At 37.5% G+C, this 70949-nt stretch overlaps 5 protein-coding genes and 3 long non-coding RNA genes across 11 annotated transcripts; 5 read left to right on the forward strand and 3 right to left on the reverse strand.

Annotated features, from left to right (window-relative positions):
- Positions 1 to 19283: 19283 nt before the first annotated feature.
- LOC112198463 (lipoamide acyltransferase component of branched-chain alpha-keto acid dehydrogenase complex, mitochondrial) lies at positions 19284 to 23488 on the forward strand. 2 transcript variants are annotated; one of them, XM_024339592.2, is made up of 8 exons: positions 19284 to 19714; positions 19850 to 20014; positions 20141 to 20266; positions 20990 to 21363; positions 21523 to 21770; positions 21935 to 22023; positions 22500 to 22727; positions 23021 to 23488. In XM_024339592.2, exons 1-8 carry the CDS (start codon positions 19544 to 19546, stop codon positions 23132 to 23134), a joined length of 1515 nt encoding a protein of 504 aa, XP_024195360.1. In that variant the 5' UTR covers positions 19284 to 19543; the 3' UTR covers positions 23135 to 23488. The 2 variants fall into 2 exon arrangements, with proteins under 2 accessions (XP_024195360.1, XP_024195361.1); XM_024339593.2 differs by having other exon boundaries at positions 19859 to 20014.
- A 948-nt stretch (positions 23489 to 24436) lies between these two features.
- On the forward strand, positions 24437 to 24823 carry LOC112199462. The gene has a single exon (XM_024340479.1). The coding sequence runs from the start codon at positions 24437 to 24439 to the stop codon at positions 24821 to 24823; it is 387 nt and encodes a 128-aa protein (XP_024196247.1).
- Positions 24824 to 26277: 1454 nt separating this feature from the next.
- LOC121052534 lies at positions 26278 to 27010 on the reverse strand. Its single transcript, XR_005809392.1, has 2 exons — positions 26804 to 27010; positions 26278 to 26655 (listed from the first exon to the last, which is right to left on the reverse strand). It is a non-coding gene; the product is annotated as an uncharacterized LOC121052534 (long non-coding RNA).
- Positions 27011 to 27550: 540 nt separating this feature from the next.
- On the forward strand, positions 27551 to 33376 carry LOC112199985 (protein GAMETE EXPRESSED 2). Of its 2 annotated transcripts, XM_024340983.2 has the most exons (17): positions 27551 to 27675; positions 27759 to 28079; positions 28171 to 28506; positions 28724 to 29050; positions 29138 to 29344; positions 29430 to 29515; positions 29626 to 29767; positions 30185 to 30493; positions 30709 to 30833; positions 30995 to 31212; positions 31287 to 31514; positions 31629 to 31858; positions 31987 to 32225; positions 32328 to 32484; positions 32655 to 32821; positions 32924 to 33015; positions 33102 to 33376. In XM_024340983.2, the coding sequence occupies exons 1-17, from the start codon at positions 27600 to 27602 to the stop codon at positions 33217 to 33219; spliced, it is 3378 nt and encodes a 1125-aa protein (XP_024196751.1). In that variant the 5' UTR covers positions 27551 to 27599; the 3' UTR covers positions 33220 to 33376. The 2 variants fall into 2 exon arrangements, with proteins under 2 accessions (XP_024196751.1, XP_040374872.1); XM_040518938.1 differs by lacking the exons at positions 27551 to 27675; positions 27759 to 28079 and having other exon boundaries at positions 28365 to 28496.
- Positions 33377 to 34561: 1185 nt separating this feature from the next.
- On the forward strand, positions 34562 to 38848 carry LOC112198080 (probable acylpyruvase FAHD1, mitochondrial). Of its 2 annotated transcripts, none has more exons than XM_040517694.1 (7): positions 34562 to 34723; positions 34809 to 34974; positions 35101 to 35153; positions 35621 to 35683; positions 35909 to 35959; positions 38470 to 38593; positions 38687 to 38848. In XM_040517694.1, exons 1-7 carry the CDS (start codon positions 34628 to 34630, stop codon positions 38728 to 38730), a joined length of 597 nt encoding a protein of 198 aa, XP_040373628.1. In that variant the 5' UTR covers positions 34562 to 34627; the 3' UTR covers positions 38731 to 38848. The 2 variants fall into 2 exon arrangements, with proteins under 2 accessions (XP_040373628.1, XP_024194865.1); XM_024339097.2 differs by lacking the exons at positions 38470 to 38593; positions 38687 to 38848 and adding exons at positions 36050 to 36167; positions 36287 to 36650 and having other exon boundaries at positions 34563 to 34723.
- Positions 38849 to 39124: 276 nt separating this feature from the next.
- On the reverse strand, positions 39125 to 40240 carry LOC121052864 (protein NRT1/ PTR FAMILY 5.10-like). The gene has a single exon (XM_040518782.1). It carries the CDS (start codon positions 40238 to 40240, stop codon positions 39125 to 39127), a length of 1116 nt encoding a protein of 371 aa, XP_040374716.1.
- A 2216-nt stretch (positions 40241 to 42456) lies between these two features.
- On the reverse strand, positions 42457 to 48830 carry LOC121052504. Its single transcript, XR_005809266.1, has 4 exons — positions 48577 to 48830; positions 48413 to 48468; positions 48050 to 48169; positions 42457 to 42621 (listed from the first exon to the last, which is right to left on the reverse strand). It is a non-coding gene; the product is annotated as an uncharacterized LOC121052504 (long non-coding RNA).
- A 4765-nt stretch (positions 48831 to 53595) lies between these two features.
- LOC121052625 lies at positions 53596 to 54732 on the forward strand. Its single transcript, XR_005809645.1, has 2 exons — positions 53596 to 53679; positions 54445 to 54732. It is a non-coding gene; the product is annotated as an uncharacterized LOC121052625 (long non-coding RNA).
- Positions 54733 to 70949: the final 16217 nt, after the last annotated feature.

Raw genomic sequence — 70949 nt, forward strand, 5'->3', positions numbered from 1 at the left:
CTGTACTGAGGGATGTCTAATCCAACCGAATCATGAGATGTCTTGCTATGCCACTATCACTATAAGGTCCCGTTTATCTATAAAACAAACAGAGGTCACAGGGAAGACCAGGTGTGTCGGTCTTCGACTCTCTGATGCCTAAGTCAGTATCGTTATAAGATAAAGATAATGGAAAGCAATAGTAAATAGTTACCTATTTTGGGTGTTGGAGATGATCCTTATGTAATGGATTTGGGGGAGCATGATTACATTTCATTCGGTGTGGGACAACTTAGCTCCCGATACCGCCCTCGAGGGGTATCAGGATCCCTGCAACTGGGAGTTCCTTTGTTACCCTTTGATAGCTAGATGAGCCTTGTGCTTCCGGTACTTGTGTCTGGGAGGTATATATATATACCAACAATAAGAGTGTAAAAGAGTAAAGGTTTCACACATCTAACTCTTTATATTACTTTCTCTTTAACTTATATTCCTTGGACCTTGTTCAATCAAATATTAAATATAAGCAATGAACAATAAACTTGCTATTTTGATTAATAATAATTACAATAATAACTACTATCAAAATGGTACACCATCAAAGCCATCCAGGACCGAAACCCTGATCTTGATTGCGTCGTCTTCACCGACGACTAAGACTCTTCCCTGATTCATTGACCACTTGAGTCGTCGATTGCTTTGGAGTCCACTTACTTCACCCACAAAATGTACAGTGCTCTCTCTCGCACTCTATCATCATCCCTAATTCAATTTCTAATAATATGTAATCTAATTGGTTAGGTAGTCCATATGTACAAGAGGAAATTGATCAAGGAAACAACGTACCCTACACTATGCCAAAAAAGCTATTAGACGACACGCATCAGATGACAGAAGGTTGATTTTCTGTCGTCTGATTTTTTCAGAAGACAGATAAATTAAATGTGTTGTCTGAATACACAGAGAAACCATACTTGTTTCATTTTGAAGATATGGTCAAATTTAGACAACAGTTAAATGTCGTTTGAAAAGATTGAAATTTTCTATATTGAAGCCTAGCAGAAATTTGAAAATTTCCTCCAACAAGTTTTAGGCTTTTCCCTCTCAAATGTTCAAACCCTATACTGACTAGTCAGTGGGGGTGATATTCAAACAACACAGTTAAGAAATTGTGTTGTCAGAATAAGGTGAGTTAAATCTTTTTTTTTTTTTGGCGTAATTGCGAAAGACTTCACGTTTTTTCCACACTCACTCACTGTCTTTCTCTTTCTCTTTCCCATCTCTGCTCGTTTGCTCTCACATTCTCTTTCTCTCCTTTAGAGATAAAATTCCAGTCCCTTTCTCTTTTTCTCCATCTCTCCCATAATTTTCTTTCTCAAAACCCCGCAACCTCCCCAGATTCTCTCAGAATCCCTATCCTTCATCCAGAAATTCAGGGCCAAGACCATTATAGTAAAGTACCATGGCGATGCCATGAAAGTGAACATCGTCCAGGCCATGGACAGCCTCATCTCTACATCGCCCCTCCTCTTCCTCTTCCTACTTAACCCTTTATTCAATCCAGTCCCTGGAAGGCTTCTTTCTCAAAGACAATGTTTTTTTAATTTGGGCTTTTAGGGTTCTTCTGGTTTCATTTTGCTCATGATTTTTATTTTTGCAGAATTAGTTAAAGAGGTAGTGATGAATCTGTTCATCTTCGACCCGCTTTCAGAACGCGATAAGGCCTCATTCTTTAACAATGGCCTCCTAATTCTGGATGCCTTCGTGATTCCTAAGGTAATATGAAAGCAATTTGCAATAATAATTTGATTCTTTTCTCTCAATTTATAATTAGAAAATGGGATCTTCAATTTTTCTTTAGATTGGTACATGATAACAAAAGTTTGCTTTAAGTATGTTTTGGGTAAAACTAGAAATAAACATTGAAAATGATAAGCTTGGTGTGTGTTTATGCTATTGGATTCTGAGATAGTTATAGGTCTAGACATTTGTATAATAGAAGAATAGAAATGCCATTAGTTTGTTTGTTTGTTGGTTTTTCTTGTTGATTAAAGCAATTGCTACATTTGTTGATGTACCTAGCTATGATGACATTGATTGAAATAAATCATCATATTATGTATTGAGCATTAGAGAATTGCATGTTCAAACATCATGTAACATGTGCATACGCTTTTCAAAGTTTGTGGGCCTGTGAGCAATTGGGTTATTTGAATTTGAGTTGATATATGTGTTTTGTTGGTGGCAGGTTTATGGGAGTGGGGGCTTGGCTCCTTGGCATTATTTCATAGGTTGTATCGCCACAAGTTTTAAACTGATTAGTCTTTGAGGCATTTAACTTTGGTTAAAGTTTTTAAATGAATTATACCATGTAAGTTGGATTGTATAAATTTTTTTTTATTCCCAAAGTTTCAGTGCTGGATTCTATATCCTACATTTCCCTTAACTCTTTGTGTCTTTTGTACAGTCTACTCATAATGGTACTAACTCTAGTAGAACAGCTCTGGTAGCGATTATAGCAATTGATCGCCATTGGGACAAGGTGTATGTTAACAATATTGAATATTGTTTCAGTAATATCTGTAAGGGTTTTCATCCTGCTTGTTTACCCAATAAAGTTAACATGTTTTATCATGCCTGCACGGGATCATCCACTTGACCCAATAGGTGGCCTTGAGAGCTTATAGATTGTGTGTTCTCTTGAGCATTAGTAAGAGACTAAGAGCTGCATCTACTGCATTTGAGGCATGGGATAAGAATCTTTGTTTGTTTGTAATGGTTTATGCTTTGGTTGACATATAATGGATCGTAAATGGCTTGACATATTTGTGCAGGATGACTTTAGGATAAAGGAGATAGCTAAATTTAGCCCTCATTGCCAGGTTTGTCAAACTATCTTTAAACTTGTATGTTGCTCATTGCTTGGTCCAAACCAATGTTTTGTATTTGCCTTTTCATTGTTCTGTATATTTTCTTGAATGGTTCTTCCAACATGTTTCTGATAAGATGTGCATCTATTTAAGTTTTAAATGGCTCAAAGATAAGGTAGCATGGTATGTCTAAGAGAATTTTATCCATATTTTATTTTGAGTACTATCAATTCTTCAATACCTTCTAATGGATGAGTAGGTAGTAAGGCACGGTATTGATACATAAATGTGATGGCTGGACTACCTTACTAATGAAAGTTTTCCTTAGGTACCTTAATGGTAGACCAGCTCCATATCCATTATAGACTAGGCTTATCCAACCCATCACTACATGGAGATGGTCTACCAGTAGTCCCACTACATAGAATGTTTGAAATAAGGTATAGATACATTAATGTACTGCACATTTTTCCATGAAAATTACAAATGTGTCAAGTGTAATAGACTAATAGAAATGGTTATGGCATGTAGTTGAATAGTGACTTGTGCATACTATGAATGTTGTGGATTTCATGAAAATATTAAATACCTTTTATTTTGTAGAATGTAACACAAATTGTTTCCCTTATCTGATGCTTTCATTTTCTGTTTTTTGCTCGTAGGTTAACTGAAAGTGGCTTCCAGTTTATTGTTGCTCCTAGGTAAACAACACATATCTCCTCAACTACTTGCAGGCATGATGTTTCTTATTTTGTTCTAAATAAGTAGATATTATTTTTGACTACGGTTAATTAACCACAACTGATGGATACAAATGCACAACTTTAGTACATCTTCACTAGCTCGGAGGTAGAGAGTATAGACTCATCATATATATTAGAGAAAATTAGATATAAACCCAAAAATATAATCTTCTATTGAGAAAAACCATAGATATTTTTCTTTCAATTTACACCCATTCTACATAAGCAAACCTTCCATATAGAGTATATGTCTATAATTAATAGTTTTTCTCATTCTTTGATATACCTAATATGCCCTTCTGATTATGGAGAGTCAAAAAAAGTATCTTGCTTAATCTTATCATCCATTTGAATTTGAAATATTAAGCTAAAAAATCAATTCATTTGGACTTTAATTATCATAATCAATTACGTCCTTAATTTCTTCCTTACTTTATATTTTGATTACTGACTTCAGTATATATTTCTACATATGCTCATTACAATAGTAGTTCATTTCCAGCACAAATTTCAATTCTTGTTTTCCTTATATGTAGGTATTTTCTTTTCGAAAAGAATTTCAATTTTCTTTTCCTTGATGGGGTCAATTATTGTTTCAAAAGATGGAAAGAGATTTGGATTCAATCACTGGGAGAAAATGTTTTTTTTGCTTGCAAGAAAGGGCGAGGGGCAAGCAGGTACGATACTTCTCGCTTGTGTCTATGAAGAACAACTAAAGAAATGTTCTTAAAGAAAAGAAAAGGATTATATTCAAGATGGGGTCAAGAAATGGGAAAAAAAAAATTTGTTATTGTGTTTTCAGTCTTAGGCTCACATTCGGTGCCTCTCTATATTCTCGAAAGATTTCAATTGAGAGAAAAAAGCCGAGGTTGACTGTGCCTGTCCGGCTGCCTGTCGTCGTTGGCGTTGGCTTCTGGCCTCGCCGGCGTGCGTCGAGTGCGGCCGGACGGGAGTTTGGTGTTTCCGGTGATTGGAGAGGGGGCTTGAGAGACTCCCATTGTCCTAACTTTCAGTTACAGGTGGTTTCTGCACAGATCGGGGCTTGGCAGCTGACGGTGGTGGCCGGATTTGTGGCTGTGATGCGAATCCGATCCGGGTTCTGGATGTGTGATTGGATCCGTTCGGATCTTGTTGCAGATCCACTGGTGATTGGTTGCTGTGTGATTCCGAACCTTGTCCTAGGTGGCTCGACGGCGGCGTTGGCTAGGATTTTTCCTCGGGCGGGCGGCGGTGCGATTGGGGACGGCGACGGAGGGAGTGGTGTCGATCTCCTTTCTGGAAGGGTGCTCACGAGGTGTGGGATGTTGGTGGTGAGTGTGGTGGTGAGGAAGGATCTCTGCCAGTTCCTTGTCGGCGATGATGTCGGGGTCCGAGATAGGCAACGGAGTGGCGGGCATGGTGGTCTGATGGTGGTGGCCGGCCTCCCTGTGCAAGGGCTATCTTGGGCTGGGGTCAGGGCTTGGGCACTTCGGGCCTTGGTCTTGTGGGCCTGTTCTTGGCCTGGCTGTCCTTGGGCCTGGGGCTTCACCCTAGGTCCATTAGGTTTTATTTCATTTACTGTTGTTTTTTATTTATACTATTTAGTTTGTTTGCGCTATTTGCGAGCAATAAGTCCCTACAATTATTGTGTAGGGCTAGTCGGGCTTTGTGTCTGTGTGTGCACTCTAAGTGCCTTGTCTGCTCTAGGTAGGCGGCGAGTTCCTTGCTTCGTCAAATGGTCGCTACCGCCTAGTGGTAGGGTGAGACTAAGTGTCGCCGGGTCTCTCCGGCGGCAACATAGTAGGAAAGCTGTGCTAAAGCTGACAATTATGCTACGTTGTAATCGTGTTACATATCGAGTTATCTTTCCGTTATGTCACCGCTATGTCAAAGCAAATCGAGTAGCCAGTAGAGCACTCTTTGCTAGTTGGTGCTTCTTTGAATACATGTATTATGTAGAGATTCCTGATATCATTTCGGGACATACTCTAGATGCTTATTGTAATCAGGGGTTTAGGCTTAATGTCCCCCCCGTGTATTCGACAGTTTCATTAATTAAGGCGTGAGGGCAGCCGCACCAGCCCTTCATTCAAAAAAAATATTCTCGAAAGATTTCTAATTGTAAGGTATGTATCTTGTTCTTGGATTACTTTCTTCTTTTTTTTAGGTATATTGTCATATTAATCTCATGATAGCTTTTTACTCTCAACTATTACATTTCTAATTTACCTACTAAGTAATTAGATGAAAGTGAGGCTTGAATACCATAAACCTTCAAGCTAAAAAAAGAACGTATCTTCTACAATCATAGGTATAATATAGTAGAAAACCTAATAAAGAGGTATGATACAAAAAAAAAAAAATTGTAATATAGAGATGTCTGTGTCATACAAAAAAAACAAAAAAAAACCTCCTATATATTAGATATATACTTGAAATCAAATTAACTAGAAAAAGTGTTTTGATGATCAGATACCTAGCTTATTATATAGGTATACGCATATAGGTATAATATAGAGACTTTCAACCTAATAAACATGGTCAACTCGCAATGATAGAGTACCTAAGAAAGAGGTTGATGTTAAAAGTGATTCTAATAAATAGGTTGATATGAAAATTTCTAGAAATCAAGTTAGCTAAACATACCTGTCTAACTTTAGGTTGTAATTAAAAAAAAAAAATATATGATCTATTAGTTGGGTTAAAAACTTTAAACTTCTACCTTTAGGTTAGGTTGCAAGTAAAACAGAAAGTTACTTTTAAAATAGAAAGTTTAAATTATCAAAAAGTAAATATTACATTCACTTAAATCTATATAACTTTTGAATTCAGAAAATTATGCATGTAAAAAAAGATCCATAATTCTAGCAATTTATGATGAATTTAATGAAAATTGCGATAATAATGAGACCAATAAAAAAGATCTACAATTAAGGTATTAAAGATGACGTTAATTTTGCTAGTTGATTTATGTTTGTCAGATTTAAATTATGGCAATTTGTATAATTCTTTGAAAAATGAAATCTAATATTTTATCCTAGTTGGCAATAATTGGGTGTAGATTGAAAAGAAATAATAGGTGGGTTTTTTTCATTCAATATTCTAGAAATTGGGTGTATAATGAAATGCCCCTATATATTATTAATTCTGACCTTATTGCTAGAATCAAACTAAATATCAAAAAATGCTGAAATTACAATTACTTAATGTTTTTTTTTTTCATATATGCTTGTCAACCACCATGGTGATGATTTGAAAATGATAAGTACAAGCAGGAGACTCAAGGTTGGTATATGAACTGTCAACTACTTCCCAAGAAGCACTTCTCGTTATTTCTGCCAAATGCTACTATGAGTGTTTTTAGGCTTTAAAGAACTGAGACATGGAGTTACGAGGGCAACCCAAGTAAAAGCTTTTGCAATTTATCCAACTTCTTGTAGCTGCTTTAGGACATGCATCATCCATATCCCAGATTAGTAGAGTTTCTATAGGTAGTGGTTTTTTCCCTCATGAGCTTATTGAACTGATGCTTATTTGGTTTATATATGGAACAATTATGGATATATTTGTTGTCTACAATGACATATTGAATAATATGTGACATTTGTGCAGTTTCAAATTACTTTGTAATTGTCACACAATAGGAATACGTGTCATCTAAAATACCATGCAACAACTGAATCAAAGCCAAAATACGTTGTTGGAGCTATTTAAAAACAACAGAATTCAAGAAAAATCTATTGTTATTTTTCCACTCAAACAATAGAAAATTGTGATCTTACCATAAAAACAAAGACAGAATCTACTGTTATTATTTTCACTCAAACAACAAAAAATTGTAGTCTTACAATAAAGACAAAGACAGAGATGTATAAACTTTTGTTGACTCAAAACAAAAATGACCACATAAAATTGTATTCCCAATAACATACTATCAACAATGATAACTGTTGTCAATTTTAATTTAGTACTCGCAAGTGCACGAATTAAGTGTAGAATAAATGTGCAAGCACGAGGTCATCATTCCCTCAAGGATTGATTGAAACAATTTTGTTACGACAAATGTGCTATACTTAAGTGAAACAAACTGATTTTTATGGTGTGATAGAGTTTTAAACAGAAAATTAAAGAAAGAAAATCTAAAATTAAAGACAAGAATGAGCAATGAGATTCTTTAGAGTTTAAGAACAGATTATGAAGATGCTAAAGCATTGAATCCACCACCTAAATCTCCTATCCTATTCTCTAGTTGATAACAATTGAACACCTAGATTTCATGCTAAAGATTTCCATACATAAGCCTTATTGATCCCAGACATATGCCAAAGTTCTTCTAACCTATGAATTCCAACTTATTTATCTTGTATAGAACTCAAGTAGCCAAACTATAATTTACTCCACTTAATGATCAGGTTCAAGCAAACATGACTCCATTAAGCACAAAAGAACTAGGAAATCATGCAAACAAGAATATCGACTATGATCAAGCACTTGTATTCTTAATTCATAACTCTTTAATCACAGGATTGAATTATCCTTTGGCACCCTAGAGAACATCAACTCATTGATCAAGCATCATGTTCTCCAACCAAATAACTCATAAATAAAACCTAGGTCTTATTGATCCCGAGCAAAGATTTTGAATAAAAGTTCTATTGAAATGGTGATTAAGACTTTAACATGGAAATCCAGAAATTCAACAGCAACCAACTAAACAAGTAGAATAGTCATACTAAGGGCTTCATCACACCCCTAGCTTAGAAGTTTAGCAACCCATAACTATAAAAAAACATGACTAGAATCAAAGAAAACATGAAACAAACAATGGAAGAATTGAGGAACTCGGAACCAGCGTTGGTGAGAGCTTCTCTTCTCCTTTTTCTCTGCGGAATCTGCTACCTCTTGTTGTGTCTAAACGTGCTAGGTTTTCTGCCTTGTATGTTCCTTTCCAATTCCTACTTGACTTTGGCTTCTTAGGTCTTCTAGTCCAACTTGGAATAGCTTTCTTCTCTCCAAAGAAACGCAGGGTTATTAAAGTCAATACAAGCAATTACTCCAAATATGTCAAACACATTTAGCCTTGTTCCATTCAAGTGCTAAGAACAACGAACTTGGGCCTCACAAGTTCGATTCCCAAAAGATATGCGTAATCCGTCAGAATCTGCCGTCCCAAACTAGGTTCACTTAAATCATCATAACTTTCTCCACAAGAATGCGAATCAACTTCCGTAAAATTCCTCACAACGCTAACATCCGTATCTTTCCAATGGTATAAGACTTGCCTGCTAATTCCTTCCAAGAAGATACAGTTTAGTCCTCAAATTTGACGCACAGCAGAGATAATTCTGGACACTCAGGATAGCAAGCATCCTTTCAATCTTGCGTTTTAACTTTAAGCTCCAAATCTTTCTTTTCTCCAATTTAACCTACAAAACACAAACATAAAGTAAACGACTCAAAAATGATAAGAACTAAGCCTAGAATCCTACATTTAAGGGTATAAAAATGTATGAAATTATGAACCTATCAATAACCAAAAATCTATGGTTACATATATATTCAAATGACATATAATTGTATCTTAAATAAATGTAAAACAACAAATAACTGTCTTATGTTGGTAGTTTAACCGACAATTAACTATTATTAGAATACAAAACAAACAACAGAAAATTGTTATTGTAAGTCATTACAAACAATAGATAACTGTTGTCTGAATTCATCAAGCACATATCTTGATTTCATCAGACAACAGATGACTTGAAAACCTTCTGTCACATGAAAAATCAGACAATGGAGGAGATCTGTAATTTAATACCCCCCAAGAGACGACACCATACTAGACAACATAATTTTTTTTTTAATCAAACGATAGACATCTTCTGTCATCTGATAGCTTTTTTGGCATAGTGCTAGATTGATTATGATCGGGCAAAGCCTAGGCTCTATAATCATGGGAAGCAGTGACCAAGTTCACTCCATCTTACTATTTCAACACCAATAGTTTTGAATTGAATAATTGGGGGTAAAATTGACAATTTGATACTTGTTGTTGTTGGAATTGGGGGTTAGGTTTTTCTAGAATATGTAGTAGCTTTCAGTGTTTGTGATAGTATTTTTTGGTGTTGGTGGGACTAGCTTTTTGGTGTTGATGAGAGTAGATTTTTCCTTCTCATTAACAACTCCGTCTCCAAGTTCAAACCTTCTCAGAAAGGTCAGTTCTATTCTTCTGAGCCGTCCACCTCTTCTTCTGCATCTCTCCCCTTCCCTCCCTCGCAGACCTTGAGCTTGGTTTCGGCATTGGTTACTTCCTCGACGATCCTGCCTCCGGTGGAATTTGAGGCCAGTAAAGGAGATGGAGATGAGAATCTGGATGCCAAGGGCTTCGGAGATGAAGAGCTAGGAGACGATGACGAGCAGATGAGAAAGAAGAAGCACGAGGCCACGGAGGAGGCTGCCAGATTTGATTGTCGCAGAGGAGGCTACCGGTGATGAGCATGAGAGAGAGAGAGAGAGAGAGAGAGAGAGAGAGAGAGAGTATGTGTGTGTGTGTGTGATTGGTGATTTTTTACTCTGGAGGAATCTTCGTAAATATGTTGATTTTTGATATCCAAAATTTGAGATAATTTTTATTGTGGTGGCTTTTTGATGGAAAAAAAAAAAAAAAAGAGTTGGTGGCCTTTTGGATAATGTAAGACTAAAAAATGGCTCTACATATAACTGGCCCATTCCAAAATGGGGTGGTTATTAAGAATTTTTAACTAAGAAGAATTTAAAGAGAGAGAGAGAGAGAGAGAGAGAGAGAGAGAGAAATAACTAATAATTTGTCTTTAAGGGTGCATTTAGATGAGAAAACTATAAAATCTGTAGGAATTTTTAAATGATGGAATCTTTAACTCCATCAATCTAAAATTCCATTAATTGCAATTTGTAAAAGTAAATTGAATTGGAATTGGTCTACTCATTTCATTTTATAGCCCCTTTATATAGGGAGAGAATTACAACGAAAATATCAATTACAATGATAATATTAAATGCTGATTGATCCGTAATCGTGCTGATTGATGGTAATCGTTGATTCCTTGATTCCCTCTCCGTCAGTCGTTTTGATGAAGGTACATAATATGTTTTTCCTTTAACACTCCCCCTTGTGCCAAGTCAAAGACGAAATGGTGCATGAGTTATTACCTCACTAAAAACCTTGCCAAGTAACAATAAAAACCCTGTGGGACAAAAAATACACCTTGGTAGAAGGAAAAGTGCACAACTCACCTTTTACATTTGAGGATGACATGTGTGTGTTAGACTCCCCCTGAAGTCTACACCTCCCCCTGATCCTTACATTAATCAAGGGAGCTTGGAAAGTCTTCGCATTCCTATGCTTTTCACATGTTTCTCAAATATGGCCTTAGGCAATGATTTGGTGAACAAATCTGCCACATTCTCCTCAGACCTTACTTGATTCACTTGAATTTTGAGGAGGGCCTGTTGTTGTTGATTGTAGAAAAACTTTGGCGAAATGTGTTTTGTATTATCATCCTTGATATATCCTAGCTTCGTCTGTTTGATGCAAGTTGCATTTTCTTCATAAATACAAATAGGCTCTTCAGTGGTAGAACTCAAACCACTAGTCCCTCGAATATGTGTAATGATATCTCTTAACCATACACACTCATGAACCGCCTCATGTAGAGCAATGATCTTTGAGTGGTTTGAGGAGGTAGCCACAAGGGTTTGCTTAGTTGATCTCCGAGATATTGCCATGTTCCCAATGGTAAATACATAACTAGTTTCAGAACGACCTTTATGTGGGTCAGAGAGGTACTCAGCATCAGCAAAACCAACCAAAACGTCATTTGGTGCTTCAGTGTAGTGAGCGGCGTTTTCGCCATCAACATTTCCTTTAGGGATTGCAGTTCCATCTGTGGTCCCTCTTGTCTCTCTATATGGAAAGAACAGTCCCAAGTCAATGGTTCCTTTTAGGTGTCGAAAAATGTTCTTGATACCATTCCAGTGACGCTGCATTGGCGCTCAGCTAAATCTAGCTAACAAGTTCACTGAGAATGCAATGTATGGTCGAGTACATTGGGCTAAGTATAATAATACGTCTATTGCACTTAGATAGGGAATTTCAGCTCCCAACACCTCTTCGTCATCTTCCTTTGGACGAAATGGATCTTTCCTTGCATCTAAGCTTCGACCGATAATGGGAGTGCTAGCAGGATGCGCTTTGTCCATGTTAAATCGCCTGACTTTTGTACATACGCAGACTGGTGGATTAGTATTCCACAAACTCGGTGTTCTAGTTCAAGGCCTAGATAGAATCGAGTTTTCCCAAGATCCTTCATCTCAAATTAGGATTTCAAGTAGCTTGCGGTTTCTCTTATTTCATCAAGAGTACCCATTATGTTCATATCATTGACATATACAATTACAATTGCAAATCCGGAATTTGTTTTCTTTATGAATACGCAGGGGCATAATTCATCGTTCTTATATCCCTTCCTAATCAAGTAGTCACTTAGACGGGTATACCACATCCACCCGAATTGTTTTAATCCGTAAAGTGAGCATTTCAACCTAATTGCAAACGCACTCCGTGGTTTAGAGTCACTTGACTTGGGTAATGTAAGGCCATCAGGCACTTTCATATATATCTCTGAATCAAGATCCCCATAGAGATATGCAGTAACCACATCCATGAGCTACATTTCCAGTCCTTCGGAAACTACCAAGCTAACTAAGTAGCGGAACGTTATAACGTCAATTATGGGAGAGTATGTCTCCTCGTAGTCAATTCCAGGGCGTTGTGAGAAACCTTGCGCCACAAGGCGAGCCTTGTACCTTAGGACTTCATTATTCTCATTACGCTTTCTGACAAAAACTCATTTATGTCCTACAGGCTTTACACTTAGTGGGGTTAGCACTACCAGACTAAATACCTGTCTCTTTGCCAGAGAATCTAGTTCTACCTGGATTGCTTCTTTCCATTTAGACCAATCTGCTCTTTGTTGACATTCTGCAACAGAGTGTGGTTTGATATCATCGTGCTCTATGATTTCTTGAGCAACAGTGTATGAAAATACATCATCAATGTGTATGGAAGATCTTTCTATCAACTCATACGCACTCTTATAATTAATTGAGATTTCTTTGTTCTCTGGAATCATTTCAAACATCGGATCGTCCTCTAGTATTGATTCATGGACATAACTATAATCAGAGACAATATCATGAGAGGGATTCACATTGATGATTAATGGATCGGTTTGTGCCTTACTCGCCCTCTTCTTCCTTGGGTGAGTTTCAATCGAACCAAGTGGCCTCCCCCTCTTCCTTTGGGGAGCCACGGCCTCAACTACACCTCCACTAAGTGTGGTTGTAGTGCCTCTATCTGTGGCACCGTGCCCCTTGTTGGGGACTTCAAACCTTGCAGGCACATTTGCAGCTGGTATATGTGATCTCGTCACTTTTGCGATATCAGTAAACACATTAGGCATCGAATCTGCTACGTTATGAAGATCGATTATTTTTTTCACTTCACTTTCACTTTGTGAAGTGCGGGAATCAAAATGAGACAGAATGAGGACAAACCATGACAATTCCTGTCATTCCCTTGGAAAATCCTTTTTCCTATCTCCCCTTAATGACGGGAAGACTGTCTCATCAACGTGACAATCCGCAAATCTAGCGGTAAAGAGATCGCCTGTCAAGGGTTCCAAGTAGCGGATAATTGTTGGGAATTCGTATCCAACATATATACTTAATCGTCTATGAAGACTCATTTTGGTGCGCTGTGGGGGCGCAATAGGCACATATACTGCGCAACCAAATATGCGTAAGTGTGAAATGTCAAGCTCATATCCAGTTACTAACTGGTACGCAAAAAATAGTTGGCTAGCAGTGGGTCTGAAACGAATAAGTAAAGCTGCGTGCAATATTGCATAACCCCAGACAGATATAGGCAGGTTGGTGAGCATAACCAATGCCCTAGCCACCATCTGTAGCCTTTTGATGGTGGCTTCTACGAGACCATTTTGTGTATACACATGAGGTACAAGATGCTCTACATAAATCCCAATAAACATGCAATATTCATCAAATGCTTTTGATGTAAACTCTCCAATGTTATCAATCCTTATAGACTTGATAGGGTGATCAGGGTGGTAAGCCCTTAAATGTATAATCTGTGCTAGGAGTTTTGCAAATGCAGCATTTCTTGTGGACAATAAAGTGACATGTGACCAGTGTGTTGAGGCATCCACCAGAACCATAAAGTACTTGAATGGTCCACATTTTGGATGGATAGGTCCACATATATCTCCTTCTATCCTTTGTAAGAATGGAATGTTTTGTTTTGTATCTTTAGCATAGGAAGGTCTCGATCCTGTTTTTGCTAAAGAGCAGGCTTTGCAAAACGAGTGATGTGCCTTTGAAATAGTCAATGAGGCATAATGGGAGGGAGGTAGTGCTTCTGGTACTTCAGAAGGTAGTGGCTGCATTTGACCAGTACTAGGACCGACACCTTGCAGTGTGGCAGATTTTTCTCCTATTTTATTTTTCACTCGAAAGAAGGGATGTCCATAAGAGTTCTTTAAAATATGGATCATCATGCTTAGAAAGATCAATATTATTTAACTAAACATGCTCAAAAGTTATAATTATAAATAATTAATTATAACATTGTATGAAATTAAATAAATAAAAGAGAACATACTTGGTTTGGAGAAAATAAAACAATCCTAGCACACGCACGTGTTGATGCGTAGCGATGTTTTTGGGCTTGAGAAAACTGGGCCGCTTCCTCTCTGTTCAGTAGTGGGCCTTTTTTTTTCTTTTCTTTCTCCTTTTTCTTTGCCTGCTTTTTTTTTTCTTTTTTTTCTTTTCCTTTTTTTATTTTATTTTTTTTATTCTAGGCCACAAGGCCTGCTTCTTTGTTTTTTGTTTTTTTTGTTATTGTTGTTGGGTCGGGTCACACCCTTTTTTTCTTCCCTCTCTCTCTCTCTCTTTCTCTCTTCTTCTTCGCGTTTTCTTCTTCGCGATTTCTAGTTCTCTACTCTGTTCTTCTAAATAGCAGGTGGGCTGGAACGGAGGAGGCCGGAAGGAGGATCTGGCCGGTCTGGACAGTGAGATGAGACCGGTGAGGTGAGGCCCGTGGGTTTGGCCGGCGATAGTGTTGGTATGCAGGAGTAGTGCGCTGCAGGTGGAATCTGCGCATGCGGGTGAGCAAACGCGGGTTGCAAGGATGCTAGGGCTGCTGCAGTGCATTGAAGGCGTGCTGCTGGTAGCTGGAGGCCGTGCAAGGCTAGGCCCGTGTGTGCTGCGTTATAGGCGGGGAGGAAGCCGGTCTGGACTGGGGAGGGGAGGCGCAGACAGGGCTAAGCACTGTGGTGCTTGGCCTAGTGCTCGGCCGGAAAGGCAGAGGTGAGGTCGGTCTGGGCAGGGCCGACCTAGGGAGAATTTTTTTTTTATTGGTGGCGGCAGAAAAAGAAAAAAAATTCTCTAGGGTTTTGAGGGGGTTTTTTTTTTTCGCTAAAGTTTTCTTTTCTATTGGCTTATTTGCTCTGAACGTGCTGATAACGTGTAAAAGTAAATTGAATTGGAATTGGTCTACTCATTTCATTTTATAGCCCCTTTATATAGGGAGAGAATTACAGCTGAAATATCAATTACAATGATAATATTAAATGTTGATTGATCCGTAATCGTGCTGATTGATGGTAATCGCTGATTCTTTGATTCCCTCTCCGTCAGTCGCTTTGACGAAGGCATATAATATTTTTTTCCTTTTAACACAATTTCTATTGTTTGGTTGTATCTATTTAGGATTTGAAATGTGTAATAAATTAAGAAAGTTTAAAATAAATAAAAAATAAAATAGAAAAAAGCCTTGTTTTGGAAATAAAAATTGAATACTGCAAAGGAATTCGTAAAAGACACATATTTTGGTGGAAATTGAAGTGGGGAATTTAAATAATTAATTCCTTTTTCTTTTCTTTTTTCACATGGAAATTTAAAATTTTAATCTGATAATACCAAACAAGGGAATTGGCTTTTAGGAATTATAAAATCCTCATTTTCAATTAAATTCCATCATTTTTTCCCTCATCCAAACACACTAATTTTCTCCACTAGTAGCTAATATAATATATAATATTTATAATATAATTTAAACTATAAAATAGGTTACCATGGATCCTCTTATAGTTTTAGTTATATAATATTTAAGAGATTTATTGGAGATATTTTGATCAATGAGGGTCAATCTATTAATATAAATGAAGGTTACATTACAAAAAGGACTCACCCTACCAGGTTACTACAATATTGAGTCATGAAAGAGCACCCACTACCTAATGACGAAGTGATGTTAGCTCAGTGGTTAGAGCACCCACTACCTAATAAAGAAGTCATGGGTTCGAGTCACCATGGGAGTAGGAGTGAAATCCTTTGATCCTGTTTATTAAAAAGAAAAAAAAAAAGAGTCATGAAAGAAAATTCTAATGTAAAAACCCTAAAGCAATCTATTGGAGATGATTACTAAATATTTAATATATGTCAGCATGGTGAGGACATGAAGTAATCACTAGATATTTGTTATAGGGAAGTGAAATTCACACTTCCCATTTTACAATCTACAGTCCATGTTTCACTTTTCAGTACTTAATATCACATATTTTACAATCCACATAACAAAAAGACAAAATTCAAAATACTAAAAAAGAAATATGAAGCGTAGATTGTGACATGGGGAGTGTGAATTTCACTCTCCTTGTTATAATCATTATACCTACCTACATTAGATAGGTATATAAGCTGCTACCTAACAATTTAAATTAGCACCCTAAGCTAAAACCTTAATACTTACTTTAATTATTGGGGACTATTTTTATGCAACCGGCCTAAAAGTAGTAACTTTATAACCTAATTGATTAATTTGTTGTTGATAATTGAAAACTAGTATCATTTGCTTAGAATTTAGTGTGCTCTACTAAACATATTCTAATTAGCAAACATAAATAGCTTAAAATCATTAATTTAGGCGGCAATCGATAAGTTGTTTGGTTAAATCATTGACCTGAAGGCCAGAGAGTTTAAGAGAAAGTCGAGTTCTAGGTACCTCCTAGCAGGCCACATGGGACAGCTTTTCCATTGAACTTGCCAATTTTCTCACTGCAAACAAAGACTATTTATTACAGTGTATCACAAAATCTAAAATCAGAACTAAAACCCTTAAATGAAACCCTAAATAACTAACATGCTAAATAAAACCGCAATTATCCAATCGTCACTGAGTTATCAACTCACAACTCCAAAATCATAAAAGAGAAAGACAAAAAAAATCAAGAGCTGAAAAAAGAGAAGCGGCATACCTGGGTGTGTTGCTTGCTGATTGGTCAGGCATAGAAGAAGGAGGATGAGGAGATCTTCGACGGAAAGGAGAAGCTCGTCGGTCCCGGCTGTAAGGTCCAAAGCTAATCTCGTCGATCTCAACGGTAGGTTTCGGTTCGAGGTGTTGCGGAGCTTGGGTGAGAGAGCGAACTATGAAGTTTGGGGTTGCAGAGGGATAGATAGATTGAAAAGCGGGGAAAAAAAAAATTAGGGCTGCAGTTTTGTTAATGGAAAATTTGGCATAGAGATCGGTCATCGGGTTTGTTTTTCTTTATGGGCCCTACTATATTTTTATAAACAAACAACGATTTGTGGTTTCGAACATTTTATTATATACATCATTTTTTACTTACTTGCTGGCACCATTGTTTAATTGTTTTCACACCTAGCTGGGTAGAGTATTTTGATCCTAAAGGATGAAAGCTCACCCTTACAATAGTTTGTGGATGCAGGTACTGTGTACGAAGATAGGACATTTGGATGATGTTGGGTGGATTAGTTACTTTGTATTACAAAGTTTGTTTCGCATGACTAGTTTCCTTATTTTCCCTTTTCTCGTATAATTTATTTGACGAGTTTTGATTGGTTGAAAAATATCTCTTTTGTAAATTCATTGTACTTTTGACTTTAAACTAGACTGTTATTTGTTAATGGTTATTTTTCAAGTTTGAAAAATTTTCTACCCGACCTAGCGCTCTGCTAGGGTTTGTGGAGCGGCGCATCTTCCTGATCCGTCACGACCTATACCTACTCCTTCATGGAGAAAATTTTAGGCTTCGCCTCTTCTTGCTCGTTTTTGTTTTCGGAGGCGATTCATTTTTTGAGGGGAGTTTGGGCGCTGTTGCGCCGATGGGCCACCAAATGGTTGGGACGGCATCAGAGGAGGGCGGAAATTGTTGGGAGGAGTGGGATCCGGGTAGAGGCCACGGTGTTGAAGCGGTGGTCAATCAGTGGTTGCGAAGGGTGGATCTTCTCCGGTCGGACTACATGTCTCTGATACTGTCGTGTTCTGTCTATGGGTCTGCTCTTCGTGGAGTAGGCGACATCTTTTGGGCAGACGACACCTCTTCGTGTGGCGGTATGGCAGAGGCATGGTGCGACACCGGCCGCTGGGCTGATTGTCGGGATGTTTTGGGTGCTAGCAGACGACTTCGTGGGCCTTGGGCTCAAGTTGATTTCTTGGATTTTAGCCTGAGTTCGAGTGGGTGGACAATTGCTGGCCTGAGGTTCTGTTTCCATGGGTTTGTGGTTGTAGGCCTTCATTTGTCTGTTACCGGCGTCAGACGGATCCGAATCTGGGATCCGGGTGGGTCTTGCAAAGGGATCCGGATCTGGGATCCGGGAGAGAGTGGGACTTGGGCTGCGTTCCACTATTTTTGTTGGATTGTTGCTCATTTGCTAAAATGGTTTGGGGCTCCTCTGCGGTATTGGTATTGGATTCGGGACCCAAGTCTTTGGTATATGTTCGTGAAAGATCGTCTGCCATCATGGCCATGTTCTGACACCCTTGGCCGGCTTCGATCTTTAGGTGGGAGAGTGCCTTCATTCCGGTGGCAAGTTGATTTTTGTCAGGTTGTGCGTTGGAGTTCAATGGGTAGTCAAACCACTGACTACTCAATTCACTACACAGCTGCAATCCGTAGTGTAAAATCAGCGCTGCGTTTCGACGCTGTTGCTCTTGCATTTTTAATTCTTTGTATTTCAGATGCAATTTTTGCATCTTTTCCTTTCCTATCGTTTATTTTCTTTTTTATGCCTTTTGGCATGGTATCATTGTAATCTTTCAATTTCAATAGAGAGAGAGAGAGAGAGAGAGAGAGATAACTAATAATTTATCTTTAATTTTCACCACTAATATCTAATATAATAGATAATATTTAGAGTATAATTTAAATTACCACTTACCTGCCTCTTATAGTTTTAGTATATATAATATTTAGGAGATTTGCTGGAGTTTTTATTATCAATGATGGGTGTCAATCTATTAACCCTACATTACAAAATATCTCACCCGATTAACTGGGTTACGAGAATATTGAGCCACGAAAGAAAATCCTAAAGTAAAAATAAAAAATTTAAAAAAAAAAACTAAAGCAATCCAACATATGCAATCCTAAAGTGAAGCGTCAAATAATTACATCAAGATCCTTCCCCAATTTATTTACATTCTCAAGTAAACACCTTACACAGAAGGGGCCCCGGACTCAATAAAAAGATAAAAAATAAAAGTAAAACTTACAGGTCCAACCAACCAAGTAACTGAAGCGCAAGTATAATTAAAACAGAGACCCAAGTACAAAGCCTTGAGCCCAAAAACAGCAGCAAGGGGTCCAAACCCATCCAATCCCCAGCTGCAAGAGATTTGATGGAGATGATTCAGGCAAATCCGTTAGGAAATCTAGCTCAATATTCAACTAATATAGGCGAAAATGTGACGTAAGAGAATTCCAAAAAGCAAGGAAATGCTCAAACCGTTATCCATCTCCAGCTGAATCATCCTTTCAAAACAAAAAAAACTCAACTACCCAGTAACACAGATTTATTCGTTTCAGAGTTGTTGAACGGCAACCAAAACCAAAGATGATTGGTAGGAGGATCTGGAGCAAGCGGGCTTGGGTCACCGGCCACCGATGGCTCTGTTCGCGCACTGCTCCGGGCCTATCGCCGGCGACGGTGTGCTCAGATCACACCTCTCTATTTCGTGTATTCTCGTCTTCCACCTCATTTCGATGTGTTGATGGGATACCCAAAGTGAGCCTCTTTCAGCAGATTTTGGTCTGGGTTTTGATCGAATGATTAGTCCAAAGATCGAAAGTTGCCTGATTTTGTATAAATTTTGTAACTTTATCTGTGATCTTGATCGTTTTATGGTATTTGGTTGTGCGGTTGTTGCAGTCTAGCATTGCTCATCATGTGAAGAGGAGCTGGTGTTCGAGTCAGGCTCAGGCGTCCAGTGATGTAACTAGTGGTAGTGGTATAGTTGATGTGCCGTTGGCTCAAACCGGTGAAGGCATTGCTGAGTGTGAACTCCTCAAATGGTTTGTGAAAGAGGTCAGTGCTTGAGCTGCTTTTGCATATGCCTATCTTACCATACATGTCAAAATTAGTGTATATATTGCTGAGGCATCTATGGTTGTGTGAAGGAGGAGACTATATTGTTTTTTGTGATTTTGGCAGGGTGATCAAGTGGAAGCCTTTCAGCCAATTTGTGAGGTTCAAAGTGACAAAGCAACGATTGAGATAACAAGCCGTTATCAAGGAAGAGTTGCTCAGATTCACTACGTTCCTGGTGACATTGTGAAGGTGAGAACATGTAATGCGCCTTAGTTTTCTTTTTCCGCTATTGAGGGATTGTACATCAGACTTTTGTTTCTTCATGGCCATAGAGATATTAGTTTTAGGTATTGCCTCAAGATATTATTACTATCTGTTCTTTGAGAAACAGAAGGGATAGAAGACTGGTTGAGATGTGATATCTAGTGTTTATATACCATGCCAGTATGAATGTGCTAGTTGTGTCGAGTATAAGATAATTGTTTGTCCACAGTCTAACAGCTCAGGTTTTTGGAGTAAGGGGAGAACTAACAAAACTCACCAGAGCAAAAGATGCTGAATTTGAAAATTTGTAATTGCCAACAAGCTAATATAAGTTGCATTACAATCTTGAGTCTTTTGGTAATGAAGAGAGTGTACATATGCAGGAGAGGGTTAATGTATTGTTCGATCACACTAACATCTTTAATCATAGGATAAACTTATAAAACTAGACTTGCTTACGAGGAAGAGTCAGAGTTGTGGGTTACTGGGATGTCTGGCAGAGAGGTTGGCATAGGGCTAATAGCTTTGCTATTGGTTATGCACTTTCTGGGTTTTGCATATGCTGTAGATATGAACATGTAGTAGCAATTACTGTTTTGAAATTTTAAGGAGCGACAGCATGGCATTTTTTATTGGTGACTTAAATCATTTAGCTTTTATCCTAATTTGACATTATTATTTATGCTTTTGAGTTTAATGAATTCTTAGGTTGGAGAAATTCTTTTGAAAATGATGGTTGCGGAATCTGAGGTTCCAAAGCAGACTTGCAATAGTTTGGAGAATACAAAGTCACTAGATTCTGACCTGAACACACAGAACATAGGTGGAGTTCTATCCACACCTCCCGTTAGGAACCTTGCAAAGAAATATGGTATCGATATCAATGAAGTCCATGGAACTGGTGACGATGGGAGAGTACTGAAAGAAGATGTCCTTAAGTTTGCTTTGCAGAAGGGAATTATTGAAGATTCATCTGCCTCTTCGACTTCTAGTTCTGATGAATTTTCCGGATTAGAAGAGAGTTACTCGCATCAATCAGCTAAAGCTGGGTGGATATGTGAAGATAAGACAGTTACCTTGAGGTAGTATGCAAATATGTACTGGAATATCTCCTTTCATTAGTATGATCCATGGCTGGAACTTGCAAATTTTATTATTCGTGTACAGCTTCTGACTTTTAGTGATATTAATCAAAGGGAAGTGAAGTATGCATGCAGCTTACTTCTTTTCTGTTCTTTCAGGGGCTTCCAGCGCGCAATGGTCAAATCAATGACTATGGCTGCAAAAGTTCCACATTTTCATTTTGTTGAGGAGATAAATTGCAATGCACTTGGAAAGCTAAAAGAGTCTTTCCAAAGGAGCAACTCTGATTCAAGTGTTAAGCACACCTTCCTTCCATCATTGATAAAGACACTTTCAATGGCCATAAGCAAATATCCATTAGTGAACAGTTGTTTCACTGAGGAGTCACTTGAGGTCGTCCTAAAAGGTTTGTACATTTGTTTCTGCTTAATCCATTGCAATTATCTATTGAATGTTGGCCACATTTCTACTTGAACTTGATCATTTGGTTTGACAGAGAGAACATGCTAATACTATCTTCTTAGACTCGACTTTCTGGAGTTATATTTTAACTATTGAAAATTTGTATAGGTTCCCACAACATCGGAATCGCCATGGATACTCCATATGGTCTAGTTGTGCCAAACATAAAGAATGTTCAGTCTCTTTCCATATTGGAGGTCAGTTTTATATGACCCCTCATCCCTCACCCCTCTAACTGTTAATCCCACTCTATATCAGAAAATATATACCCTGCTTGGTTCAATTGTAAGAGATCCAGGATTTGAGAATATATTCATGGTTGTAGCTTGAATTCAGGACTTTTAGATGATTGACTCTAGCAAATGTACCTCTATATGCAAGGTTAATGGTCCTCTATGCTTTGTTAAATAGAATGATGACATATGCTTATTATTACAGGACGTCTAATTTTCAGTAGCTTAATGGTGAATGGACTTCATTAATTACATGTATGATGCACACAGATAACAAAGAAACTTTCACGGTTACTACAATTGGCATTGGAAAAGGGTTTAGTTAATGGTCCTCTATGCTTGGTTAAATAGAATGACATATGCTTATAATTAAAGGACGTCTAATTTTCAGTAGCTTAATGGTGAATGGACTTCATTAATTATATGTATGATGCACACAGATAACAAAGGAACTTTCACGGTTACTACAATTGGCATTGGAAAACAAGCTTAGGCCTGAAGATATATCTGGAGGAACAATTACTCTAAGTAATATTGGGGCTATTGGTGGGAAGTATGGTTCCCCTCTTCTCAACTTGCCAGAGGTTGCCATTATTGCAATTGGACGAATTCAGAAGGTTCCACAATATGCAGATGATGGAAGTGTATATCCTGCATCAGTTATGACGGTGAGCATTTAAGATTCTGTATCGATTGCTTTGGATTAATTGAAAACGTCTAAGCTTACAACACCTTCCAAACAAATTATCATGTTCTAAGCACTGCGTGCCAATGCCCTTACTCAATTTGCTGAAGAAGCAACAGAAGAAGGGCCAAGTCCCTCTCCATTACAAATCCCATATCCATATTGCCTATTAGACTTTTGAATGAATCATTCAGCAGAGTGAGTCAAATGTTTATCTGTAATGGTGGAACGTGAGGCTTTGGCCCGTCTAATGTTATGTTTGGTTGTTCTTGTCAGGTTAATATAGGCGCTGATCATAGAGTGCTGGACGGAGCAACTGTTGCCCGATTCTGTAAAGAGTGGAAACAATTAATAGAGAATCCAGAGCTGCTCATGTTGCACATGACATAGAGGACTGGTCATGTGCTTAAATCTAATCTTGTGTTTCTGAGCAGCTGGAGTTGGAAGGAGGATGCACCATTTGCAAAGTTTATTTTCTCAGGCTTTTTACGAAAGCAAGAGGAGGCCGCTCAAGAGAAGTTCTAGTGCTGTAGGTGCAAGTTTAGTAGGCCATCTTTCTCTGGTGCTTCGTCTAATGCAAATCCTCCCTTATTTCAAGCTTGGATACTAATAATGTCGGAAATAGCCGTATCATACCCACGTAAACTTTGTGATGATGCGCCAAAGAAAGCTATTTGTGACGAGGAGTTCGATCAACTGTTTATAAATACATTTTCTGGATAAGTAGATGTGCTCTTCGACTTAGTTTGCAGAAAACTATTACTCAAAAAAAAAAAAAAAAACAACCCTTAAGGTTAAATTTTCAAAATACCTAAAATTGCCCTTCTTTTATTAAATTTCAAAATCTGTAGCTTAATGTATAAAGGTTATAATAGTAACTTGATAGGTATGGAAAACAGAAAACGGGAAAGAAAAAAAAATCACATGGGAGCGGTTCTTTTCCAACTGCATTAGAACTGCAATTGCGGTTTGAAAAGAGTATAATATTTGAAAAAAAAAATTTCAGATTAATTTTACATAAATACTAGTCTTTCTCTACACATGTTCTGCATGTGCAAATTATTATTATTTTTTTTCAGAAAAAAATAAAAATAAATATCGGAGTTAGTTATTGTAGAGAAAACATAATAGGGAGAGAAAAATGACTGTGAAAATTTTATTTATTTATTTATTTTAATAAAAATGTATTTTTTAAATGTCTTAATTACCCTTCTAATTTAATTAATTCTCAAAGTTTATTAATTTTTTAGAGTTTTTTTGGTCAAAATTCTAGATTTTGGCTAACAAACTCTCTATATAAATATGAATGTTTCTGCATGGGTAATGCATGTGTGTGAGCTCTTACCCAATCATCAAAGGGAGCTTTTTTACATGTTATTATGGGCCTTATGGGTGGAATGAAATGCCACAGTCTGGAGGGGGTCTTCTTTCAGACCATTGAACACTGCAGCCTAGGCTTCGAAATTATTGAGTGATTATCAAGCAGTGCATCAGATTCATGTGAAAAGGAAGATGAGACAAAGGACCAATTAGTGGCAGCTTCCACCGAGTGAGAGACTCAAACAGAATACGGATGACGCGTACCATGGCTCAACTGGACAAGGGGGAATTGGTGCCGTTATCAAAGATGAGTTTGGTGTGTGTTTAGCTGCAATTGCACAGCCCTTTTCCCATGTTAGCTCGGCTTTCCAGATGGAGTTGGAGGCTATGAGAGCGGGTCTTCTACTACTTATTCACCAAGGCATGGATGGTGTGGACATTGAGACCGACTGTGCCGTGGTGGTTACAGCACTTAAAGGAAATATGGAAGATCTTTCAGAGGTAGGTTGTATTGTGGATGATTGCAAAGATTATATGAGTGCAATTCCCTCCTACAATTTACAATCTATTTACAGGGAAGCAAATGATGTAGCTCATAGATTGGCGCACCTTGCTAGTGTTAACTATTTAGATTATTACTGGCTAGATGAGGCTGCTGTGATTATCCAGGATGTACTCTATGAGGATTCTTGTACTAGTACTCGAGGTATAGGTATTACGTCCCCCTCGCTGTACAATCATCCTTTCTACTATTATTAATAATAACGGGCGTGGGGCTGAGCCTCTTAGTTAAGCTGGGTTCCAAACCCCTTTTCAAAAAAAAAAAATATAGATATAACAAAAAGAAAATGCAAATTAAGAGGCTAGTAGATGAAGCCAAGGTATTATTGAGTCGTTTTCAGTCTTGTAGTTGGGGTTATATCCTAGGGAGTGTAATAAAGCTACCAATTGTGTGGCAAAAGCCGCTCTTTTTTTACCATTTCCTACATATTGGTGGAGGATGACGCCGGAGTGGCTGAATCCAATCCTAGTTGCAGAGTTAAGTCATTGAGTCTTTAAATGGATAAGACAAAAAAAAAAAGTGTTTAAATGGAGTGTGGTACTCTTTCCTATGATTGTGATAGGTTTTAATGAGGTTACTATATAGGGTCCGGATCAAGGGACACTTCTTTTTACACAAATTTTGACACACCTTGTGATCCATTAGATTTTAAAATATTCAATGGTTCAAATTTATTGTTTGAATTATGTCAACATACAATAAGGTGATGTGGCAAATGACATGACATTACATATTTTTTAATCTAAAATTAAACATTTCTTCATTAAAAGAAAAAATTAAATTAAATTTGAAGAATCAAAATCAACAAAACGAAATAAAAGAAGAAGAAGAATAGCAGAAGATCACGCCATTGAAGGTCTTGACACACCTTCAAAATTGCCGATGTCATATTCTTTCCCCGATGCACCTTCAAAATTGCCAGCTTTCCATCACCAACCTTGAATGTCGCGCCGAAAAGAGGTTGAAGCCTTTGTTGAAGATGAATGCCTCGAATGATGTCGTAGAGGGTTGGTTGCTAGGTTAGTTAATTCAGGTATATGCTATAAACCATGATCCAAGATAATTGAATTATAGAAATTAATGCATGTATTTGAAATTGTATGTAGCAATTAGACTAACGAGATTGCTGCATGGTTTGGTGAATTTTTTGGGTTATGTTTTTTGAACATTGATCGAAATAGGAGAATAGTTTTTTATGAACATCATTTTATGATCCAGACCCTACATATTTTTTTTAACATAGAGTTGGAAGTTTTTTATGGTAGTGGCCACTTTTTCAGAAAAGTAGGTTTTTTTTTCACGTACTTATATGTTTCCCACTTTCACCATTATTTTTTTTTTGTTGTAATTTGACTATATTATCTCCATCTATTTTATTATTAACAGATTATTTTTTTAACATTTCAAGATAGGGTCTGGATCAAGGGACACTTTTTTTAACACAAATTTTGACACACCTTGTAAGCCATTAGATTTTAAAATGTTCAATGGTACAGATTTATTGTTTGAATGATGTCAACATACAACAAGGTGACGTGGCAAATGACATGAGATTACATATTTCTAATCTAAAATTAAACTTTTTTTCATTAAAAGCAAAAACAAAATTAAAATTTGAAGAATCAAAATCAACAAAAACTAAAAAGAAATAAAAGAGGAAGAAGAATAAGGAGTACTATTCTTATCAATACTGTACACGATCAAAAGAAGAAGAAAAAAATAGAAGATCATGTCATTGAATCTCTTGATGCTCTTTAAAATTACCCATGCCAGATCATATTCTTTCCACGATGCACCTTCAAAATTGCCCAACTTTCCATCACCATGAAGCTTGAGTGACAACTCTTTGCCATCATAACTTGGATTTTGATTTTTAGGTCAATATATACTTACTTTGAATTGGAAGGGCACAATAGAATACCTTGCTTGTTGATCTTTCCAACACGAACATAGACAAGTGGTATGCAGAAGCACATCGCTAGCTCCAATTCCAGCCGTCCCAAAATGATGTTCATAAAAAACTATTCTCCTATTTCGATCAATGTTCAAAAAACATAACCCAAAAAATTCACCAAACCATGCAGCAATCTCGTTAGTCTAATTGCTACATACAATTTCAAATACATGCATTAATTTCTATAATTCAATTATCTTGGATCATGGTTTATAGCATATACCTGAATTAACTAACCTAGCAACCAACCCTCTACGACATCATTCGAGGCATTCATCTTCAACAAAGGCTTCAACCTCTTTTCGGCGCGACATTCAAGGTTGGTGATGGAAAGCTGGCAATTTTGAAGGTGCATCGGGGAAAGAATATGACATCGGCAATTTTGAAGGTGTGTCAAGACCTTCAATGGCGTGATCTTCTGCTATTCTTCTTCGTCTTTTATTTCGTTTTGTTGATTTTGATTCTTCAAATTTAATTTAATTTTTTCTTTTAATGAAGAAATGTTTAATTTTAGATTAAAAAATATGTAATGTCATGTCATTTGCCACATCACCTTATTGTATGTTGACATAATTCAAACAATAAATTTGAACCATTGAATATTTTAAAATCTAATGGATCACAAGGTGTGTCAAAATTTGTGTAAAAAGAAGTGTCCCTTGATCCGGACCCTACTATATATATACTCCTTGATGTAGTACTCTATTATTGATGAATGAATTCACTTTCGATCAAAAAATAAATAAATTATGAGGCTAGTTCATAAAAATAGAAACGCTAATGCACGCTGATAGGGTCCGGTTGTTTTTTTTTTTTTTTGAATGGATTGAAGAAAACAGAAGAAAAGAAAGGAGGAGGGAAAAAAATGTTTATTGGTGGACTGACAGGTTTGGCACAGCACCATATAAAACCGTTTTCAACCGTCACTAACCGCTCTTCTTTATCAAATTTCCAGTTTCCTTCACAAAAAGGAAGGTTACTGTTCCTCTGCAGAGCCCAAGCCTCTCACTTTTTCTTCCATGGCATTCAAAATGAACTTGCTCATATTCATCTCACTCTTGGCTTTCTCAGTTGGCTCCAAGCTTTCATATTCAGGTAACTCGCATTCAAAAACTTCTCTTCGTTTCTTCAAATGATTCATCTTTGTCTTTAGCCTTCTGTGTTTGTCTTTGTTTCAGACAACGCAGCGGTGCCGGAGTTCACATTCAGTTGGCTGGACGATAAAGACACATATCAAGCCGGCGAAATCGCCACCATAAGCATCAGAGCACTAAACAACTTTGACAAGCTTGACAAGAATGCGTTCAAGCCCACTCTTACAGTAGATGGAAAGATTGGGAATAGCTCTGTAGTATCTGGGGTTCTTTCAGATTTTGAAGGAGACCCTACTAGTTGGAAGCTTTTCTTTACTACAATAACAGCCGGGTTGTTTAACGTGTTGATCAATGAGGACCACTACAAAGTGTTTGATTCATCTCTGCATTTCCAAGTTCATCCAGGTTTTGGTTTGTTTAATTTCATTAGCTCTTTTAGTCTTTTTGAGGTATGTGTTGAACTAACCCAATTGCTTTTTGCTGTTTTTGATTGAAGGGAAAATATACCCATCTGTCTGTGTTGCTTCGTGGATGGGTTTCGTCCACGAGTTTGAAGCTGGTGCTCAAGCTAGAGTACAGATACTTCCGAAGGATGCATTTGGGAATAAGATCAATGAAACCAGTGAAGATCCAAGGGTACATAATTTTACAGTGTCTGTATTTCATGCAAATGATTCCACAAGCATACCGAACATCACCCACTTTGGTTGGAACCAATTTGGTTATATCATCATGGAATTCATTGTGGTAAAAGCTGGAGACCTCTTGTTGCATGTGGAAGGTGGTAATCAGAGCTTAAATGGCTGTCCACTACCCTTTAAGGTGAACCCAGGTGGCGTACCATAGCAATATTTATAATTATAAGCTCATAATATTTGTCGAGGCAACTGCATAAATTAAGATGAGTTGGATAATCTCCAATTTAGGACTTAAACAGTTCTTTTTATGGTTTATAATGGCAATGAAGAAGCCATTCAATTATGTGATTATTTCACACAGATATGCTCTTTTTCCATAGTAGAGTTATTGTAAGTCGATTTTTACTGCAGGACCTCTTGAAGTTTCCAATTGTGTGGTGAAATGGGATTTTGAACCAAATGCATGGCAATTATATTCCAAGATGGAAATCTTTATATACCAGCAAGATCAATATGGTAACCTTGTTCCAGGACTCTATGAATTTGATGCTGAAGTTGTTGAGACAGAGACGAATTTGTCAATACCTGTTCCAGATTTGCACTTTGAAGAAGTGGCAGCTGGAATTCAGCTGTTTTCTTTTACTAATCTGGAACCAGGCAACTTTTTGCTGACTATATCAGATATGAAGCATGATAAAAGCATCTCTAATATGCCATATGCTTATACCGTCTTTGTTGGTGAGTTTCATCTTGTTTTAGTAACATATTGGTGTTATAAGTTATTCCTCTTCCTTACACATGCCTCTCTTGTGTACATTTGGATAGGCTATTGCAATGGGATAAACAGTGTTGTTAATGGAACTGGTTTAAATAGCTCCGCGGCAGGAGAAAGATCAGAATTTTCAGTTTATTTGAATGATGCTTATCAAAATCCCTCTCCAGTTGAAATCGAAAGGCTTGAAATACAAATTGTAAGGGAAATTGACTCCTACCATGTGCAGTCGAGCATATTTCCTATCCAGATCATCAATGGTACATGCAAGTTAGCAAATATTGAGTTATTTCCCTTGTTAACTATTTTCACTATATTTCACAAAATTTTGTATCTCTATGTTAGGGAGTGGACCTGCACAAGGAATAAGATATGGTACAACCAGCCAAATAGAATTTGCTCCTTCACCATCTATGACCTTGACAAATTCTGTAAGGAGAGTGTGTAGATGCATACACAAACACAGACACAGATGCATTAACTTTTACACATTATTTCCCTAAGCATTTAGATTCTAACTTTATGCAGTTTCTAAATTCAGACTGTCGGGAGCTTCAGTACTCTGGCAATAGCTCTCAATGTGGTATATACACCTGACAAGAGTGGGATTTATAAAATTTATGTGTTTTGTGGAAATATTTTGCTGAATGGAGGCCGTCCCTTTGATAAGGAAGTTATAGCAGGTATGATTTCAGCTAACATTTGTGGAAAGGAACTGCCAGATAGAAATGGAAAATGAACTAAGCCAATGCTAATAGAGCATAACATGAGCTGGCATTTCTCTGGCATTACTGCACAAAGGTCGCATTTGATTTATACAGACTTAGAAAACTTTAACTTCTAATTAAATAGGTAAATGTCAATACCAGAGTCTTAAGATATGCTAGTTTTCCAGCTTGAATCCTCTATCATGTATAAGTCACATCATGTGAAAGGATGTTTATGGAAATGGTTTTGACTTTTGTTATGACCTTGACGACTTTATTACTAATGTTATTTGTAAATTGTAATCTTGTCAGTCGTAAATGATTGCACGAACTACTTCACTGTTTCAGCCTCTTATTTCACCTGAGATGAATAGGTTCCCAAATTTGGTGCAGGGAGTGTTGATCCATCATGCTCAACAGTTGTCAAATTTTCTCCCAAGGTGGCAAGGACGATTAATAATGAAGTAGTAGTGAAGCTCGGGGATTCATTTTTCAATCCCGTCTTGTCACAACAATCTGGGCTGAAACTAGAGATTGTTTCTGTAAACAGTTCTGGCTTTTCAAGTTCCTTGTTTGTGGACAATAATGATGGGTCATACACTGTACAATATCTGGCTAAGGAGGTTGGAACTTATGAGATGTGTGCTTCATTTGATGGCAAACGTATTTCTGCCTGCCCCTTTGGGGTCAATGTCTACAGTAGTAAGTTAAGAGTAACAAGATGTTAAATAAGCATAGCTCCTGTTCTTGATGAGGTCTAATGGTATATCGATTTGATTGCCACTCGTGCTTTTTTTACTTATCTTATAGGTTGATATTTTTGCAAGTTTCACTCATTTTCAATTACTAGTACAATGAATATTAACTTTGCTTCTATTGTCACAGTATAATGGACTGAATGATGTGGTCATCTGCAGGCGAATATTTTCCCAGAGCCGAAAATGATACAATTTCTGTGTGGGAGGATGAGTCAATTGCTTTTGATGTTTTGGCCAATGACTACTTTGCTGGAAATAATGCTAGTGTTGTTGAGTTCTCCAAGGTACAACCATGCATCATGATCCTCCTTTCTATTCTCCCAGATAATTTGTTAGGATGGTGCCTATTATGAGCAACTAAATTGATCTACCATCGATTTCACATAAACACAGCCTAAACTACAAAAGAATTTTCTTGGAAATTTGATTGGTTGATGTTTCTCAGCCAGGTCATGGTTCCCTTATTGAGTATGGAAGGCTCCTCCGGTATACACCTTATAAAGACTATTATGGAAATGATTCCTTTGTGTACACAATGTCTGATATAAACGGCAATCTTGCTACTGCTTTTGTAAACATATCTGTTCTCACCATCCCACCACAATTTGTTTCATTTCCAAGTGAATTGCAAGCTACTGAAGGCGAGATTAATCCAAAATTTGGGTAAGGTACTTGCTATTAATCTATAACACATTCTTAAGGATGGCTGTATAATTATAGCTTTTGGCTATTTGCAGTGGTTTCTCTGGGTTTATGATAAGATATTCCGACATGATGGAGAACATCTCTGTTAATCTTAGTGCGCAATCTGGGACAGTATTTCTGTCTCCGATGCTAATGCAATTCTGGGAGCCCATTTGGAATGGACTTTCTGTGTACAAAGAGGATGGAGGAGTGAAGGGGTTGATATTACAAGGCAGTGTGGAAGTAATCAATTTTGCCCTTAAGTCAATACAGTACTATGGGTACTTTTCACCAATCTTATCCCCCAATCACAAAGACTCCTGTTGAATTTTGTCACCTTTGTTTGCATTCTTGTTTCATATCAGTAACATTATTTTTCACTTTCCGCAAGTCAGTAACGAGAACTTCTGTGGCTATGATACTATTCGGCTCACTACGAGGAATAGGAATGGAGTAAATGACTTGCATATTCCAGTTTTTGTGGAACCTATCAATGATCCTCCCTTTATTCATGCACCTGAGTTTATCATTCTGAAAAGTAATGAAAATGGGTCACTGATATATGACAGAGAAACAGACAAGTTTGAGTTCTATATTGGAGACCCAGATCTTCTTGCGTTCCCTGGTATGGTTAGATAAGATCATACTTTTATGTATTGAAGTAAACTGGAGATGGAAATTTGGAATCATATGCCTCACATGAATAATTCTCATATGGCAAGTTTGATGTTCTGTTGTTGGATTATCTTTCAGGTAATGAATCCCTTTTTTCGGTCATCTTCTCTATGGAAGTTAATGATGGATATTTGGTAACCAGCCTACCAGCTGAGCTCATCACTACAATAGAAGTGAAGACTAAGAATAGCTACCAGTGGCTACCACTTCAGACATATGTTACCATCTCAAAGCATTTCACGGTCAAAGCTAAGGGAATTAGATTTTATGCAACAGTTAATGAATGCAATACTGCCATGCAACAGCTGTTTTATCATGTGTGTGAACTCCCAACTTAATTACACTGTTTGGAATCATTTGTTTTGTTCAAACCAGGAATCATGTATTGTCTTGAGTCCAACATATTTTTTTTTGCACAGGGTGGAGAGCAAGATGCCATTTTGACAGTGACATTGAATGACCTGGGAAACTATGGCTGTTATTGTAACTGTTCCGAAAAGATATCAGTGCCCTTACTTGCTGAGGCTTCTGTTAATCTAATAAGAAGAAGGCAAATGAGTTCACTTGTGTCTCGTGGTAAGTGGCAATCGATTTATGGTGACTTATGAGTACTTCTGTTGGTTACCTTTGGATCTTAACATCAGTAACTTAGAGCTAAAGTGCTTCTGTCGAGACAGCTCGATAGTGCAACTCAATTTGGTTCTTGAAATCTCCCATTTGTAAGCCGTCTGTTGTGTTTGACACAGGCTTAGGATCAGCTATTGTCATCGAGTCCATTATAGTGTTTTCACTGGGAGCAGCACTAATGTTTTTCACATGCAAATGTGCAACTATCCTTGTAAATGAAAGAAGAACCAGAGCTACCAAGACTCCAGCTGACCCAGCAAGTGCACATAGTTTGGGCAAAGGAACTGTAAGTATGCTATGTCATGACTGTAGACAACTTAATATAGCACACTCTTTCTTCTAAAGCACTTATTCAAAAAGCTCAGCTCTCCATTTGTTGATTGGGCAGTCGGGTAAAAGTTTACCAGAGAACGCAACTCACCTTACTGCGTCTTGTTCAAGTCCCCTGCTTGGCAGCCAACGTCCCAACTTTCGACAACGGTAATGAATTGAAATATTCAGGTTAATAATGAACATGACATAGGACTGTGAAGGATATATCTGACATGTAATTTGCTTTGGTTTAGGTCCTGCCGTCAATCTGGAAATAGGGAATCAAGCAAGGCAGCATATACGGCTAGTGGTGAACGCATTCAGCAGAATCTTGCGCCTAGTTTTAAGCCCTTTTGTGTTGAGAAGGAATAAAGTGCAACTGTGTGAGAGTTTATTGACACTGTTATGTATTGTTGAAATTACTCGATGCAAGACCCTGACTAACCTTTCTGGTCATCAGCTTGTAACATAATGGTGTGGTATTTACTATTTGTGCCTATAAACACTTGCACATGTAGAAAAGGAAAGTGCTAGCAACCTTCTTCTTCCTTTTTTTTTTTTTTCTCTTTTCATCTTGTGTGTAAATTTAGTTTCAATTTCTGTTTAGAAGGTCCGTCTTGATTAAATCACTCATATGTAAATGAGAGATACATAATGACGACCAATATTATGTATTTGAAATAAAAGTTAGATTAGCTACCAAATGGGTCTGATTGCGTGCTAGATGTACGATGGAACGCAGAATTATTTAGTGGTCAAACTTCTCTGTTTCCTCTGTATCCACGTTAATGTTAGAATGGTCTTTTTAAATAATTATAATTATGAACTATTGAATATTAGTTATCGGTAATCTATATCTATAATTTTATACGAATGTTGGAAAATCAATAATTTGATATCTCAACTTTGCACTCCTTCATACACTTTCGTTGTTGAATGCACCAAAGTGATAGTTTTGAAAGTTCAAATATAAAAGTGTCAATTTGTCTAAAGTTTGTATACAAAAAAATTGGACACACCTATCCTAAAGACTTGGTCATTAACAAAATTGTTCCTTACATGCGTGCGCGCGTGTGTGTGACGAACACCTTTCTCTAATGAATATCGTCAGTACATTTGGTTTTGTTTTATTTTTTTGTGGGGTTAATAAGGAGCACTTTTACCGACATTGTATATATTAAAAATCAGATTGTCAATGAAGGTTTCATCCAAGCCTTTTCCAACAAATTCTTTGTCGCCAAAAATATAGCGGTCATTCCTAAGCTTATATATTAAAAAAATATTTAATATGTAATGTTTTTTAAATATTTTTTTTTATCGAGAGTGAGTAGTAAGCTATATCTGTTACGTTGGCGAGTTAGTAACACATCAATTCAGTCAGTATTCAAACTGAGGTCCACGAGGATATCCCAACAAATTCAGACTAATCGCCCTCCGCACTCGCACGAACCCAAAGACCCTTCAAACCTGTTGGCCACAAATTGGTGGGAGTTGGGACTCAAACGTTAAATATGGGGTCGGGTTCCATGTTAAGCCGCTCGGCCAATCTTATCAATACTAGGTGGTTTAATATGTAATGTTTTGATGATGAAAATACATAATATTTTATAATAATAATAATAATAATAAAAACCATATTTATTTTGCTTTCGTTGAAAATATGAAAAAATAATTGAATTTTCGACATTGGCTAATACGGCCCGACTCTTCACTTTGAGAAAACGACAGCGGAGAGTATCAGTTTCACATTGTCGTCGTCGGAGTGGAAAGACTGTAAAACATGGCAAGCAGGCTTCTCCAAGTTGGCACTAAGATTATCGGAGTCGGCAGAAACTACGCCGCCCACGCCAAAGAGCTCGGCAACGCCGTCCCCAAGGTCCCCTCTTTTCTTCTCTTTCCACTCTTATCCGCATCTCATTTTCCATTTCAATTTCCAATCTTGATTCTGATGATCCGTGAAGGAGCCTGTGCTGTTCCTCAAACCGACGTCGTCTTACTTGGAAAACGGAGGCACGATCGAAATCCCTCACCCTCTGCAGTCGTTGGACTATGAGGTGGAGCTGGCCGTCATCATATCCAAAAAAGCTCGCGATGTTCCCCAGGCCAAGTCCATGGATTACGTTGGTGGTAATTTTTTTTTTTTTTGATTGATTGGTGTTGTTTACTAATCGATTGATTGTTATATTAATTTGATTTGAAAGAGATGATCTTGTTTGAGTTGGAATCTGATTAGTGACGATCACATTGTTTAAGGTTATGCACTTGCTCTTGATATGACTGCCAGAGAGATTCAAGCTACTGCTAAGGTAATCATCATTTTTATGACGTAATAATTTGTAGTGTGAATTGATGCTGTACTTATAATTCATAGTGTGAGGCTATACTTCAGATAGATATTGAGTTATGATCAATTTATCAATTTATGATGCACAATTTTTCATGTAAATTTTTGTTTCACCAGCTTCTCTTTAAATGTGTAATCAAAGAAGTGTATGCACTAGGATATGCTTGGTAGAGGCAATAAATAGTGGATGAAAAACTTTATTAAACCGAGAGGTACCTCAATCTTTATATAAACTATGTAAAACACCGGTTAGTTAACTCCTTTAGTGTGTTCCTATGAAGTATTTTGGTGCATCAGTTCAAATTTTAGACCTGCAATCTTGTTTGGGATGTCTATGGTTTTTACATGCTTTGCTCTATGTTTCCTGTCCAAATTGATTTAGAGGGTTACTATGTCAGGGCTGTTAATACAAGTTATTACTTTTGGCAGTCTGCAGGTCTTCCATGGACCATTGCAAAAGGGCAGGACACCTTCACACCAATCAGTTCTGTGGTAAAAATTGTGTTGCATTTTGTTGATTTCTCATTGTTATTAGAAATCTGTTATAAACGATATTCCCAGTAGAGGTGTTGTAATATTATTATCATTGATTGTCTTCCTTTCTAAGTTTGGTACAGCTTTAGATAAGTAATTTAGTCTCTATGAGCAGAGCATCCATTTTAGTGTATGTATATTTGTCAGCACATCCAGTAGTTTAACTCTTCAAACTTCGTGCAGCTGTCCCTAGCAACGGTGCCAGACCCTGATGATTTGGAACTTTGGTTGAAGGTTTTTGTTGCTTCCTATTCTTATTAGTAGCCTAGGTATGTATTGGTCACTCCTAATTATTGTGTTCGAATTGAATTGCTTACCCGACAGGTAGATGGAGAAGTGAGGCAGAAAGGCTCAACCAAGGACATGATATTTAAAATCCCATTTCTCATCAGCCACATAAGTTCCATTATGACACTTCTTGAAGGAGATGTAATACTAACAGGTACATAGTTACATCCAACGTTGTCTTCTTAGTTTTCTTCCTCATTTTTGGCATCTGGTCAGGATTGATCAATTTTTTTGATCTTCCAACAAATTATGCTCCTGGAACTGATTCTGCAGGTACTCCCAAAGGTGTTGGTCCAGTAAAAGCAGGCCAAAAGATAACCGCGGGAATAACAAACCTTGTTGATGTAGAATTCAATATTGAAAAACGGAGGCAAGGAAGTTCTTGAGCTATTTGAATTAGCTAGAGTGTTATTGCATTTGACAGTTCCATCAGGAACAGAGAAATAATGTTGATTGAAACTGGAGAACTGACTTAGCTTGGAGGCAGACACGAAGGTACTAGAGTCTTTGCTAGTATAAACTGTCAGTTCAAGGATTGTATAATACATAAATTCAACATGTATGTCTATTTATTTGATTTGGAATAAACAAGAGAATACCAATAAGAATGCCGCTATAGTAGAAAGGAGCAATCAAATAACAAGCACTTTGTCACCGGAAAATAATTGGAGTACCATAGAAATATATCAAAATTGCCGACAATTTCAATTTGTCAGTTGTCACGCCTATAACTGATTGAAGATATCATCATTGACATTATGTAGCCCTACATCCGTCGTCTTTCTTTGTTTTCTTCATCAGGACTTTCTCCTGCTTGTTCTGCTGGACAGAGTCTCACTTCTGTTTGGGTACGTGGCCATCGGTCAATTCTACGACCGTACCAAGCTCTTATGTCTGTTCTTGTTCCAACGTAGGATTTCTATAACTTTAGACGTACTTATAGAAGCGGCCAGAGCAGAACCATAAAGTAGAAACTCCAAGATAATGATTGAAAAGATGAACATTTTTCCCTAAGATAGATCTAGAGGTACAAGGTTAACAACTGCAACTGCACCTAAGAACCAGGGAATGCGCCACAAAGCTTTTTATCTGTGCCTTCCCTTAGTTTTCGTTGCTTCAAATCATACTGATAGTCGAGAAATTCAGTCAATGTAGCAGATTATCCAGCTTCACCTAATGGTATCAGTGCTGCCGCTCCATAGAATAGCAGATTATCCAGCTTCACCTACACATGTAGCAGATTATCCAGCTTCACCTAGACATGTAGCTTTTTATTGGTATTGAATACAAATAACATTGAATGCAAATGAGCAGGTTCTACATCCTCAATCTATGAGACCAGCTAGAGATGGTAAAACGTAACCATGTACTTGTGAAGATTATCATTGTAAAACGTCCCGTGTACTTGTCTGAAATATGAGCTAGATCAATCACAATGTCTCTGATAACCCTTCTTGCACATTTGAAATTATGGCAGCTATAGGTAGACTAGTGTTCGAATCATCATCTCCGGTGAGTTACGTAACCAAGACTGACACTACGTGCGGCATGGTTTAGATAGCTGTGGGCTGTGGCTGAAAGTCAAGCCTGCATAAATACATTTATACAGTAGGTCAGGATCACATTTGAAAGGAAATGGGGAAAGGAGGAAAATTAAAATATATCTAAAGGTAATGCATCTACTTTAGCTAAGAAAAGCCGTGAGTACTGACCCATAATCATGCTCATGGTACTACAGTGAGATAGTAAGGTTTCTGCTGGATAAGATTCCTGATGGGACAATCAAGAAACGTGTATATTGGTCAAATTAAAGAACACAATCTAAAACTAGAAGTGTTGGAATTTTTTATTTTTGGTTACATTTAAAATGGTGGTTATATTCTCAAAAAGGATAAAGCCTAAACTTATCCATATTAAAATAAGCGTAAAGGTTGAAATTGCATCCAAAAATCAAAACAGGTTGATATATAATGCATTGCTCCCTTGTGAATGTTGATACAAGTTATTTCCTTTGGCAGTCTGCAGGCATTCCATGGATCATAGCAAAAGGGCAGGACTCCACACAGATCAGCTCTGTGCCTCTGTGGTAAGACTTGTGTTGCATATCTTTGATGCTTTTCTCTTTGCTTTTGGTAATCTGTTTGATATGGGATTCCGTAGAGGTGTTTTCTTTTTATTTCTGTTTTTGGGTTGTGAGAACTTTTTGAAAATAATTGCTAACTCAGTCCTTATGAGCATCCACTTTCTTGCACCTATATATTTTTGTAAGCAAATTGAATAATTTGACTCTCCAAACTTCATGTAGCTATCCATGGCAATGGTGCCAGACCCTGACTATTTGGAACTGTGGTTGAAGGTACCTGTTGCTTCCTGTTCTTATATGACTTAATTAGTAGCTGAGTTTTGTATTGGTCTGTCCTAATTGTTGTGTTCAAATTGACTTGCTTCCGCCAAAGGTAGATGGAGAAGTGAGGCAAAAAGGCTTAAGCAAGGATATGATATTCGAAATCCCATTCCTCATCAGCCACATAAGCTCCATTATGACTCTTCTCGAAGGAGATAATAATGTAATACTAACAGGTGCATATTTCTCTTCTCATCCTTCTTTTTTGGCATCTGGCCAGGACTCAACAGTATATTGATATGTCAACCAATTGTGCTCCGGGTGTGCAGGCACTCCCAGAGCTGTTGGTCCAGTAAAGCAGGCAAAAAGATGACTGCAGGCATAACAAACCTCGTGGACGTTCAATTCAATGTGGAAAAACGACAGAGGCAAGCAAGTTCTTGTGAGAATTGAATTTGTTACTTGGTGTTATGTATTTGACAGTTCCAACAGGAACAGAAGAAATAGTGTTAATTGAAACCAGAGAACTTGACGGACGAAGATTTTAAACTGTTTATTAAACTGTCCGTTCAAGGATCATACAATACCTAAATTAAACACGTCTGACAATTCATTTTCGAGAGAACAGGAGAGTACGAATAAGAGATCAACAAAGACAAATCATCTTGCTATTTGCATCTTCAAACAATAAAGAGAACACAATAACATTGCAATGCAAATATAGCTTAGAGAAAAAAAGGATCTGATATCATCACTAACGATCTTTATCATGCGCTCTGTTCTTGTTGTTCTTCTCCAATTGCATTTGGTGATCTAGATGTTGCATAATAGCGGGCAACACACAAATAGTAGCCAATGTTAACAAGACTACAGAGTGTTAACACAAAGAAATACAGATCTAGGCGACTCGTGTTTATATTGTCACCAAACCAACTTTTCTTGGACACAAAAAAGGGCACCAGTATATTAAGAGTGGTAAGCAGTCTTATAACGCCAAGGACGAAAGCACTGATGTATTCCCCATACCTCTTCATCAGCTTATCATCGTAATTTATCTGATCATGGAAAAAATCAACCAAACCCGTTCTCAATAGGCCTTGCATGATCCCCAACAGGAAAAACTGGGGAACTAACAGAAAGATGCTCATGGAAACAGTAGTGGCATTATCATTTTCAAGTCCTTTTCTCTTAACAGATTTTAACCTGTATACCTCAACCAGCCAAGCAGCAAAGCAACATAGCTGAGAACATGTCACTGCAGAACCAATATTTACCAACGTAGCATGTCTCCACTTCTTTGGAGCTATAACTTTTTCGTAAAGAAATGAGACTACAGATGCAGTAAATGAGGTGAATCCTGCAAAATACACTGCAGAATTTCCTATGAGATCATCCAAGTTACTCATTTGCCCGAAGAAAAAAGAGCTACCTGCTGCATCCACCATAGTGTATATGACAAAGGCAAACCACATAGGTAACATCTTTTTAAAAAAAGGCAGTTCCTCCTTCAATTTTTCGAGTGTCCAAACTTCTCCTCTTCCTGTTTGTTCTGCTGGATAGCTCACTCGTGTTGCTTCGTTATAATCTGTAATTTGTGCTTGTTCAATTGAACTACAGGGGTCCCGTTTTGTGTTTGTGTCAACTTCAGCTCTTGATAGTGATTCTTCTGCTGAACAGGGGTCCTCTTCTGTGTCTGTGTGAATTTCAGCTCTTGATAGTGATTCTTCTTTTGTACTTGGAGTTTTTTCTGCGCCAATTCCCCTACTTTCTGCTTCGTCCATTACAGAATGAGTGTCAGGCATTCCTGTGTTTTGTGCACAAATCTGTCTTCCTCTTTGATGCGTTTCTTCATCTACTGGGGACGGGATTGTCGCAAGGTCCATTGTTTGTACTCGTTGTACTGTACTGACGTTCCCTCCTGTGGCTATACAAGTTTCCCTTCTTTGTGCTCTGTCTCCCAGACAAGAGGCAGTGCTAGTCTCTTCTGTGTGGTCTTGGCAAATCTGATCTCCTCTTTGATCTCTTTCTTCATCTAGGGGACACGAGGTTTTGCACATTTGAGCTTGTCGGGTTTCATATGTGCCTGCAAGACTTCCATTGTATATGAAGTATTTGGAGCGAGCCCACCAGAAGACGAAAGAAGAGACTCCAATAGAAGCCGCTGAGAAGATGAGGATAGTTGACTGGGATGAAATCACAGGAATAAGGGGAAATAATGAACCGAAAAACCAAGGAACGTCCCACAAAGCTTGTAGACGAGTTTTCAGATTGTTTTCATCTGTGCTTTCTCTTTGATCTAGTTCGCTCAAGTATTGATCCTGCAGAAAACTTTGCAAAGCAGTATTTCGTCCTGCTTCACCCAATGATATTAGCAAACATGCCATATAAACTTCCCAAGCTGCAATATCCTGGTTTAGTCGAGGAGAAATCCATAACAAAGATAACCCCTGCAGCAACAATGATTGCAATCTGAAGTTAGAAAGACGAGAAAAACGATATTTTCCTTACAATGCTATAGGTGTCCATTTATACATTTTAGAATTAATTAGATGTGTTTCAGAACTAAGCAGGTTCAATTTGATTGGTACTAAATAAGGGATGAAATGTTTCCGTACTATACAATATTAAACACGTGGCTCGCTTTTAAAACAAGTTATAGCTAGGAGGCCAGGAGAATAGGAGATTATTAACGAGGTACAAACCATCAGTCCATCACTGATCCCCGCTACAATTGCAATTAGACCTGTAAATAGACCGGAATTTGATCCTGATCTGCTCCAAATCGGTGGCTATTAGACGGGTTTGGATCGAAAATTTTGATCCGTTGATCCGTTAATGATCCGAATCCGTTAACCCGTTTATTTAACGGATCAAATACGGATTAGGTCGATTCGATCCGTTAATGATCCGGCCTGTTTTCGTAATAATAAAATAATATTTTTATTAATATATTATTATTTTAAAAAATATAAAATATGAAGAATTTCTAATACAATTTTTTTTTTTTTCAGAAATCTAAGGGACATTCCATCACCCAAGATTCCAAGAAGCATTAAGAATTTTGATAATGTAATTCTACTTTTGATAATACTTTTCATGTTGTTTTAATAATTTATTAATATCTTATGAGGTATCATGATATAATTTTAATATTACTATTTAAAATTTTAAAATATCTGAAATTATAAACGGGTCGGATTAGCGGATCGGGTATCTGTTAATCTGATTGATACAGATTTGGATCGGGCTATCAATGATCCGCCGGGTTAACGACGGAGCTGGTTTTGGATCGAATTTTTTTTTAAGTAAACGGGTTTGGATTTAGGTCGATCCGATCCAAATCCGGTCCATTTACAGGTCTAATTGCAATATGAAATTACTTTTCTTTGTTTCATGCCGCAAAACCTTGCGAAGAATGTAGGGAATATATGTATGGAAGTAAATAAGGTTCTCATCTTTAAAAGATCGGAAATCCAAAAATTATTGCACTATAATAAGGAAATACTTTTTATAAATAAAATAAGTTTGTAAAAGTGAAAAACTGATGATTTAAATCCGAAAAAACTCTCCCTGTTTTGAGTCAAAACACCTTCAAGGAGTTTTTTACTCTTTTTTTCTTTTTTTTCCGGCAAATGACCTTAACGAAGTTAATAATGTTACTATTATTAGGTGGTAGTGTGGTACTGCAAGATCGGAGGTTTGGCAACGAAAACACTTACAAGAACATAGGCAATACTTGTGGAGATAATCAATTTGTAATGATGATCCATGCAGTACTTGTCTGAGATATGACAAAGGACAAGTATCATCATCATTATTACCGCTTCCACCACATTTGTAATCACGGCAGCTAGGTTAAAATGTTCATGCTTCCAAGAAAACGTGATGTAGGTTATCAACACAGACACTATCGCCTTGTTCGCGTAACTGTGGCTCAAAACCAGATCTAAGCCATCGAAAAGAAATAGAAGAAACCAGAAAGTTAGTTTTGAGTCACCAAATTTGTTTGGTAAAGTTTGCATTGTTGTTAATCTTAGGAGAACTACTGAGAATTAAATACATAAGTGCATGTCTAACACGCGTAGATAATTACACTGAATGCAGACGATAGCCCTGGAAGGGTGCTTCTCAATGGCATTCCAATATTCTCTCACCGCACCAATGGGCCACATAGCGAACAGCCTACGAGGAAGAAAGGACTCAAAGGAGCCTTTGATATTACGGTCCTTTAATTTGTGGCTACTGGCAAAGCATTCAAGCAAACCTGTAAATATATTACCTCATTCATTTAAACTTCCAAACCGAGAAATACTTGGGGAGCAGATATAGTGTGTTGGATTGGTTTAAAATATACTAATAAAACCACGAACACTACGTTAATTTTTTTTAATTAGTTTGAAAGTTTGATGAGTAGAGTAGAATGAATTTGCTCACCATAAACACTTAGGTTGTGATACCAACAGCCAATACGATGTTGCCACACGTAAAGCACTATAACAATGCAATAGGCAAAAAATCACAAATTGTCACTGAGTTATAACCCATTCGACACTTAACTCACTGACTTTTCAAAAATATCACTTAATTCACTTACATAGTTACATTTACCATTATTTTACACTTAATTCACTGCCATTGAATCTCCCGTTAGAAGCAATTAAAATTAAGGGTATTGTCTAAACATTAAAGTATATATTTCTAATTTGAAAGATAATTTTTTCTAAATAAAAATTGACAGTTTTTTTTGCTTTAAATTAAAAATAATTTTTTTAGTTCCTTTTTTTTAGAAATGATCAGAAAGCTATAAAAAGTTTGAAAAAGAAATCTAACTTTCTTCAAAAAAAATATTTTCTAATTTTAATGTTTCTTTTTCAAATATTATATGTAATTTGACAAAAATGACCCTCTCCGTAAGAATTTTTAACGACACAATAGACGAGAGTGAGTTATGTGAAAAACATATATTAAAGTGAGTAAGTTAAGTGATATTTTTGAAAAGTCAGTGAGTTAAGTGTCGAACGGGTCATAACTCAGTGATTATTTGTGATATTTTTCCTAAGTATAGAATATTGTTCATAGATGGATTTTATTTTAAAAATTGAGATTAAAACGTTAAAAATTATTCTTTTTAATTTCAACCCTTAATATTAAATTCAAAAGCAAGTGACCACAAAATTCTTGTCACCATTGACTGTGTAAACATTTCTATAGTAATATATATCAGACATAAAGGCTAAAACCTAGTTAATCTAATGGTGTTAACGTTGCCTATGGGTCATCAATGGGCAGCCCTGCCTAAAATCAATGGGCAGCCCTGCCCAAAATCAATGGGCTTAGGCTAGGGCGGGTAGGGCCACAACATAATTTTTCTTATTTTCAAGCCGGACAAGGCTAGCTTTTTCTAAAATATCAAGGCCCATGTCCGCCCATAGGCCCAGGGCCTAACTGGCTTTTTCGGGCAGGGCTTTTTGGGTGGGTAAGGCCGAGCCCATTATATTTATATGTAATGCTTTTATAAAAATTAAAAAAAATACAAAAAACTATGAAAAAATTATGATTTGTCAGGGCAACTTCAGCTATGGAGGTTCTATCTCATATTTGAAACCCAAATGAGACTTGGGCTCTCTAAGAGCGACTCCAACACCAGATTTTGTTGAATTATAAGACTTTTCATCTCCAACAATGTTTTTTAGAGGGAGTTGGTCCTAAAATTATAAGACTTGGGTTCATCCCAAGTCTCATATTTGAGACTTTTCCAAGACCAAGACTCCGATACTGTTCATGAGGCCCAGCAAATGGGTTATTATTTGCTTTTACTCAAATTGGCCCTATTTAATCTAACGGCTCAGATTTGAGGAAAAAAATGTGATCAATGGCTCTTATTAAATCAAAGGTTATTATTTCTATTTTGTTCCAAAAAAATTTAAAAAATTACCAGAAAATTGAGGGGAAAAAAATATACACATTGGAACAATAAATTGTGGGAAATTCTATAAATACCAACCCATTCTTTTCTATTTCCTCACACCAAATATCCTTCATCTCCTTCACAATTTTTCATTCATTCACCCATCTCCTTCACACCAAATATCCTCCATTCATTTAATAAAAAATTAATTAAATGAAAAGAATAATTTTTAAATATTATGATAAAATTAAAATTAAATTTTTAACTTTATTTAACTACATTAACATACTTTTAATATAATATTCATCAACATTATACTCATATTATATTTTAATCAAAAATAGTGAAAATAGCACCTCATTGTTGGAGATGAGAATTAAGTCATATATGAATAGTACAATAAAGGGGTGCTAAAATGCAAATAGCACCCCCAAATAGAACATATTGTTGGAGTTGCCCTAACAATCCATTTTAGGGGGAGTTGGTCTCAAAAGTATAGGACTTAGTCACAAACCAAGTCTCAAATTTGTGACTTTTCCAGAACCAAGATCATGAACAGTAGCTTGGGGCCACACATTTTTTTTAATTAAATTAATTAACATGTTTTTAACATAATATTGATAAACATTATACTCATATTATATTTTAATCAAGAATAGTGAAAATACCACCCCCATATAGCACCTAATTGGTTGGAGATGAGAATTTGGTGCTATATGAATAGTGCAAGAAGGAGGTGCTAAAATGAGGATAGTACCCCCAAATAAGACTTTATGGTTGGAGTTGCCCTTAATTATTAAACAAGATAAAATACAAAATTAAAGGAAAATATGGCCTAATGCAATAATTAATTTACATATTCAACTAATAATTACATAAAAAAATATTAATACTAGAATTGAATGAGCATTCGGGTTGAGCTTATAAGGCCGGGTGGGGCGGACTTTAATGGGCATATAATGGGCCGGGCTGCGGGCTAGGCTTTGAACCCTCCGCCCTAGCCCTGCTTCATGCCAAACGAGCAAGGCCGAGATGGACTTTGCTGCGAGACGGGCTCGGCAAAACTGGGCTTTTGCCCATTGGGAGGGGTGGGCGCCCATGGGTTTTTGGGCCCGGGGACCAAAAGGTTGGCCTAAGATTAAAATGAAGAAATAACTCGGGTAGAAAGATAAAATTTCCTTTAAAAAAAAAATCAGTAAAAATTGCAAAATTCCATACTAATTAAAAATTCAGCGTGCTACATATTTCACTAAATCCTTATTTATTCAATTCCTTGTGAGGACTAAACAATTTCAGTTTCATTGATTTTGTATGGAGTTGAGTGTGTTCTAAACTTCAATTCAAAGGTGTAGCGTTCCTAATGGGAGAATGAAGACATGTATTACGGTTCGAAATGAACAAAAATCATAGAACTGGTTGAAAAAATTTAAACTAGAGTGGGTCCGAGTGTTATTCACCAACAATTAATTAAGCAGTTCTAGACATGAGTAATAATTAATTCGGTGTTGTACAAATGATAGCCAAAGCCTTACTTTTTAGGGTCCTTGACCAAAAGCCCCAAAATGAGCAAAAGTTATCCCACTTACCCCAACAACAGATTTTTATTCTCACTAACCCAAATTAGAGTATAATGACCAGTCTACCCTCAACCTAATTAAATAACTACATCAATGCCACTCTCTCTCATCTCTCGATCACACACACTCTCTCTCTCTTCTCGCTCTCTCTCTCACGATCTGGCCACATCCCCGTCGGCCTGGTCGCCGGTCGTCGGAAACGAAGTCAACAGTGAGATCGTGCAGAAGTCCTAGCAGAAGTTCGAAACGGATCTTCAAATTTCGCCAACGAAGAAGGGGAGGATGTGAGTGATGGTCGAGATCGACCTCCTCGGCGGTCCAGAGCGACCTTACCGGCGAAGAAGGTTTCCGATCCCCTTGGGTCCTTGCCCTCCGGTTTCTCTCTCCCTCTCTCTCTCTGCCATGAAAGCTCTGTCGCTCTCTCCTCTTCGAACTCAGTCCCGGTGCCATCTGGTTTCTCCCTCTCTCTCTCCAATCTCCAGTTCCGGCGGAGGAGCACTCTGCCTTCTTCCTCTTGCTGCTCCAGCAATGAGCTCGACGACGTCTCCGACTGAAGACGCTGCTTCTGGTCAGCTCGTCAGCTCGCCGGTGACCGGATCTGGACCAAGACGCTGAACGACATCTCCGGCTGAAGACGACGTCTGGTCTTGAGTCTCACGGTTGAACTCCGATAGGGTGCCCAGATCTTTTCTCTTTCTCCGATAGAGACATCAACATTAAGATCCAACATGTCTGCTACTTTGCTACTCTGGTTGTCTTCGAAACCCAGAACCAAGTTGTAAAGACCAGTTTCAAGGATTGGAGGAAGAAAGATGAGGTAGCAAAAATGGCAAGAGAAACTGGTTCAAGAAAGTGAAGGTTTCATTCTCGAAAAAAAAAAAAAAGGTGAAGGCTAAACAGAGAGATATGTGAAGGAATAGACGACTATTGGGGGGCAATAGATGTTTTAAATTGATGTAATCTCTTATTTTTTTTTCGTTAATTAAAGTTTTATTTGTCTAATTTTAGGAAGATTAATTTTCATTCCAGCAAACGAAAATTCTATTGGGGGGCAATAGACGTCTATTGGGGGGCAATACATGGCTGATAGACGTCTATTGGGGGGCAATACATGGCTGATAGTCGTCTATTGGGGGGCAATACATGGCTGATAATTGTCTATTGGGAGGGCAATACATGGTTAATAGACGTCTATTGGGGGGCAATACATGGTTGATAGACATCTATTGCTCCTTTATTGGGGGGCAATACATGGCTGATAGTCGTCTATTGGGGGGCAATAGACGTCTATTGGGGGGCAATAGACGTCTATTGGGGGGCAATAGAGGTCTATTGGGGGGCAATAGATGTCTATTGGGGGCCAAAAAACCTTTCCGGTGAGATTTTCAACAAATTCCGGTGACCGGAATCCGGCGGCCGGCGATCGGAATCCGGCAAAAGTTGGCCGGAATCCGGCGAAAGTTGGCCGGAATCCGGCGGCCGGTGACCGGATTCCGGCGACCGGTGACGGGCTCCGGCGAAGTCTCCTATGGTTTCTCTCTCTTCTATTTTCTCTCTCTCTCTAAGTAAATAAGGGGTGAGGGGTAAAATGGTATTAAAAAAAAATTAAAAACAAAAAAAAATCTTAATGGGGTATTAGGGAAGACTCCCTTAGAGTGTATTGGGTAAGAGGGAATTAAAAAAACTCAATGGGGTTAGTGGGAAAAAATCCCTAGAAATGGGGTAAATGGACAAAAACCCTACTTTTTAATTTGCAGTCGTTTGTTGGACTAAATGAAAATTTCCGACTTTAGATGAAGTACTATTGCGGTCAACTTATGCAGCAGAGGACATCGATCGATAGAGGCTTAATTTTGGGTGGCAGATACAATAGCTGGGATGGTTAAGGAAAGAGTTAGGTTGCAATTACAAAGAAGCTGCCAATATTACATTATTGGGGGGGGGGGGGGGGGGGGGATAAACAACGAGGAGAGAGATACATGCATGTATCATCATATCATTATATACTATTGAAGAAAGCAATGAAGACCAAGACTTAAGACAACTGAGAAGAAACTTTGCACCGGAACCAATCGCAAAGTTTATGTGGGGGAAATATAAAAAAAGAAAGTTTTATTATACACTTCTATCTCTATGTCATACATACATAATCTTTCACATAATGCACTTTTTAGTACTTGTAAATTTTTTAAGAATTCTATTGTTACCTGTACTATCTTTTTGTTAGCCGCTTTAGTACTCCCCTTTAGCCTCTTTCCATACAAATCTGTCCGGTTAAATGCTTCCTCTCTACTATTCTGTGGATTGTATCGATCAATGCGTTCCACCTGCACATGAATTCCATCATTTCAATAATCAAAACGCCTCCTACCAAAAATTGAGGTGCACCAATATTGGTCTTCATAGATCATAGGTAATTAGAAGAATTTTCATTAAAATTGAGTTTTAACAGTAACCACTAAAGATCCATTTGAATTTCAGATATTCAAATGAAACCAAAAGCCAATATATCTCTATCAAATGAATATCTGCAATGTAAGATTCAATCAGAAAACAAATTTTACTTGTACCTTGCGTGGGAAAGAATTCTCAGCAACTTCTTCATCAAGAAACAGTATCTTCAAGGCTGTTGCAATCAATAAAATGCACAAACATACAACTTCAATCCAAATGTCAACTAGTCAACTACAAAACCATAAGGAAAAGACAAACAAAGCAATGTGCATAGGCTCACCTAAGTCACCTTATCATAGGCCTTTTCACCCTTCATGTTCTGTGCAGTAGTTTGGTATTAAAACTTTCAAGAATGAATGGAATGGAAACCAGTGCATAAACTCATCAAACGTTGTTAGATCTCATTTGCAGCTGCTTACTTTCTGCCTCTCCACTCTTCTTTTCTTCCAGCCTATGAAAGAATAGGCATAGAAATTGACATTAACTAACCAAATCAAAAAACCCACAATGCATATGAAGGGACACGATGTAGTATGTTACTGTTTCAAATCTGGATGTAGTATGTTACTGTTTCAAATCTGGTATATAATGTTGTTATTTTTTTTCTTTTTCTTTTTCTTTTTCTTTTTCTTTTTTATTTTCTTTTTCTTTTTCTTTTTCTTTTTCTTTTTCTTTTTCTTTTTCTTTTGATACTTATGTGTTTGCAGTAATTTTAATTTATTCATTACAGCAGCACTCCTAGATAGATCACAGGAACATATATTAATATGCATGCCATACTTTTTCACTTTTTTTTTTATTACTAAGATTTACTGCAGCTCCTCCTTTGTCTGCAATACTAATTGTGTTCATATTTTTCCTTCAATTCATATATATCTTCCTACTGGAATAGATCAATTATTTGTCTTTCCGACAATTATAGCTTTTGTGTTCCTTTTTCATGCAAAACAATTAATTACAGACTCATGAAATGAAAGCTCAAGTCTTTACCTATTGAGGAGTAGCTAAAGCTGCAAACTTTGATTCAGCAACAGCAAGATTTTCACTAAGCTTTATATTTTGTGACTGCAGCTCCAGGTTCAACCCTTGTTCCTTATCCAAGTCTGCCCTCAATCCCAATTCCCAAAACCTCAGTCTGCAAAACTTTGAAATTATCTCTTTGTCAGATACTAAGGATTAATTTAGTTTACCCCCCGAGGTTTGGGTGTGTCATCATGTCACCCCCCCTACTTTCAATTTTGAATTTTTACCCCCAAACTTTCCAATTTCAATCAGCCGTGTCCAATTTCTCTGATTCTGTCCAACTTAGACGTTAACTCTGACGATCTGAACCACTTTGAGGGTTAAAATGGTCATTTCAAGACAAAAAACCAAAAAAAAAAAACTCTCTTTCACTTTCGGGGTCTCTCTCTCTCTCTCTCTCTCTCTCTCTCTCTCTTCTTCAACTCCCTCTTCTGCAAACCATTTTCATCACCATCTCTCTCTTCTGCAAACCTATGACATATATTCCCAAATAAACCCAAAACAGAGCACATGCATAAACCCATCAAACACCCCCAAAATTCCAACCCCAAATCCCACATGCATTATCAAAATCAACCAAACCCGAATCCACTCGCCGCCGCAGCTCCCCGAAAACCGAAACTATCATTGGAATCCCATTCAACTCGATTACAGTCCGAACCCTCTCCTGGTCCGTAGCGATATGAAACAAAGCATTCGCCGCATCAATCTATGCCTCCGCCGAAGACCCCTCTTTCAAAAGCTTGGGCAGCGGCGTCACTCCTCCCTCGCCAACAATTATCTTCTTGTTCCGATCGTTGTCCCTCACCAGCGAGACGAGTGAACTCGCCACCTCGACTCGGTCCCGGAGCTGACCCATCTGAATGGTGGTGATGTAGGACCAGACCCAGCTTAGAATCGGGTCGTTGCTGGCAATGGGTGGCAGGGAGAGGTTGGCGTTGTCAGACTCGAAGACGGAGAGGAGCCACTTCATGTCGCCGATGGAGGACTCGAGCAGGTTGGAGACCTTGCAGAAGTCGGCGGCGGTGGTGATGGAGAAGACCTGGCGGAGGACGCCGCTGTGCTTGCACTTGCCGACAAGGGTGAGGGCGCGGTCGAGGTTTTGGGGGTGTTTGATGGGTTTATGCATGGGCTCTGTTTTGAGTTTATTTGGGAATATATGTCATGGGTTTGCAGAAGAGAGAGATGTGATGAAAATGGTTTGCAGAAGAGAGAGATGGTGATGAAAATGGTTTGCAGAAGAGGGAGTTGAAGAAGAGAGAGTTGCAGAAGAGAGAGAGAGAGAGAGAGACCCCGAAAGTGAAAGAGATTTTTTTTTGGTCTTGAAATGACCATTTTAGCCCTCAAAGTTGGTCAAATCGTCAGAGTTAACGTCCAATTTGGACGGAATCGGAGAAATGGACAAGGCTGATTGAAATTGAAAAGTTTGAGGGTAAAAATTCAAAATTGAAAGTAGAGGGGGTGACATGATAACACCCCCAAACCTCAGGGGGGTAAACTGAAATTAATCTTTTTGTTTATCACCAATTGATTGTCCTCCTTTTGCCTGCACCATTCACCTAAAAATCTTTTTGTTTCATCAGGACCAACCATGCCACCAAAAAAAATATGCATTCACTGCATTTAAAATAGGAATGCAAAAACTAACTTAAATTTGCATTGCTTAATATTCAGATAATGTAACTCATGCTCAATCTAATTTCAAAAGGCATAGCAATCACACACATGAACCAATAACTCAGTTAAGAGATTAGAATAGAAGCAACGAAAACTCAAAGCAAAAGACCAATCCAATACCTTACCTTGAGAAAGCAAAGACCTTTACCCAGAGAAAGAGAGATTTTGATTTCAATGCAAGCTGTCTTGAATCCCTGACACTGATATTGGAAGTAATATCAACTAGGGGTGGGCATAAAATAGGGAAAATTTGGTTACCGCTCGACCCGACCCGAATAAAACAGGTCGGAAACCGATCCAAATGCAAAACGACGTCATTTTGCTTTAAAACCGCACCGACCCGATAGACTCCGGTGCGGGCTCTGTTCCGGATCACGAACCTCCCGAATTAAGCAGCCCGACCCGATTTATTATATATATATATATATATTTATATTTAGCAAATAAAAGGATATTTCTCTCCACCCTCGAACTATCTCTCTCTCGAACTCATGTCGCCGCCTCACAACCGCCACGCCAATCTCTTGCTTTTAGGTTCTCTCTCAGTCCCCCACTTTCTCTCGACATCATCTTATTGGGTGAGTTTCTATCTTGAAATTTTGGGGTTAAGGATTTGGGCTTGGATTTTGGGGTGAAATTTTCATTTGTTTAGGGATTTCAGTTTGAGGATTGTAATTAGGGTTTCGATTTGGAATTTTGGGGTTCTAGTTTGAGGTTTTTGATTGTTGTTTAGTTTCTGCTTAAATTTGATTTTGCTTTCTCTCTTTTTTCTTGACCAACTTTGTCTCATAAGGACATAAGGCATGCAAGAGATCAGCAGAAGCTTTATTGGAAACAAGAGTTTAATACCAGTCATTGTTCCATGAGCTTTTGCATTGGCAGGATCCCAAAATCTCAATTCTCGATCTCTTCTTCTTCTTCTTCTTTTTTTTTTTCTTTTTTTTTTCCTTTCTAGTTCCTGTCTTCAAATCAAGTTGAAGACAAACATGTGATGACTGATGAGAGTGTATATTATAGCCGTAGTTCCTAGTTTGCTGCGTGTTCTTGTTTTGACATCAAGAAATATATATGTGCAGGTTATCAAATTTCTTTTTCTAGTTGCTGTTTAAGGATGAGGTTTGCACCGAAACAGTACCGGCCCGCACCGATGAAACGGCGAAACCGGAAATCCGGTCCAAAACTTGTAAAATGCTGTTGCGGTGCGAAAAATAGGCCTACCGAATGATCCAGTTCGGTTGCGGTTTCAGACCCAAACCGGCCCGACCCGCACCGAGCCCAGCCCTAATATCAACTATTGGTTTAATTGTTCCAACCAGAAATAATTTGATGTTTCTATGTTACAATTTAAGTCAGGACAGACTGAACAGTAAGTTTGAAGCAATATCAACTACTGGTTAAGTTGTTCCATTCTAATTAAGATTTGGTTAGGAGAAAAACTAATGCATATTTTTTTTTTTTTGGAATTAACGGCCCGTGCGGCTGCCCTCAAGCCTTCATTAGTGAAACAGTAGAATACATGAGGAGGACATGGTGCCTAAACCCCAGATTACAAAGCACATCGAGAGAACTTCCTGAGATTGTGAAAAATGGACTAAAAGTCTCCGATTTCAATGTTTCCAAAAATCAGAGATACATAAAATTGAGAAAAAAAAAAACTCAATCAAAACTAAAGCACACGAAAATTAATAAAACAATAGCAGAAAAGGGTGAAAATTGAAGTAGGATGGGTGGGGAAGAACTAATCAATACTATCAATATATTTACGGTCACAAAACAGAAGATAAAAAAAGTAGGGTACGGGTGAACTCAATACCATCAAGGTAAGGACATCCAACTTGTTCTAATCAGTATTATCAATCAAAATCTTGGTATGTACCTTTTCCAAAACAAATGAAATGTCATCTTCTCATTTCTACTCTAGTGTTTGAACTTTTACAAAGACTCCAAATCACAGAAAATCAGTTTGAGATCAATCGATTTTCAGAAAGATAATAATATGGCTAAAATCTAATATCAATGAAAGAGTACAAATCATAGAAAACAAATTTGGGATCAATCAATTTGAAATTCAAAACTTACCGAGCTTTTACCAATGTCGATCTTAATGAAAAAGCTTCAAACTGTACAACAGTTGAAGTATGTGTAAATAGAGGCTTCTCGAACAAATAGAGACTTCGTGGCTTTGGTTATAACCTCTATTACTTCTTCCCTCTCTCTCTCTCTCTCTCTCTCTCTCTACTGAAACCCAGACTGATTGATGTCTCTCTCTCTGTCACTGTTATTCATAGAACAATGGCAGAGCCGTAAGTTGAGAAAAAAGAGAAGGGCAAAATCATCTATTTAACCCCAGATGAACAATATGAACAGTACTACCAACTTTAGTATATAGTTTCAACCCCAGATGAATAGTATGAACAGTGCTACCAACTTTAGTATATTGTATAACAGGCCCGCTCACCTGCGGGATGAAATCATCCCAGCCGTCAGATCTTAATTAAATTGATCAAACGGATAGAATACCAAACCATTAAAACCAAATCTGTTTAGACTGCTAAGACTCCACGCCTAATCTGTTTATCTTCCTCCTCCCTCGTCTCAACTCAATCCATTTACGATCCCTCAGAGCCTCCCCTATACCATTCTTCATTCTTCCGCATCACCATAAGACTGGTCTCTCTTGAAGGTATTTTTCTTAGATTTTATTCTCTCTCTCTCTCTCTCTCGATTTTAGGTTTTTTTTTTCTTTCTTTCTTTTCAGTTTGGTGAATCATGGAGCCATTGTATTTTGTTTGATGATTTCGTTGCTGGTGTTCTGATTTCATTATCGAAATTTTGGTTGTTCCTGTGGAAGTATTGATTTTGGTTGCAAATGGTTCATATTTGGATTCCTGCTCAAAATTCGATTGTCTGGATTTGCTATGTTTGTTTTGGGATTTGAAAGTGTTTCTATTTTTAATTGCTGGGATATAGAGTTGGTCAAAAGAAATTGAAAAAAGGTCAATACTTTTTGTCCATGGAATGGATTGAATCATTGAATAGGAAGCCTCATTGACCAACTTGATTAAGTGGTTAGACTCTTTGCTGATGTTCTGTTTCACCATTGTCGAAATTTTGGTTGTGAAAATGATTTCATTCTCTCTTTGTTTCTCTGTTTCACCGTCAAATTTTTTTTTTTTCAAAGTAAGGCAATATGTTAATTCAAAGCACTAAACTTCAAAAGGTCAACATAGATTTTTTTAATGAGAAGGTCACGGCCTCAAACAATTTTGTCGTTAAAGTGCAAATTCCATACATGAGAACTCAATTATAATATAAGTAAAAGGCTTGACTATTGAAATTTGTTTAGTTTTTAACTTCTTTTTTATTAGTGCCTGTTATTAGTGTTATGTCTTTGAATCTGTTGTAGCGAAATTCTACTTATAGTTGTGTTTGTAATATAATGCTGCAGGTTTATGATGGGTGAACCATCATTACAAGAGCCGAATGAGAATGTTGTTGTAGCATAAAAATCAACCCCACTGAGCAATCAAATGAAGCACCACTTAGCATGTAAGGGATGAAGCTGATCTTTCTTCTATTTTGTTTCAGCATAATCTCTAGCTTTTTGATATGTAATGGATTGTAATATGCATCAGTTGGATTGTCATTCAATGAATGTTTTTTCATTCATCCACTGACAGAACTTGTGTATGTTCTTTTGCATTATGATTATAACTTGTGTTTCAATTTTTATTCACCACAGTATACTGCACAAGGATTCTATAATTGAGCTAATTGAATCATCAGCCACCCATTTTTTGGATCTTTTGATTGATAATTTAATGCAAGGTCGAGGAAAAATGTCCAACTTGGTACTATTATTTTCATTGCAGAATAAGGAGGTAAAGCTCTGTTTAGTAATGATGCAGCAAAAGTCTTTAGCTTAGTGTGTTTTTTTTTTTTTTTTGACCCCAGCATAAGCATGCAGTAATCCATTAACAAAATCACCTGTAATTCAAGCACTGAACAATTAGCAAGAATAACATATAGTAATAGCCAACCAGAACACAAAGATCGATCTCACAAGCATACACCAATTTGTTTACTAGCAACCACATAATACTCCAGTAGCCAGGAAGCACAGTGGTGACAAGCATGCACCAAATTCTGTGCAAGCAAAGACTTGATGCAGTAATGTCATTGCTTTCCATTTGTGAAACACTAGTTCATAAGTAGCACAAGCAACACAATAGAGACTTGTATTTAAGGATAGACAAACTCAGGATAACATGTATACCCGAGCATCACATGACATAATCACCAAGACAATTATTGTGTTGAAACTTGACGACCCCCTCATTAACTATGTCATAGCCGTTTTGTCAACATAACACACAAATCCAAACGTATATCTTAGCTTAGGCACATGCAAGATATATAGAAAAGAAGCCAAGTCTTTAGCTTAGTGTTATTGGCCCGTAGCAGAAGTCTTCACAATTCCAGTACTAAACACCTGAGTAAATAATACATATACAGTAATCCCAGTGGTATATTTCATTCCAGTACTAATAAAAATCTCCATAAATCAGAATAAGACAATCAATTTAACAAGAATTTCAAATTTCCCAACAGAAACATCCAACAAAAATATCACAAAAGAATTTAAGCTAACTAATCAATCTGGTCTAGTAACTAATTGAATCACTATCTCTACAACTTTTATGGTCAAGAGTGAAATCGCAACTACAATTAGCTGTCCTTTCTGACTCCGATCAATCTCCACCTTCATTTGCAGCGGTTGTTGGTGATAATAAATGCAATGCAGTTGAGAAGGATGCTAGCAACCAGAATCAAATGAAGAGTTCCCTACAAAACAACATACCAATATTCAAATTCTATCTAAACAATCCTCATCTGTAGAAAAACTATCATAAGATATAGAACAAAGTGAAACTACATAGCTCATTCAACTTGGTGCAATATGGCCTCTCTCACTCTCATCAACACCAAAACTTTGACTCAAAAATTTTGACTTTGATCACTTCACAAAAGGATGAAGGAAAAGAAACATACCTGTAAAAAGGCAGGACCAAACCCAGCTCGCTTTATGTTCTTCCCAAATGTATAGCACAGATGGCTATAGCATCAATCACACTTTTAGTAATAAAGCAGTCAAACAATTTTCACAACCAAAATTTCGACAATGGTGAAACAGAACATCAGCAAAGAGTCTAACCACTTAATCAAGTTGGTCAATGAGGCTTCCTATTCAATGATTCAATCCATTCCATGGACAAAAAGTATTGACCTTTTTTCAATTTCTTTTGACCAACTCTATATCCCAGCAATTAAAAATAGAAACACTTTCAAATCCCAAAACAAACACAGCAAACCAGACAATCGAATTTTGAGCAGGAATCCAAATACGAACCATTTGCAACCAAAATCAATACTTCCACAGGAACAACCAAAATTTCGACAATGAAATCAGAACACTAGCAACGAAATCATCAAACAAAATACAATGGCTCCATGATTCACCAAACTGAAAAAAAAAAAAGAGAAAAAAAAAAACTAAAATCGAGAGAGAGAGAGAGAGAGTAAAATCTAAGAAAAATACCTGATAAGCTATGAGCAAGCGTATAATTTAACCCTATAAATGTCATCGTTAGTATATAGTAAATAGGGATCGTTCTATTCCGGGGATTGAGGGTATACCTGTCATTGTACAACAAGTAAAGAATTAAAATAAAACAAAGTATAATATTTACAAGAATAATTACAATTCACGAAATTAAGGGGGGATTTAGGTTTTATGTTTCGAAAATTAAAAGAAAGAAATATAATTAAGTAAAAATAAAAACACAAGTACAAGAATGAAACATAAGAAACAAAGATCAAAACCAATTCCATAATCAAATTCGAATCAACCCTACAATTGTTCTTCCAAGTCATGATAAAGAAGTTGATCATGTGAAACATTTGAAGCAAACGATTTCCCATATTTTACTTTCCTTTACTAATTAATCTAAATGAAAGCACCTAGATCAATCCTATTAAACATGCAATCAAAGTCTAGAAAGCTAGCTAATCAAGACATGTTCAACGCAAGAAGCATAGAGAAAGGTTATCAACTTAAGTGCACAACTTAGTATGAAAAAGTTCATCTAATTGCAATCCTCTTCAATTAAATTCGACCTATGTCCAAAGCCTTTACTACTTTTGATTTAGGTTCACAAAACTATTAGGTGAATCGTTTACCTAAATCTAGCACCAATTACATGCAAATCCTATAAGTGTCGACCCAAATAAGATAAACACATAAAAGATATCAATCAAGTAAATTTAATTGAACAAACTCACAAAAGCAACTTAGAATCATAATCATAGGAATCGAAAATATCATTCAATCATAAAATTTCAGAATTAAACTTTGTTCAAATATTATTGTCAACTAGAAACAATTCCACGAAAATCAAACAAGGTTACAAAGAAAGAAGTTGAATTACACCATGAGATGGAGATGGGGATGGAGGTGTTGACGTTGGGTTCTTGAATCTTGGAAGCAAGTCTTCAAGGTGGAGGATGGATGATGATGCTCACGGCTCCTTCTTCTTCTTCTTCTTCCTTGCTTGAAAACCGTGGATTGCACTAGAGAATGGAGAGAGAGCTTGACGTTATGCGAGAGTAATTTCTGAATTGTGGGATCTGTAAAACGTCAAGAATGAGGGTGTATATATAGGAAACGTTGGCCTTGGTCTCCAAGTCTTCATGAATCTTCTATTATTTTCCCAAAGAATTATTTAATAATTCTGCATAGCTTCGACCAATCACGTAGCGCCATGTAAGCCCTGGTGTGTCATCCAACCAATCAAAAGCCTTCAAAATAAGTCCCAAATATATTATTGCTGAATATCCATGAATTAATTCTGATTTTCTTCTTTATTTTCGGCCAAAATTCCTTTAGGAATTGTAGGAACGAATTTGGACTTATTTTTGAACCTTTTCTTCCTTAAATCTCTCCATGGACTACCTTTAACGTCATCCCTTGATTATCTTCATGATTTCCCATGGCAAAATCAGATTTAATTCCCAAAAAATATCTCCATTACGTCCAACAACCCAAATTAATTGGGCTTTTCACCTTTTTGCCGAAATCCATAATTAATCTAGAAGATTCTTGGGCCTTGTTGCGTCATCTTCAAGCCTTGATGATCTCCGACGCCATTTCCATCATTATTTCGATCAAGTTTCTTGGTTGGATTCGGAATCTTGCTTGGTACACTTTCCTCTTTTGAACCGGGTTTTCTGGTTGGAACAGGAAAGCTTATTTCTTCATTTCTGCTCATTTGTGTGGCCCTTTGTGTTTTATTTTTACACCTCTCAACGTTTACTAGCTCCTCTTTCCTTTCGTGAGTTCACTTCCACTTTTGAGCTCCGAGGACCTGAAAATAGAAACTATTACTAAAAATAGAAACTTTCCTAAAACGAAAAATAGAAACTTTCCAAAAATGAAAAATAGAAACTTTCTAAAAGTGAGAAATAGAAACTTTCCTAAACTAAAATGGAAACTTGCAAAAAACCGGAAAAAGAAACTTTCCTAAACTAAAATGGATTCATTTAAGGAAATAACTAAGTAAATATGAGGAAATAGCAGTTAAAACATCGCATTAAAATGCTCCTATCAATACCTTCAAGAGAGACCAGTCTTATGGTGATGAGGAAGAATGAAGAATGGTATGGGGGGGGGCTCTGAGGGATCGTAAATGGATTGAGAATTGAGACGAGGGAGGAGGAAGATAAACAGATTAGGCGTGGAGTCTTAGCAATCTAAACAGGTTTCGTTTTAATGGTTTGGTATTCTATCCGTTTGATCAATTTAATTAAGATCTGACGGCTGGGATGATTTCATCCTATATTGTCCCTTTATTTTCGTCCCGCAGGTGAGCGGGCCTGTATGGTATAATTAATGTAAGTCAAACTATCACCCTTCTCATTAACATGGAAAGGTGATTAATTAGGAACTTTTTTTATGACAGATTAATTAGGAACTTGATTTATCAGTTTTTTCCCCTTTCTACGTGCGTTCTGATGGAGTAGCCAAGCAAGTAAAATGGTATTATTTTGTCTTTGTGCGTTCTGATGGAGTTTCTTTCTCCTTCTGCTCTCTCCTTGATCTTCTCTGCTTCAGTCTCTGTTTTTTTATCTAGATTTAATTTTATAAGTTCCAAATGTCTTTTATATCTTCTTAGCTAAAGTCTCTGTTCTTTATGCTTTTGCTCTCTCCTTATAATTAAGACTGTTGTGAGAATTTGAAGGGAAAATGGGTCATTTTGGAGGGGAATTACTGTTTATTTAGAGGGAATGATGAGTTTGTAAGAGAATGCTTTCTTAGATTAATATATGTAGCTGCAAACACCACTTTGTCACTCCAAATACATGTCACGTCAGTAATTTAACGGAAAAACTAACAGAGGTACCATATTTGGTAACAGAACAATACTTTATGTACCATTTGAGGTAAAAAAAAAAAATCGTAGATACTAAAAAATACATTTCGCAATAATTTAGGTACTATTTGAAGTTTTTACTCTTAAATTAATGATGGATGAATTCCCGCACAAAAAGAGAGTCAAAGAAACAAAAATATTCATACCCACCACAGCTGGGCCTACCTGTAGAGTCAAACCCACCAAAGTCACACTGGCCGCAAACGTACGTACCCACTGCAGTCGAGCGTGGTTGCAAAGTTATACCCACCACAGCATTACTCGCTTCCATATAACCCACAGCTGTACCTAGGGCTGTCACTCGGTCGGTTCAAATTGGTTATACCTATTACCAACTTAGAAACCAAAGCTTTCGGTTTCAAAATTGAGCTACCAATTACCAACAAAAATTTTCGGTTTTTAATTGTATTTACCAAATTCGGTATTTCGATTTTCGGTATTATTAACATTAGAACAAATAATTCTTTGTGATATAAATTCAAAACTGGGTTTTTCAATTTTATAGTTGTAAACTTTGTATTCATCTACTAATTATAGCTTTCTTTTGTATATATGACATCAAGTTTGAGCTAATTCAATAAAACTAGGTTATTTAACCATCTTTGACTAAGTTACTTAAAATACATGTACTATTAATGTAGTATATGTAGTAATGTTCATACTATTATGAAATTTTTTATGTTTATTTCTTAATATACATGTATGTGTATTGAAAATCATAGTATATAAAGCTAATATTTAGATAATCGGTAGATTCGGTATTTGCCAAAACCAAACTAACTTTTTTTGCTAATTTTTTATTTCAATTTTATTGGTCTCGGTTATCAAAAAGTCAATTTACCAAATCTAAAATATCAGTTGATATTCAGTCAGTTAGGTAATTACCAAACCAAACAGCAGGCTGGCAGCCCTAGCTATACCCCACAATAATGCAAATTTCATGCGGCAGTTTGTGGATTTGAATATGAAGAGTCAAGGTGTTGAAATTACTGTTGGATTGGATGCCATTCAGATGGCAATCATGTTTTTCTTCTTTTGTCTTTTAGCCATTAGAGGGTGTACATATAGCTAGGCCTCATCATATGGCCCTTGGGCCCTAAGCCCGCCCGGCCCGGCCCTTCCATTAGGGCGGGCCGGCCCGACCCTTTTTTATTTAGGGTAGGGTATGGGTCACACAAATAAAGCCCGGCCCTACCCTACGACCCGGCCCGATTGAGCCCGTAAGGGCTAGGCCCGGCCCGGCCCTTAAAGCCCGGCCCTAACCCGGCCCTAAAATTTATATTTTATTTTTGTTATTTTCTATTACATGTGTTATATGTATAAAAGTAATAAAACTATGGAAGTGTAGAAAATTATTTCAATATACCATATTAGGAAATGAGTCTTTTAAATTGAGCCATATTTTGAGAAGAAAAAAATAATTTTTTTTAAAGAATTAACCGTTAATTCGGCAAAAACGCCGCCGTTTTAATATAATCTTATGGGTATTTTAATATTTACCAATAATTACTGTTAACTAATTAACTGTAATAATTACAAAGCTATTATTTCAAATTGGACAATATATTCATGTAATACCAATTTTGAAATAAATCAAGTAATCAACATAACTAAAAATAATCAATTGGTCGAGTTGAAACCTATTTACCAATGTAATGTTAACTTCTTAATGAGCAAAATGGGGGACGAAATGGAATTTTTTAAAATGAACCGCTGGATGTTGTTTGCATATGAATATATGTTAGTGGTAGAAATTTCAACAATTTCCGCATTCGGTTGGACCTCGATCTACCCGGTCAACTCAATACCCTAAATAGAACATAAAACAAATATGTTCTTAACCAGTCCTTGGCAATTCACTTTTTTCGATCTTTCAGCTCCCACACTCTCATGGGTAGGGGGTCTACTTATGGATATCAAAATTTTGCAACGTTTGTCCGCGCATGGTGCCGCTCCCCTTAGGGAAGTTTGCTTGTGCAAAGCGTTGACCGCTCCATTAGGTGCCTTATTCACGGCGGATCGGCCTAATTTCTTTACACAATACCTATCACTATTGTATAAACATATAAGAATTTTCAGATTGATCGATTTTCATTTCAAAATTTTTGGATCGCACATAATCCTTATATGTCTTGTAATGTAGTATAACTAGTTTATTAGGCTTGTTACCCTCCATGAGCAAAATGAGGGACGAAATGAAATTTTTTAAAATGAACCGCTGGATGTTGTTTTCATATGAATATATGTTAGTGGTAGAAATTTCAACAATTTCCGCATTCGGTTGGACCTCGATCTACCCGGTCAACTCAATACCCTAAATAGAACATAAAACAAATATGCTCTTAACCGGTCCTTGGCAATTCACTTTTTTCGATCTTTCAGCTCCCACACTCTCATGGGTAGGGGGTCTACTTATGGATGTCAAAATTCCGCAACGTTTGTCCGCGCATGGTGCCGCTCCCCTTAGGGAAGTTTGCTTGTGCAAAGCGTTGACCGCTCCGTTAGGTGCCTTATTCACGGCGGATCGGCCTAATTTCTTTACACAATACCTATCACTATTGTATAAACATATAAGAATTTTCCGATTGATCGATTTTCATTTCAAAATTTTTGGATCGCACATAATCCTTATATGTCTTGTAATGTAGTATAACTAGTTTATTAGGCTTGTTACCCTCCATGAGCAAAATGGGGGACGAAATGGAATTTTTTAAAATGAACCGCTGGATGTTGTTTTCATATGAATATATGTTAGTGGTAGAAATTTCAACAATTTCCGCATTCGGTTGGATCTCGATCTACCCGGTCAACTCAATACCCTTAATAGAACATAAAACAAATATGCTCTTAACCGGTCCTTGGCAATTCACTTTTTTCGATCTTTCAGCTCCCACACTCTCATGGGTAGGGGGTCTACTTATGGATGTCAAAATTCCGCAACGTTTGTCCGCGCATGGTGCCGCTCCCCTTAGGGAAGTTTGCTTGTGCAAAGCGTTGACCGCTACGTTGGACGCCTTATTCACGGCGGATCGGCCTAATTTCTTTACACAATACCTATCAATGTTGTATAAACATATGAGAATTTTCAGATTGGTCGATTTTCATTTCAAAATTTTTGGATCTCACATAATCCTTATATGCCTTGTAATGTAGTATAACTAGTTTATTAGGCTTGTTACCCTCCATGAGCAAAATGGGGGACGAAATGGAATTTTTTAAAATGAACCGCTGGATGTTGTTTTCATATGAATATATGTTAGTGGTAGAAATTTCAGCAATTTCTGCCTTCGGTTGGATCTCGATCTACCCGGTCAACTCAATACCCTAAATATAACATAAAACAAATATGCTCTCAATCGGTCCTTGGCAATTCATTTTTTTTCGATCTTTCAGCTCCCACACTCTCATGGGTAGGGGGTCTACTTACGGATGTCAAAATTCCGCAACGTTTGTCCGCGCATGGTGCCTCTCCCCTTAAGGAAGTTTGCTTGTGCAAAGCGTTGACCGCTACTTTGGACGCCTTATTCACGGCGGATCGGCCTAATTTCTTTACACAATACCTATCACTATTGTATAAACATATAAGAATTTTCAGATTGGTCGATTTTCATTTTAAAATTTTTGGATCGCACATAATCCTTATATGCCTTGTAATGTAGTATAACTAGTTTATTAGGCTTGTTACCCTCCATGAGCATTGTCAGATTGATCAATTTCCATTCGAAATTTTTGGCCCGCCCGAATAAGCCATATTTTTTTTTCTATTTTTTAATTACGTTTCTCTTTTTTCTATAATATGCAATTTATCTCTTTTTTTGTAATTGATTTCATAAGTTTTGTTTTCTTTAATTTCTATTTTCTTTGTTAGACAACAATTAATATTGGGAGATTTATATAGATAGTTAATTGAATATAACCACCTTAAGTAATATTAATAAATGTTATAAGTTACAAGTATTATATTAATATAAAATATGTTCAATAAAAAACAATGAGTCTTATATCACCAACATATACCATTAAGCCATATTTTGAGAAGAAAAAAATAATGTTTTTTTTTTTGTTAAACAAAATAAGGCCCTTTTTGGCCCATTTCAGCCCTATTTGTCCCTATTTGAGGGCCGGCCCGACCCGGCCCTTTTGGCCCTAACGGATCGGGCTTTTTGGGCGGGTAAGGGTTAGCATATTTAAGCCCTGGCCCGACCCTACCCGGCCCTAAATTTTGTTGACTTTGACTAGGCCCGGCCCGGCCCGACCCTAAGCCCTAAAATTTAGGGTAGGGCCGGCCCTAGCCCGGCCCATGATGACCCCTACATATAGCTAGATAATTTAGTTTGAATAAGCTTCAATGCTTTTCCATATGCATGGTGTAGTAAGTCAAGTTGTATCATTGCATTCAATGCTTTGTCTGTTACGTTTTGTAAGAATATCTTACGACCAGCTACGTGGGGCATGCATGCAACCATGCATCCCAATAATGAGAGGAAATCACCTGTTTCCAAACTCTCTATCTCAACCATGTACCACGAATAAGAATTTGACACGTAATCCCTAACCTAACACCCCACTAGCACTCCACAAACTCTAACTCTTACTAAAAAATAAGGGAAAATATCAAGAATGGTCACTTAGTTTTGACATATTCGACACTTAACTCACTGTATTTTCAACAATATCATATAACTCACTCAATTTTGAAACCGTCTATCACATAACTCACTATCGTCTAACAGCGTTTATTATCCGTTAAATCACTGTTTGGGTGTTGTGTTCTCAGTTTTTTTTTTTTTTGGGGGGTTAATTTTCCGTTAAATCACTGTTTGTTTGTTTTTTTTTTTTTTTTCCTTCCTTCCTTTGGGTGTTGTGTCCCCCCCCCCTTATTCATGCTTTCTGGGTTTGGTTTCTGTGCACCAAATAACAACAAATTCATTAGACAAGTATTGTTGTGGGTGTGGGGCGAGACGGAGATGGAGCGGCTGGGGGAGGTAGGGCGGTCGTGGAGAGAGAGAGCCTGACGGACTGAGCCGACGGGGAGGATCTGGCGAGGCTCATGTGCGGGGGAGAGGCGACGTGTGTGAAGAAACCGCCGGCGGAGGGGGTGGAGAAGCTGGAAGTGGAGGAGGCGAAGCCGGAGTGGGAGGTGTAGAACCTTCCGGAGAGTGAGGATGAGTTTTAGAGAGAGAAAGTGAAGCAGTTTCAGAGAGAGAAAAGGTGGGAGGAGAGAGAGGGAAGAAGAAAAAATGTTTAAAGAAAAAAATAAGATAAAGGTTTAAGATAGTGAAGAGACGAAAATACCCTTTAAAATATGACCATGTAGACGGTAGTGAGTTATGTGATAGACGGTTTCAAAATTGAATGAGTTATGTGATATTGTTGAAAATACAGTGAGTTAAGTGTCGAATATGTCAAAACTCTGTAACCATTCCTGACTTTTTCCCAAAAAATAAATAACGATCTTAGAAAAATAATTTTTCTAAGATCCAAGAACGCACCTTCCAGCTTTCCCAGTACTCGGGCACCGATTCCCGTTCCAACTCAGTCCCACCTTTCTTTAGTACCTCCCCAGCTTGCCCCAAATACTCCCCCACCTTCACATTCTTATCCTTCAAATCAAACCCAGTTTCCTTCTGCACCGAGTCACCAAAATTGGACCAAAACTACTCCGAACCGCGGCATATAGACCGAGTCAGACTCACCCAAGAAAATCTATCAGACCCATTTGGGTTTGCAGAGGCTTTAACACTAAAGTTTGAATTTTTCCGTGAAATTTCGGGTCTTTGCTTTGTGGGGAGTTTGAAGAGAACAGTTTTGGCGGTTAATTGGGTGAGTGGAGTTGAAGAACAGAGAAGTGAGTTTGGGCTTGTAGGAAGTATTAGGTCCATTTTTGTGGTGTGCACAGGGGAACCAATGCATCTTATAAAGTTGAAACATGGCGCACTCTTCAATTGAATTTGATCACCTCGATCCTTTCTTCACAATCAAACTCGTGTCGGATTTTCAACATCTATACTTGTTTCTATCTTAAAGCGAAGGGAAGAATATAGAAGAAGGAGGATGGTTTGATTTTTTGTTTCTTTGATTTTGGTCTGGAAACGATAACACGAAGAGGCAACACAGCGAGTCTTTGTATTTCATTTTTTCTTGATTCAGTTAATTGTCATTTAAAATTTTTAATATAAAATAATAATAGATTTAACAGAGTTAATCTCTGCTACCGGGTGATTCACGGTTTCAACTTTCACACGATGGTCCCTTGCAATATGTCGCTCCAGACATGGTGGTAGACGGTAGACTTCGAGTTTTAGATTAATAATGCTTGAATTTCTGCCCCAAGAGTCAATTTTAAAAGACAGAGAACTCTAATCCGCTCCCACAATTTCACGGAAGGAGGAATGTTCTTCTGTCGTCCAAAATTCAGGCCCCATGGCTATGAAAGAATAAATAAATCAATCAATCAATTGAAGTCTGAAAGCTTTGAGCCACGTCGTCAAGGCAGATCCGTAGAAGCTATGGCTGAAGACCAAACCTAAAGATAAACATTAATGTCAACATAAATTCAAAAATATATTGCTACGCGACTATAAGTAACTTGCGGAGATGAATTAGAGCGAGTCTACTCGTTAGATCTTTTAGGGTAGGACTAGGCATCAACCCACGCGATGCTGCGGGTATGTTATATATTTAACTACAACAATTATCTAAAATTTAAAATCAAACTTAAGAACTTGATACATATATTTATGGCACGTTTACTTACTTGGAAGGAAATTGAATGATTACAGGGTAAAAACATTTCTGCGTTTACTTACACATAAAGGAATCGGAATGATTCCGGATAAAAGAATTTATGCGTTTACTAACACATGAAGGAATCGGAATGGATGTAGGTCCCACCTCCTTATCAGGAATCGATTCCTGAATACTCAGGAATTCGAATACGAAGGGGGGGGAGATGAGTTTAGGAATCATTCCTCCGGAATCAATACCGATTCTTTTCTTCTCTCATTCCACTTGTCTCCGATTCATGATTATTTTCCATTCCAAGTAAGTAAACGTACCATTAGCCTTTAAGGGATGCTCATTAACTTGATCATTTATCAAAAGAGTATGTGGCCTTTTCACATTCTTTCGGATTTTCCAGGTTCAATGAAATTCACCATGCCCATATAATTTCATTTTTAAATCTTTGGCAGTAGACCATGAGCAGAAACTTCACTACGATGATCAAGACCATGATAGCAATCATATACTTCTCATGTCCATAATTTATTTATGGTCGGGACTGCAGTAGGATAAGTTTGACATAACTACTGAATAAATAGATTAACAAACTTGGCTGACAAATCCAGTTTCTGACTTATGATTTGCTAATTCATGTTATATATACAATGACAGTGAAAACATATGGATATGCCTCCAAAGAAATGTTAACAATATGCATGCCAAATTGGAACGTCTAAGCTACCAGTTAAAAGGGAGCATATCAGCAATACATTCCACAAAACCAACAGAATCAGAGTCCGGAACCTAGAGATTGGTCGGGTCCAACTTTCCAAAAAAATGGATCGCTTACCTTTGAGATCGATCAGTTCTCGAGCATAATCGAGTAATATTTGTAGTCTAAGATAACATATGCAAAGTCAATGTCACCTTGCATGAGCAAGCATAATGATAGAGATATACAAAGAACCAAAATAGGCTAGGGCTGAGAAACAGTCCATTCATTATGAACAATGTGGACACAGTCAAGAGGAGCAAAGGAACAAGAGATTTGAGATTTTTTGATATGTTATTTACCTTCTCCAAGAACGGAGTATATATATATACAAGTTACATCAAGACCTATTAGGAAACTAATTACAATAGAATAATCCTAATAATACACAATATTCACAATCCTAATTACATGGCATGACTCACGCCAACACTCCCCCTCAAGTTGGTGCATACAGATCACGGATGCCCAACTTGTCAAGTGAGTTACAGAAGACTTTACTCGAGAGAACCTTTATAAGAATATCCGTCAACTGTTCTTCAGTAGGAACGAAGGGAAACATAATGATATGTCCATCCAGCTTCTCTTTAATGAAGTGACGATCTACCTCCACATGCTTCGTGTGATCATGTTGAACAGGATTGTAAGCAATTTCAATTGCAGCCTTAATATCACAATAAAGCGGCATAGCCTTTTTCTTCCTGAACCCCAAATCCCTCAACAAATTTCTCAGTCACAACATCTCACACAGTCTTCGGGCCATTCCTCTATCTCTGCTTCTGCACTAGAACGAGCCACCACCTTCTGTTTCTGCTATTCCAAGTAACCAAGTTACCACCCACAAAGGTGAAGTAGCCCGAAGTAAATCTGCGATTTGTAATATTACCTGCCCAGTTCTCGTCTATGTACCCGAAAACATCCAAGTGACTGTGTTTTGAAAAGAGTAATCCCTTCCCTGGAGCAGACTTTAAATACTGCAAAATACGAAATACAGCATCCATATGAGTCTTACTGGGATTATGCATAAACTGACTTACCACATTAACTGCATAGGCTAAATATGGTCTAGTGTGGGATAAATAAATCAACCGGCCATCTAACCTCTGGTATCTTGCTTTATTCGTAGGTACTTGATCCAAAGACTCTGCTATCCAATGGTTCTGCTCAATAGGAGTATCAACAAGTTGACAGTCAAGCGTACTTGTTTCTACCAGCAAGTCGAGAACATACTTCCTCTGACTCAACACAATACAATCCTTCCCATGAGCAACTTCAATTCCCAAGAAATATTTCAAATTACCCAAATCTTTCATCTCAAATTCAGAAGATAACTGACCTCTTGTAACCTTTGAATCTCCTCAAAGTCATCACTTGTCGCAACCATCTCATCAACATAAATAATTAAGGCAGTCAATTTACCACACCGATGTTTAAGGAACAAGGTGTGATCTGAATTGCTCTGCCGATACTCAATTTTCTTTATGAACTTGGTGAACCTGCTTAACCAAGCTCTGGGAGACTGCTTCAAACAACAAAGAGATTTTTTTCAATTTGCACACCACCTGCTCTCCAGTGGAAGTACCATATCCATGAGCAAATCTATATAAACCTCTTCATGCAGATCACCATGCAAGAATGCATTCTTAATATCAAACTGTTGTAACGGCCAATCAAGATTAGCAACTAATGAAAGAAGTACCTGAATTGTGTTAATTTTGGCCACTGGTGCAAATGTCTCATCATAATCCACTCCATACTTCTGAGTATAGCCTTTACCCACTAGTCTTGCCTTGTAACTGTCCACCGATCCATCCGAATTATGTTTCACGGTATACACCCACCAACAACCAACTGTCTTCTTCTCGGGTGGTAATGATACTAACTCCCACATACAATTCTTCTCAAGAGCATCCATTTCGACTATAATTGCTTGCATCCACTTCTCATCCCTCATTGCATCATGCACTTTATTAGGGAGAGACACAGAAGATAATTGATTCACAAAGGCTACATACGGTTTAGACAGCCTATGGGTCGACACATAACTAGCAATAAGGTATTTAGCTTTTGCACTTAGAGTAGGTTCATAGTGTTTCGGGGGCTGACCACGGATGGAACCACTAGGCAGAGTTTTGGTAGGAACACTATCTGACACATAAGAAGAAACACTAGCTAACACAGAAGGAGTATTAGATAAAGAAGGATTAGAACATACCTCGGGTGATGATTGAGCAGGTGAGACCACTGAAGAAGAGGAAGAGACAGAAGAACTGTTCAAAATGGCATTGGTGGCATTGGGAATTTCATCAGAAACATAATCGAGAATTTCCTCTCCGGTCGGACTGATCTAGTTGACTGGTCGGTAGCTGACTGCCCAAATTTTCTTCTCTGGTCGGTGGGCTGCTGTCCTCTTTTTCAAGTTCCGTTCCCAAACACTCCAGCCTTGAGAACTCCGATGCCAGCAATCTCACACTTGCCCACTAAAAAAATCTTCATAATAACAAGACTTCTCCCCCTGATGAGAAGTCACAGGAAGCAAAAAATAACATACATCTTCACTGAACGTAACATCCACGGTTACATAAAACTTTTGGGATTGAGGATGATAACATTTGTAACCTTTCTGATGAGAACCATACCCTACAAACACACACTTGAGGGCTATAGCATCCAACTTTGACCTTTGATTCTCATATAGATAAACATAAGCAATACAACCAAAGACACGAGCAGGAAGGGTATTAGAAGATGGAATACAATCGTAGTTAGACAGGACCTCAAGTGGGACACAACATTTAAGAGGGGCAGACGAAAGACAATTGATTAGATGAGAAGCAAATAAAACGGCCTTTCCCCAGAGATACTTAAGCATGTTAGCACTAAGTAGAAGAGGCCGAGCCATGTCCAGAAGATGACGATTTTTCCGTTCAGACACCCCATTTTGCTCAGGTGTCTGTGGACATGAAGTTTGATGTATTATGCCATGGTGTTGGAAATATTCATGAAAAGAATGATTGACAAACTCACCCCCATTATCGGAACGAAAGACCTTAAAATGAGCATCATATTGAGTACAAACAAGCTTATGAAATGCTGTAAAAGCATAGAAAATAGAATCTTTGGACTTAAGTAAAACCACCTAAGATAATCGAGTAAAGTCATCAATGAATAAAACAAAATATTTCATTCCAGAAAGGGTAGAATGTTTAGAGGACCCCATACATCTGAATGAATTAACTCAAAAGGCATAGTACTATAATGAAAACTCAAAAGATAACTAGACCTATGACTCTTAGCCAAAGCACAAGTTTCACAATGCAGGCTAGACTCACTAACTCCCAAAAACAACGAAGGCATGGACTTCTTCATAACTTCAAAAGATGGATGACCCAAACACCTGTGCCACAATCATAGCTCACTCAATCTGTCAGAATTCAATGTCAGGGCCAAAGGTTGTTCTGGTCCTTGTGTTGGCTCTGCGTACATGCAATCCACATGAAACAGTCTCCCCCTCAGGTTTCCTTTGCCCATGATCACCCTAGTGCACAGATTCTGAAAAATAACATACATTGGATAAAAGGTTACAAAGCACTTATTTTGTGACCCCAACTAGGATACAGACAAAAGATGATGAGACAATGAGGGTACATAAAACACATCATGCAATACAATGGATGGTGTAACCCAATACCTAAGACCGGAAAGGACGCACCATTCGCATTAGAGACATGGGATATAGAAGGAGATGATATAGACATAAAGAAGGACTTATCATAGGTCATATGGTCAGACGCACCAGAATCAATTATCCATGTATCACTACCAGTAAAGTCAGAAACATGTAAAGCAACACCAATTTTACCTCGAGTTAAGGAAACATTACCCTTTGAGGGATCTTGCCCTGCAATGCCGTAGAAGTCAGGTTCTAGCACCAATTGGATTGCTGCTTTGCCTCATTGACTACCATCA

This window comes from Rosa chinensis, chromosome 4, assembly GCF_002994745.2.
Source record: "Rosa chinensis cultivar Old Blush chromosome 4, RchiOBHm-V2, whole genome shotgun sequence".
NCBI classification, from domain to species: Eukaryota; Viridiplantae; Streptophyta; class Magnoliopsida; order Rosales; family Rosaceae; genus Rosa; species Rosa chinensis.

Coding starts and splice junctions, on each gene's coding strand:
- LOC112198080 (XM_024339097.2), top strand. CDS start 34,628: ATGGCAAGCAGGCTTCTCCAAGTTGGCACTAAGATTATCGGAGTCGGC. Junction 34,975..35,100: donor GTCCATGGATTACGTTGGTG/GTAATTTTTTTT, acceptor ACATTGTTTAAG/GTTATGCACTTGCTCTTGAT. Junction 35,960..36,049: donor ATTTGGAACTTTGGTTGAAG/GTTTTTGTTGCT, acceptor CTTACCCGACAG/GTAGATGGAGAAGTGAGGCA.
- LOC112198463 (XM_024339592.2), top strand. CDS start 19,544: ATGATTGGTAGGAGGATCTGGAGCAAGCGGGCTTGGGTCACCGGCCAC. Junction 19,715..19,849: donor GTGTTGATGGGATACCCAAA/GTGAGCCTCTTT, acceptor TTGGTTGTGCGG/TTGTTGCAGTCTAGCATTGC. Junction 21,771..21,934: donor ACTTGAGGTCGTCCTAAAAG/GTTTGTACATTT, acceptor AAATTTGTATAG/GTTCCCACAACATCGGAATC.
- LOC112199462 (XM_024340479.1), top strand. CDS start 24,437: ATGGAGTTGGAGGCTATGAGAGCGGGTCTTCTACTACTTATTCACCAA.
- LOC112199985 (XM_024340983.2), top strand. CDS start 27,600: ATGGCATTCAAAATGAACTTGCTCATATTCATCTCACTCTTGGCTTTC. Junction 31,213..31,286: donor GAGATTAATCCAAAATTTGG/GTAAGGTACTTG, acceptor GGCTATTTGCAG/TGGTTTCTCTGGGTTTATGA. Junction 31,859..31,986: donor AGATCTTCTTGCGTTCCCTG/GTATGGTTAGAT, acceptor ATTATCTTTCAG/GTAATGAATCCCTTTTTTCG.
- LOC121052864 (XM_040518782.1), bottom strand. CDS start 40,240: ATGGACCTTGCGACAATCCCGTCCCCAGTAGATGAAGAAACGCATCAA.